Below are 72,089 nucleotides of genomic sequence, written 5' to 3' on the forward strand. Positions count from 1 at the left end.
TTTATTTGTTGCCCAAGCTACATAAAGACCAATTTGATCCACCGGGGAGACCCATAGTATCCGGTAATGGGGGCCTGTGCGAGGTGGTGTGTGCTGTCATCGATCATTATTTAAAACCTATAGTATGTACTCTACCCTCATACATCAAAGACACTACTGCAGCTTTACAGCGGTTGAGTGAACTACAGTTAGAAGAGAATATGACTATGGTGATGGTAGACGTAGAAGCGCTCTACTCCTCGATCAGACACAGAGATGGTATTAAGGCTGTAGAGTGGTTTTTGGGATCTAGTGGACTAGACCCTGCTTTGGCTGATCTATTGATCACACTCCTTACATTTGTACTAGAACATAATATCTTTACATTTAAGAACAAAACCTATCTACAGTTACAAGGGACTGCCATGGGGGCGGCATGTGCCCCCTCTTATGCAAATTTATTTTTGGGGGCTTGGGAGCGTCAAATTTTCTCGGTAGAACCCGTGACAGGCATTGAGAATGCACATGGGTGGATGCGTTACATTGATGACGTTTGGTTCATCTGGGAGGGCCCGATCGATGGATTAAATAATCTAATGGGTCATTTGAATAATAACCAACTTAATATCAAACTAACCTATAATTATGGTAGACAACTTGAATTCTTGGACCTTCGTATCGTAGCCCTCCCGGATGGACTGATCGTCACCGAAGTATTTCGCAAATCCACCGCTACTAATACACTCCTGCATGCTTCGTCATCCCATGTCCCCTCTACGATTAAAGGAATACCGATTGGCCAATTTATACGAACCAAAAAGATCTGCTCAAATGAAGAAGCTTTTTTGGATCAGGCCCAGGACTTGGCACGGAGATTTGAGGAACGTGGTTATAGCAGAAATTGCATACGAAGAGGTTTCCAAAAGGCATATCAGATCCCTAGGAAACAATTAATATTTGGAAACACTTCTAAAAGGAATCAGAAAACGGATCAGCCATTAAGATTGATTACCACCTACAACAAGCAATGGAGAGAGATGTCGGATATTATCCACAAACATTGGAAGATACTTCTAATGGATCCCACTTTGAAAAAACTTCTCCCACAGATCCCTTCCATAGTGGCAAGAAGAGCCAAAAATTTGAAAGATGTCTTGGTTCATAGCCACTATGACCCCAAGACTTCCTCTGAAAAAATTGATACAACCATGTCCCCTGGCTTCTTCCCATGCAGTTTCTGCAAAGCCTGTCAGAACTTGAGAAGAAGTAAAATCTTCACGAATCACGATGCATCTAAGACTTTTCAAATTAGGAAACATCTAACCTGTGGGTCAAAAGGAGTGATTTATCATGCTGAATGCCCGTCATAAAATTTATATAGGACTAACATCAAGAGAGCTAAAGGTACGTGTAAGAGAACATGTCCGTGACATAGAGAAGGCTGGGTCAGTGGTTGATGTTAAAACCTTAAAAACATTACCGAGACACTTCAGGGAATACCACAGATGTAAAACAGATGGGCTTATAATCAAAGCAATTGACCAGGTCTCTTTAGGCGTGAGAGGGGGCGATTTGGATAGGATCTTGGCACAAGTTGAGAGTAGGTGGATATATAGACTGGGCACGATGTCTCCCCAAGGCTTAAATGAGAGTTTGGGTTTTACATCTTTCTTATAGACTTCCCATACATCAGCCTCTTTGAATAACATATGGTTTCTGGTTTTATTTTATTGTATTTGTGTTGGCTTACTATGTATTGATTGTTTTTAATTTTATGTTTTAGATTGATAATGATTGGGACTTGGGACTTTGTATGAGGCCAGCATTATCCCGGAACGGACGGAACAAGATGATGTCTGGATTCCCGTCAAAAAGATGACACTGTCTATGATAACAATATGCTCCATCTGTGTGTATTCAGTAAGAGTGTCAAGAAATTTGATTTGATTTTTTTGCTCATGACTACATTTTGGTTGTGGAGTCATCTAAGACTACATGTAGAATATTGTTATGTATAGGGATGCAAGGTTTATTATATGTGTGTTATATTTCTATTTTGACTCAGGGAAATGGGTTTGAGGTCTATTAGGGGTTAAACCCCTATACCTTTTGGCAAAATAACTATGGTTTTTAAAAAGGCTCTAAGAACGTAGGATTCCAACATTCAGTAGTAATGTGAGGGGATAATTATAGCTTTAAAACATGGCCTTTAGAATGTTGTTCTTCAAGTATGGATATAGCTTGAATAACATATATTGATCATCTTAATTGATATTGGTTAGCATATATTGATTACTTTAATTCTATCGTACGTATACAAATCCTCCATTATAAATGCCATTTCCCATTTAGTATCAATTAGCATATATTGATTTTTCTAAGTATATCTAACACATACATATCTTTTTTTCATGTCATCTCCTTATTGTCATCCCCACTCCATTCTCAGTGATATTTACCTTCTTCCTTCTTTCTTCCTCTTTCTTTCTTCTTTCTTCTCCCCTTTTTCCTTTTTCTTACTTTTCGACACTTTTTTTCATTTTTGTGTCAATTTTGCTTATTTTGTTAATTTTGCCTATTTTTCTACTTTTATTTATATATCCACTTATGGAGCATCTTTCAATATATTTTCCTATATTTCTTTATATTTTTCTCACATTTTTCTAACCTTTTTTCACTTTCCCATATTCTTCTTCGGTATCCTCGATGGGTGCGCATGCGCAGCTGTTGGCGCTCATGGACTTCCGGTGGGCTGCACCTGGGAACGTCATGCGGTCCACGCTTGCGTTCCAAGCGCCTAAACCGGAAGTCCGCCTTCTATATATGAGAAGCCATACGGCACGCATGCGCCCGCTACATCGAAACATCACGTGGGTGCCCTAACGCCAAATGATTGGTAGCAATGAATATTTAAAGGTCCCAGCTGTCATATGGTAGTCACCGCCCCCAGGAAGAAGCGTGGCGAAACGGCCGTCGGGGTGCAGCGCCAGGACCACGGGGACACTACTCTCTCCTGTAAGTTTATCACCAGATTGAGAAAGGATCTGGATTGTATTTTTCGTCTCACAGTGCCTTCTGCTCTGGTAAGAACGACATATGTGATATGAGATATGTGAATTGCTCAGTTTATGTCACAAGTCGACAGTGGGATATCATTAGCCTATATATGACTTTATAATCATTATAGCTGCCAGCACTAGACACTTTTTTTGTTATTAATACAACTTTATAAGGTCCGTTTTCAGCTGATGGCACTGGACACTTTATATATATGGCTCTATAATTATTACAGCTGCTAGTATTAGACACTTTCTCTGTTGTCGTACAACTTTGTAAGGCTCGTTTTCAGCAGACGGCACTGGACACTTTATTCATAGTTGCACTTTATGAGAAAGGAATTCGGATTCTGTGATTGATTAATTATGCACTTTAAGCTCAGCAATAATATAAATTCATTGGTGTTAACTAATTCTATAGGATTGAGACCTATGTAATAAATCCTGGTACTGAACATTTTCCTCCTGCTTAATTTTAAATGCAATCTTTTTTAATGGATTAAATAAAGGAATTTTTTTTAAAGTAATATGAATTGTCTATACTCTATTTTCCCTCTACCTATATATGTAGTGGGTGCTGTGTGATACATGTAAAGTCTAGAGTGACATATCCCCTGTGGTGAAACTTGAGAAAATTAGAAGTCACAGGTACAGGAAAAGGCCCTGGGTACTCAGCCCCCCAGGGTGGCGGACAGACTACAGTCAGGACAGGACCTGGCACCTCAGTTGCAAAAGACAAACTGAGTGAAAGTGTTGCTCAGGCACCTCCTACTGGGTGGAGGGGGTTTAAGTATCCAGCGACTCACAGCAATAGGCTGGGGACGCATTAGGACTGTGCACACAGTAGCTATAAGAAACAAGCAGAAAGCCGCGCCGACGCCCTAAGCAATCAGACAAGAGACGTGGACACAGCAGGTACTGAAACAAAGAGTGCAGCATGGACTGACAGGTAAGATTGCGGTCTTGCATGGTGGGAGGTGGTGCACCATGTAAGCACGCCGCCAGGGATGTTACAGTTTACACCATGTTAGGAAAGTCTTCCATGTTTTGCAGTATATGGAATTTGTCACTTGTTTCCTACTCTTTCGTAGGGTATGAATTACTCAGTCCGAGAGTCCCTTGGCTTTCAAAATTGCGAACTCAGAAGCCAGACCTAGCGGTCTCTGGACTCTCTGGATCCGGATGGAGTATTGTACCCTGGTAGCGAAGGTTTCTGATTGTTGGAAGAATCAAGGGACCTTCTATGCTTAGGCTGTTTAGTGTGCCAAACCAGCTCCTCTTTGGCCATAGTGGAGCAACCAGAATTATCTTGATTCTCTCGGTTCTTATTTTCTGTAGGGTTCTGGGTAGCACCGGAATCGAGGTGAAGGCATTTGCTAGATCAAAGCGCCACGGATGGGAGAATGCCTCCACGCCTAAGCAGGTATCGTCTGGATTCAGGGAGAAGTATCGGTTCACTTTGGTATTTTGGCATCTCGCAAAGAGGTCCACCTCTGGATAACCCCAACCTCTGATCAGCATTTGAAAAACATCTGAGTTTAGTTCCCATTCTCCTGGATGGATGTCTCTCCTGCTCAGAAAATCAGCCTGGATGTTGGCTGAGCCTTTTATGTGTAGAACTGATAGGGAGAGAAGATGTTTTTCTGCCCAGGAAAATATTCTCGCTGTGATGTCTTTTAGATTCTCGTACATTGTGCTTCCCTGATGGCAAAGGTGGCAAACCTTTACGTGTTTGCCCCCAATTATTAATGTTGACGTCTTGAGTGCTTCCTCCACTGCATTTAGTTCACTGTAGTTGAAGGATTGTATGCTGATTTTTTCCATCTAGAGTCCTTGGAAGGAAGTCTGGGCGACCACTGCTCCCCATACTCTCTTGCTGGCATCTACGGTTACTGTTATTAGAGGGTCCTGGACCCAAGGGACTCTAAGTTTCTTGGATTGAGCCACCAGGATAAGGATGTTTTTATCTGAAGAGGGATTACAATCTTCTTGTTTAAGGAGCCTGGGGATCCATACCACTGTGTGAGGATATAGGTTTGTAGCACTCTGGTATGTGCCTGAGCCCAAGCCACCAATTGTATGCATGATGTCATGGAATCAAGGACGGACATTGCGAATCTTAGGGACACTTTGTTTCAGGACTTTAGGACCGCCATCTTGGATCTTAAAAGTATCTGTTAGTCTTTCGGCAAAAAAGAGGTTTGTTTGTGGGAATTTAACAAGTCGGCCAGGAACGTCTTTTCTGTAGAGGGGACCAGATCTAACTTTTGATGATTTACCAACCATCCCAGAAAGGTCAGGATCTGGATCGTTTTTTGTAGATCTTTCAGAAGCGATGATATCAAGGGACCCACTAGTAAAAAGTCGTTGAGGTAGGGAATAATGCAAATCTTTTCTTCTCTGATGGAGGCTATGACTTCTGCCATAATTTTTGGGAAGATTCGTGGCGCTGAAGATATTCTGAACGGTAAGGCGTTGAACTGATAATGCAGTATTTGACTTCCCTGAACCACCGCGAAACTTAGAAATTTCTGGTACTTCGGATGAATAGAGACGCGATAGTATGCGTCTTGTAAATCGATGGTCGCTATCACAAATCCTTGTCCTATTAAGGGAACTGCTGACTTGATGGATTCCATCTAGGATTTCCTGTAGACAATGTATTGATTTAGAGGCTTCAGACTTATTATTATCCTGTAGATGCCGTTAGTTTTTTTTTATTAGGAACAGACGGGAATAGTGGCCTCTGTTTTTTTCCATTTCCGGAACCGGAGAGATTACCCCCAAGGATCGCAAGCTTCTTAGGTTGGACATCAGGGCGGTTCTTAGCCTCGGTGAGGATAAGTGTGTTATTCTTAGTTTCCTTGTAGGGTATGATGAAAATTCGATTTTTACTCCTTCTTGGATCGATTTGAAAATCCATTGGTTGGAGCAAATCTTTTGGCATTGGGGAAGGTATTTTGTAATGCGTCCCCCTACCGCATTGGCGTCATGGCTTGTGCTACCGTTGCCCTTGGGAGAAAGAAATATTTCTGCCTCTCCCCTTTTTGAGGTAACTTCACCGACCAGACTTTCCTTTCCCTTTGTACTGAGGGTTTTGTTCCTGAGGAGGGCAAAAGGGCCTTTTCCTGTAGTTTCTGGGTTCCGGCAGAGATTTCTTTTTGTCCGCAGCTTTTTCCAGAAGATCATCAAGGGCTGGGCCAAACGTATACTCTCCCCGAAAGGGAATAGTGCAGAGTTTAATCTTTGAGGCAACATCACCACTCCAGGATTTTAGCCAAAGTGCCCATCTTGTGGAGTTTGACAGGACTGCTGATCTAACTGTTACCCTCATGAATTCTGCTGAAGCATCTGCAAGAAAGTCAGTGACTTTCTGGAGTATAGGTAGGGATGCCAGTATATCCTCTCTGGGAGTGCCCATACTTAGATGTTCCTCAAGTTGATTAAGCAATCTGGACATAGATCGTGCCATGCACGTAGAAACCACATTTGTATTCAGTAGAGCAGCTGATGTTTTCCAGGACTTTTTTAGAAGACCGTCCATCTTACGGTCCAGGGGGTCTTTCAGCTGTGAAGAGTCCTCAAATGGTAGCATTGTTTTTTTGGTGACTCTTGCTAACTGGATGTCAACCTTACGTATTTCGGTCCAACATTTTGACGTTTCCTCATCCACCGGGAATCTGTCTTTCAATTCCACAGGTATATTCAGCAGTTTCTCCGGATTTTCCCATTCCTCCAAGATTAAATCTTGAATGTTTTTATGTATGGGGAAGACCATTTTTTTCTTCAACCGGAGACCACCGAACATCTCCTCCTGGACTGTTTTAGTGTTTTTTCCTTCTTCCACCTCCATCGTCCTCCTTACCACCGTGAGGAGTTCAGCCATAAATTCAGAAGAAAAATAGTATTTTCTATTTTCTTGGTCTTCTTCTGTTGGGCTTACCTCACCTTCCTCTAGGAGCTTTTCCGGAAGGGACATCTCATCCTGGGAATCAGAATCCTTTCCCTCTTCCAGGGAAATCTTCCTCTTCTTAGCCCTTGGAGGTGAGTTGGAGGTGGATAGTGAAAAGGAGGCCATGGAAGATTGAACTTCCTGGATGACTATCCCCTTAATTTCATCTATCAGAGATGGCTGTTCTTCTCTAATGATTTTTTCTGTACATTTCGGGCACAGATATATTTTGTTTCATGATAACTTTTTTTGCGCACATTGCGCATTTTCGGCTAGTTTTGCTTCCTGGTGCAGGATCCTTGTCCCCCTGAAAGAGAGGGAGATGGAAACCCAATAATACCTAAACTACCTGCACCTAGGAAAAGGACCCCCAGTGCCAGCTACTTACTGGGACTGGAACAGCGCTGGGCTCTGCGGACATAGAGCGGGTACACTTTTGACCATCCAGTGTACAACACACAAAAAGGTTAGGTCCTACGTTAAGGTGTCTTCTGTCCATGGCTCTTATATGGGCGACTGGACCCGGCGCTTATAAATAGAAAAAAATGACCGGCACTTCCAAATAAAGAAATAAGTGTAAACAGGTGCTTACTAGGAGCAGCCTGTAACATACCTGGTGGCGCCCTTGCATGGTGGTCCATCTCCCACTGTGCAAGAGCGCGCACTTGATCTCCAGTCCAGAATGTCTCTCTGGCTTCCCTCCATGCTGTCTGTTTGTGTCTGTTTCTGCTGCTTAAGGGCGGCGCCCGATCACTTCCTGCTTTTTGTACCTGCTGTGGGTCACACCGCTTGTGCGTCCTCAGCCTATTGCTGTCTGTCACCTGGTATATAACCCAGCTGCTCCAATCAATCCCTGCCTGAGCATTGTGTTTCATTCAGTGTGTGCTTGCACTCTGAAGGTGCCAGGTCCCGTTCTGTGTTCTCTTGTCTGCCTTTCCTGGAGGCTGTATTTCCAGGCCTGTCTGAACACGCTCCTAGCCTGTTCCTCCCGCCATCTAGGGGCCGATTACCTAGACCCGCTCCTGTATCTTGTCTGTCCTGTCTGAACTCGCTCCTAGCCTGTTCCTCCCGCCTTCTAGGGGCCGATTACCTAGACCCGCTCCTGTATCTTGTCTGTCCTGTCTGAACTCGCTCCTAGCCTGTTCCTCCCGCCTTCTAGGGGCCGATTACCTAGACCCGCTCCTGTATCTTGTCTGTCCTGTCTGAACACGCTCCTTGCCTGTTCGTCCCGCCTCTCTGGGGGCCGTATTCCCAGACCCGCTCCTGTATCCCGCTGCAGTGTCGGTCTCTTCCGTACACTCAGTTCCAGTCTGAACTCTCTCCTATCCTTTACCTGTTTTGCCTCTATGTCCGTTCCTTTCCTTTTTCTGCAGAGTCTGAACTTGTACTTAACTCCTGCTTGTTGTCTCTGTACTCCCGTTTGTGTGTTTGTGGTCCACTCGCTACTTCACTGCAAGTACCTTGTGGGTATCTGGCTCTGCCTTTCCCTTCCTGTCTGTTCCGTGTGAACAGAGCCCTGTCCTCCCTGCTCAGTCTCGCTCCGCTCTGACTCCTTTGCTCACTGCTCCGGCAGTCTCGCTCCGCTCTGACTCCTTTGCTCACTGCTCCGGCAGTCTCGTCCTGCTCTGCTCTTGCTCGCCGCTCCTGGCGGCCTCGTCCTGCTCTGCTCTTGCTCGCCGCTCCAGGCGGTCTCGTCCTGCTCTGCTCTTGCTCGCCGCTCCAGGCGGTCTCGTCCTGCTCTGCTCTTGCTCGCCGCTCCAGGCGGTCTCGTCCTGCTCTGCTCTTGCTCGCCGCTCCAGGCGGTCTCGTCCTGCTCTGCTCTTGCTCGCCGCTCCAGGCGGTCTCGTCCTGCTCTGCTCTTGCTCACCGCTCCAGGCGGTCTTGTCCTGCCCTGCTCTCGCTCACCTCTCTGGGCGGCCTCACTCTGCTGTGTTTGTCTGCCACATCTGCAGTTCTGTTCCAGAGTCCCAGTGTGTACTGGGTCCTATCCCGCCTGTGTTCCTACCTGCTAGTGCCTTCCTGTCTGCACTCTAGCCGTGCTTGCCTGTACCCCCCTGCCTGCATACCCGCCTGCCCACATACCAGTCGTGCCTGCCTATTCCCACCAGTCTGTGTGCCAGCCTAACCAGTCTGTTCCTGTATTCCCCTGTGTGGGTCAACAGCCGTGTCCGGGGTCTGTCCTGGAGTAGCACCTGGTCCCTCTGCTCGGTTCCTCCTGGGTGCACTGGCGTCGTATGCCGTCGTGCGACCCTGGTCGGATCGGGTGAATACCTAGTTACACCCCTCCAGGCATTCACTCTCTGGCACGGTCCAGTGGAATCACACGCACACGCCGCTCAGCCCGGGCGTGTGCATTACACAGCCATCTCCATATACAACTAACAAACAAAGTAGCACTCTGTAACGTTAAGTATGCGAACATGAAATATATGAAATATGAATAGCATTACTGCTGTAGAAAATAGAAATGAGAAATCTTAGCGCATAAATTGGCCAATTCATGTGTACCTGGTAGCCGCGATAAGGCGTTTCTCAACACACCCTATCAATGTGAATACCTCTCCAAGAGACATCCGTCTGCTTATGTGTGGGATAATAAGATCCTGCTGTAATTAAAATCACCTGTGGCATAGAGGCGGAGTGCTCAGTCAAAGCTTGTACATAGAAAAAGAAAAAACTGACCGGCACTTCCAAAACAAGAACTAGCTGTGAACAGGTGGTTACTAGGAGCAGCCATCTCCATATACAACTAACAAAATAACCCAGCACTTTCCCTCTTTTTTGGGGGAAACTCCTACCCCTTTGTCCAGGTGTGAGGCAGGGTGTAGCTGCGGTTATGATCCACCATTTTTATTTTCCCAGCCTTTTCCTTTGTTAATCATGAGCTCCACTGCGAAACGCAGGCCGGAAGTGACATGAGGGACCTTCCTTGGCGTCCCATGTCACCTCCCAGTCTCTAGACTGATTTCTGCGCTCCAGGGTGACGGAAGTGATGTCGCCGGTCGGCGTTCCACGTCACTTCCGGCGCCCGCATCTCCCATACTGCGGAGACCGGAAGTGGAGGTTCCCGCCATCACCGGCGTCCAGCACTGCTCCAGTGGCCGCAAGGGGAGGAGATGGACTGGAGAGCTCAAGGAGGCCTCCAGCCTAACATCCACCGGACCTTACCTGCGAGCGCGGACCAGGTGGGGAGTCCTGAGTCCCGGAGGTGACAGGAGCAGCTATATGGAGGAGAGGAAAAGAGCACTGGGTCCCAGCTGCCCGGAGCTAAGGTATAGTCTGGTGTCTGACGCCGGAACAGAGCACGACAGGATAACCTCTTCATCCCAATAGGGACAGGAAAAAACACTGGAGGGAGGATGAAGGAGGGGTTATTTGACCTCTTTGTGCTTCCTGTCCCTATTAGGGTGGGGTGACATTCTCCTGTGGTGCTGTCATGATTTTTTTTTGGAGAACTGTACATATATTAGAGATTACAGAACAGGAGAAGTACTTAGGTATTCTAGTTACAAGTAAACTGAACAGCAGTACTCAATGTCAGACAAAAGCAAACACGATTTTAGAGTGCATAAAAAGAGAGATAAAATAATGAGATCAAAATGTATTCTGACCCCTCTATAAATCCCTTGTAAGGCCACATCCTGGACATGGGTTCCAATTTGGGCTCCACATTTTAAAAAAAGATATTTGGAATTTAGTCAGTTCAAAGGCGGAAACTAGATTATTACACTATTACAAGATCTCATTTACATGTGTAAGGCTGTGTGCCCACGATGCATTTTTTAAGCGTTTCCGCAGCGGCAAAAGCGCCGCAGAAACGCTTAAAAAATGCATGGTAAAAGGCCTGACATGTTCCCCAATGATAATCTGCATGTGCTGTGCACATGCTGCGGAAATTTCCGCTGCGGGTTATCATTGCGGAAAAAAACGCAGCACTACCAGTTATTTTGCGGAAGCGCTGCGTTTTCGCCGCCATTGACTTTCATTGGAACGCATGGAATCCGCATCACTGGATCTGCACATGCAGAATCCAAGCGTTTCAATGTGTGGATGGTACCCAGGTCTAGAGGACAGGAGACTCTCCTCCAGACCCGGGTACCATAGAACCTGTAAAAAAAAAGAATGAAATAAAAAATGTCTTCGCTTGCCGGCAACTCGCGGTGGACTGAAGGACCTGAGCTGACATCATAGTCATGTGACGGCAGGTCCTTCAGTGTAGTGCACCGCGAGCTGCCGGCAAGCCAGGACGGAGCGAAGTAAGACTGCGGGGGCCATCAGAAGGTAGTTATAGATTTATTTTTTTATTTTTTACCATTCTTAAGGTCACAGTATATAAATCCATGACGTTTGCATGGATTTATATAGTGTGACCAAGTTGACAAGCACTTTCCAAGTGATGCTAAAATCGCTTGGAAAGCGCTTGTCAACCCGCATGCGGAAATGCATGTGAAGAACGCTTCACTTCCACTTGTCCCTGGCAGGAAAAACGTATGTAAAATCCGCATGCGTTTTTTCTGCCAGGGAGATGCAGAAATGCTCAGGAAAAAATCCTGAGCATTTCTGCATCGTGGGCACATAGCCTAAATACATATGTGGTTAATGCATAGTAGTGGCACATGACTTATCACTTTCCAGGACCTTACAAAGGGTAATGTAACATTTGTTACACGTGTAGGACAGTAAATTCTGGCAGCTAAATAGGAAAGGGTTTTTCACAGTTAGAGCAGTCAGAATGTGGAATGCCGACCGCAAGATGTAGTAATGGTAGACACTATAGCAACATTTGTAAAAAGGCTGGATGATTTTTTAACAAAACATGACATTATTTATAACTCACAATCTAGCAGTAGAAAATTTATAACTTTGAAGATAGTTTGAACTTTATGGTCTTTTTTCAACTTATGTAATCTGTATTTCTTATGGTGTCTAAGGGAAGGTATAATGATAATAAGGCGCCTGCTTGATAACAAGAGCAGTTATTTGCCTCTATTATGAAAGCGAATTACCAATGATGAAAGGGTTAATACTTGGGCCCAGCATCAGTAATAGCCCCTGTAGTAACTATGACAACTTTTATGACCTCAAAACAAGTGTCATAAAGAAGAGGCGCGCTGCCATGATCAGTGCCGTTACTGATGCGCCCGAGGACCTTGAGCTTGACCACCCAACGTAATGTGCCAACCTTGGTGTAATTTGGAGGTTCTAGCAGGGAAAGGGGTTGTCTCCTTTAGACACCCCCAGGGTATCAGAAGCTAACAGAGGGGGGTCCAAAGAACAGGATCCCCTTCTGTTACCCTCTACAAAGAGCTGCTCTCCTTAGGGAGTTCATAGACGGAACTATGACTTTAATGGGTGATAAACTGGGAGGGAGAGGAGAAAGGGAGAGGGGTATTTATCCTATTAGGGGTAATCCATTACATACAGCCCCTGTAACCAAGTGTCCAACTTCTTGAGACTTGGACCTGGATCTGTAAGGGAGAAATGGTACATCCACCTGGGCAATCAGATCAACCAAATTTGTTCTAGCAATCAATGTGGTGACAGATATCACAGCCAAATCTCTCCCACATCCACGTTATTACATTATGAGTCTATATTTGTTATGTCGTTCTCTGTAAACCTGGTAAAATGTACAAATTATAAAACTCTGGTTACATCTGTTATATATCAGCACTAACTCTCTAGGCCCAAGGGAAGGGCATCCCTCCAGCCATGGTTCCCTAGAGGTTTCCTCCACAGGGGGTTTTCCTCTCCTGAGTGCTGGAGGGTGACTCTTCGTGAGTAAGGGGTTGTGCCATTTTCGGTGTCCTAAATTTAAATAAAGTTGAGAACGTTTCACACCTAATTGAAATGCTTAGTGTATTTATTTTCTGTGCTTCTGTCTGATTCATTTTGTTTGAGAGTCGGAGTCCATCACATATCACTGAGTCATATGTCTGGACATCTGCCAGATGCAGGTTTGCCCTGGGGGTTGCCCCTGCTCTGGGGAGTATGATGGAGCAGAGAAGGCAAGTATTACAGCACAGCACCCGCAAGTGTGCACTCATCCTCGGAATGAGGACTTATATTGCAGTATTACAAGCAGCTTCCTCACCTCATTCACACAGTGAGTATATGGGGTAGTAATTTACATAAGTATTTGTAATCTAAAAACCAGAGAGGAACAAACACAAAGAAAATTAATAACGGAAACACTTTCTCCTCTTCTGTGTTTTGGATCCACTCCTGGCGTTTGCTAACAAATACTACTGATGCAAAATATCACCATGTAAAACTGCCTTAAATCCTCACTAACTGATTTGACAGTTTGAGTTGCAGTCAAGCAGCAGAGGTTACCAGCGTTAAAGGACTTTTCTGGTTTCGAAAACCCCTGTTCCCAGTTGCAGTTTTAAAAACAAGCAAACTGTACTTTCCTCACCCTCCCCAGGAAAGACTGTGCAGCATATGATCACTTCCATGATAACTGCCTCCCTATCCTCACTTCACTTAAAGGGGTTGTCCACTACTAATGATGATGAGTCAATGCATTTTTATGGTGGAAATAAGCTTATTTTTAATTACATTACCTTGTGCTGCTGCTCTTGCCTGTGGGCGGAGCTATCGATGGCCGCTCACAGGCATCACGTGACCCCCGGCTGCAGCCGTCTCTTCCTTCCGCTGATGTTACGTCAAGTGAGGCGTGACATCAGTGACGTGGTCCCCGTGATGGATGCTGGGCTGTGGGTGGGGTTACCCTGCGCGTCAAACCCAGCATCCACCGCGCGCTTTCCCAATGAATGAGGAGAGTGAAAGCGCTCGGTCAATGCTAGGTGTGACGTGCGGGGTAACCCCGCCCACAGCCCATCACTCATCGGGAAGCACAGCACTGAGTCACGCCTGGCTGCAGTCGAAACTTGACGTGACATCAGCGGATGTCAGAGCCGGCTGCAGCCGTGGTCACAGGATGTCACGCGATAGCGCCGCTCACAGGCAAGAACAGCAGCACAAGGTATTTAGAAATAAACTTATGTCCACCATAGAAATACATTGCCACATTATCAATAGTAGTGGACAACCCCTTTAACCTCAGATGCAGTGAGTTGCATCATTAAGTTCTGCTGCATATTTTCATGCAAAAAAAAAAATACAAAAACCCAGCGTATTACAGTTCCAGCAAAATGGATGACATGTACATAATCAAAAAGGCAAAAAAAAAAAGTCAGCTCACCCAAAAGAAGATCCATGTATGGAGACTTGTAATGCAGTGAGAGGTAGACGGAAGCAAAAAAACAGTCATCCAGCATCAGAATCTTCTATTAAAAGCCAAACTTTATTGTGCAAAAATAAAGAAAGGAAGTCGCAACTTCATCTCTAAAAACCATTAAAATATGCAAAAATGTCTGAATCTTTGCATGTTTTTGCTTCTGACATGTATGTAAATCTCACGCGCCTTTGCCTTTTTTAACACTAAAGAATTTGAAATGCATTGAGTTTTGAAAATCTGCAGCATGTCACTTTCTCTTGCGGTTAATATGTGTTTTATATGTGGGTTTTCCCTATAGACTTTAACGAGATGCAGAATATCAGCATATAAAAAAAATGTATATATGCTTCTATTGCGTTTCTGCGGCAAAAATGGATGTAATCCACCCAAAAACCTGCTGACAGATTCCCTTTAAATACCATATCAATCTCTGACAGCGGCATTTAAGGTGTGCAATCTCACTCTAGAGTTCAATCGGGCACCAATTGCCATTCCCTCTGCAATATGATCACGGGGGTGTCAATGGATTGCTATGGAAGTCTAGGGGCTGCTGAAGCCCATTACTATATATAACAAGTGATTGAAGAATTGCAAGTTCAAATCCCTTGTCAAGAGTTCAAATAAAGTGAAACATTAAAAAAATATTACTTTAAAAATATAGAAATAATTAACATATTTGATATTGCCGCATCCGTCAAAATACTGATCTATCAAAATATAAAATTATTTAATCTGTGCAGTAAATGTCATAAAGCAAAATATATCAAAACACTAGAACAGATGATTTACGCATTTACTCAAAAAAATGCAACAACAAGTTATCAAAGGATTAGACAGTGGATACAAATACTCTACATGTCTGCTACAATGTAAGTTTTTATCATGTAAAAAAAATCATACCAAGAAGAATCATTTCAGAACTTTTTCCACCTTTAATGTCACCTATGACCTGTACAATTCAATTGAAAAATAAACTGAAATCTTTTCAGTTGGAAAAATTAAAAAAAAAAATAATGTAGTTGTATAAATAAGCAAACACCCTTAAACTAATACTTTGTTGAAGTACCCTTTCAATTTTTGACAGCATTCAGTCTTTTGGGGTAGGAGTCCATCAGCATGGAACATCTAGAATTGGCAATCTTTGCCCACTCTTCCTTGCAGTAGCTCCAGGTCAGTCAAACTGTGGGGGCATCTACTGTGTGCAGCGTCCTCTTCAGGTTAACCCATAATTTTCAATTGGATTCAGATCTGGGGTCTGGCTGAGCTGTTTCAAAACTTTGATCTTCTTCTAGCTTCTGGTAAAGCCATTCTTTTGTTGATTTGGAGGTATGCTTATGGTCATTGTCATCCTGGAAGGTGAAATTCCTCTTCAGCTTTGTAGCAGAGGCCTGAAGGTTTTGATGCTAAAGTGACTGATATTTGGAACTGTTTTGTTCAACCTTGGTTTCATGAGACCACAACACGTTTTCCACATGATTTTGGCAGACTTGATGCATGTTTTATCAAAACATAGCCGGGCTTGGATGTTTTTTTTTTAAGAAAATGCTTCTGTCTTGCCACCTTACCACACAGACCAGATATATGAAGAATACGGGAGATTGTTGTCACATACAGAACACAACCAGAAATTCCTGCAGCTCCTTTAATGTTGCTGAAGGCCTCTTGGCAGCGTCCCAGATCAATTTTCATCATGTCTTTTCATCAATTTTTGAGGCGCATCCAGTTCTATGTAATGTCACTGATGTGCCAAATTTAAGCCACTTCTTGATGACCGGCTTAACAGTGTTCCATATTAATCCTTTGGAAATGTTTTCATACCCTTCTTCTAAATATCAATGGTGAGATCCCTTTGCTGTGTTGTAAACTGTTTACAGAACATGGATTTTGCTGTAAATTACAACTAAGAAAATGTGAGGAAAATCCCAATAGAACATCAAAGCTTTATAAGGAGTTACTTAGAATCACTATAAATGATGGCAGCTTTGTACCGACTGCTATTTAACAGGAGCTTTAGGGCTCGCTCACGTGAGTGTATAACTGGAACGAGTGCTATCTGATGTTTTATCGGATACCACTTGGACCAATGTTACACTTTGCAGTGCAGATCTGCGTTTTATTTTTTCTACAGACAGAATCGATCTTTGGAAAGAAAATCACAGCAAGCTGTTAATGGCTCTGCAATTCAGATCACACGCATCCATGAAAGTCTACGAGTGCGCGTTAAACATCGGACTGCACTCAGATGTCATCCGAGTGCAGTCCAAATTACGCGGAAATGGCCAATGGAGAAATTAAGTTCTCCGCACTTTACGATTTTCTCATGCGAGAGAATCTGATCACAGTAAACTTGATCAGAGTTTGAGCCTAGTGTCATTACCATAATCGATTCAAATCTCTCGGAAGAGACAATCATCACTCGTGTGAGTGAACCCTGAATGTGATTGGCTAATTCTTGGATAATCCATACTTATAAGAGGGTGGTCACACCTATGCAATCACTTTTTTTTTTTTTCACCTCAAAATTATTTCCATTTCTTCCTCAATGGATTTGTACAGATTATGGGTGACAAAGGTGGAAACTGTTCTGAAATGATTCTTAACAGGATTTTTTGACATTGTAATAGGGTGTGTAGACTTTTTTTTTATATCCACTTCATGTACCCAAAATTGTACCAATAAAAAAGTCCGCTCACCGGGCAGAAAACAAGCGCTAATACGGATCAAACACCCAAAAAGATTTAGGTCTCATAAAATGGTGACCCTAACCCCAAAAATTATATATATTTTTTTACAAAGTTCTGGATTATTTTAGACACTAAAATATAAAAACTAATACAACTTTGTTATCGCTGTAATCGTGCAGACATGAAGAATCGCATCACCGGGTCATTATTACCGCACAACGAAAGCGGTTAAACGAGATCAGAGGAAACACGGCAGAAGTAGGGGGATTCTGTCACCATTTCCCCCCAGTTGGAATTATTCTCGGTTTCCCAGTACATTATGGTAAAATGATTCATGTTATTAAAAACTACAAGTCCTCCTGCAAAAAACAAGCCTTCAATGTGCCAGAAAAAAGCTATGGCTCTTGGAAGAAGAGAAAAAAGCGCAAACTAAAAATCGCCAGGTCATGAAGGGGTTACAAGTGGCAGATAAATCCCATTCTCCTCAGTCCTTGCATGGTCCTACAGGACAGCAATGAGGACTGCTCAGGGACCGGCTCACCTGTGGGGTACACGCAGTAACACCTACAATCACTTGTCCCTCAGACGTGTCGCTGCCGTGCACCCCCGGACGTGTGAGCAGCGCACACCCCTGCACTCCGTTACCACAGTGACAAGCGCTGCACGAGAACTCACGAAGCGCCGGTATCAGTCATCAGCGCATGCGCCTTCACTCTCACGCTGCAGTCTATGCAACTACAGGCGAGGTGGACGGCGCTCAATAAGTGGGCGGGAAATTCTACTAGGGCGTGGTTAATAATCTAAAGCCCGCCCCCCTAAGTCTGGGCAGTGACGATTTGTGGCATGGGCGTATCACGCCGGCTGGAAGGAGGGCTACTAGAGTTCTCACTGGGCGGGGCTCTAAAGAAATGGCATTATGATAGGTGGATTGTCCTGTAGGCGTGAAAGAAGGTGACCGATGATTGGTCATGTCGTATGGGTGTGTTATAAAGTAATAAAGGGCGTTTGCATAGTAGAGTAAGGGCGTGGTGTCAAAGTAGTGGGCGTGGTTATAGGCTGTTGTGGGCGGGTGGTAGTGTTAGCCGCTGCGGTGGAGGCGCAGTGTCCGGAGCGCAGTGCTGAGCCGGGACCTGTACTGCGAGTAGAGCCCGGCATACAGGTAAGGAGCTGTCCGTTCCCCGCCGCCGACATGCGCCGCTGTGCGGCTGTGGAGAAGTGGTCGGCGCGGAGTTACCCCGTCCTGTGTGTGACACGGTTCCTTCACTTCTAGCCGCAGTTGTAGTTCTCTGCCCTTATCTGTAGTTATCACATCTATGGCTCTGTTATCTGTGCGGTCCCTGTAATCCTGTCACCTGTGGGTGTTCTTATCTGCCCTGACTGTCTGTGTCAGGACCAGGAGCACATGGATATAGCAGCTCTTGCTTCTGTGCACGATTATTATTTATTATTATTATAGTGCTATTTATTACATGGCGCTTTACATCTGAAGCACGCGACACTGTCCGCCTGCGCATGGACGCACATAACGCTTTGTGCGTGGACGGACACGATCCTGTCCGCCTGCGCATTAAATGAATGTGCACATGTCAGTGCGTTTCCACGGACTGTGTGTCTGTGGGAAAAATACGCTGACCTGTCCGTTTTTTGCACGCCGCACGGGCCGCAAAATATCCCATGCGCGTGCACACGGATGACATCCACGTGTCATCAGGAGCATATGTACCGGCGCCTCGGACTCAGCGGTACAGCTAGTTCTGTTCCCAAGCGCTGGGTGCTGAATGCTGCCCTCATCATTGTCCCCTGCTAGCACTGCAATCAGCAACAGCAGGGGACAATGTTGAGCGCAGTATTCTGCTCCGCTGTGTCCAAAACCTGTAAAAATAGTAAAATTAAAAAAAATCCTTATACTCACCTTTCCTAAGTGCCCCCTTCTGTAATCCACCTGACCGCTAACATGAGAAGCTGAGGAGAATGACTCGCTGCAGCAAGCGGGACCCTGACCAGCACTGAGCTCACTGAGCGATGTCCTGTCACTCACTGAGCTCAGCGCAGCTCCAGGGCCAGCTTACTGGAAAGAGTCATTCTCCTTGGCTCCTCAGCTTGTGTGGTCAGATGGATTACAGCGGGGGACACTTAGGACAGGTGAGTATAAGGATTTTTAAAAAAAAAAATCTTATTTTTACAGGTTTTGAACACAGCGGAGCAGAATACTACGCTCAACATTGTCCCCTGCTGGTTCTCATCGCAGTGCCGACAGGGTACAATGAGGAGGGCAGCATTTAGCACCCGGCGCTTGGGAACAGCACTAACTGTACCACTGATTCCCGGGCGCCAGTACGTGTGATCCTGATGCGGCACACGGTTGCCACACGTATCATACACCGATATCTCTGGTACTGGTTTTTCCAGTACCGGAAATATCCGGACGTGTGAAAGAGGCCTTGTCTGCAGCATGTCAATTCTTTGTGCGTTTTTGACGCTTTTTTCACCCATTAACTTCAATTGAGTCAGTCAAATACGCAGGTAAAAAAAATATTTGCTGCGGATTTGACTGACTCAATTGATGTAAAAAACGCTGCATGATCACAAAGAATTGACATGCTGCTGATTTAACGCAATGCAAACCCTGAGCAGAAAATTCCTGATTATGTGCACAGCACTTCAGGATTCTCCTTGCATTAGCTGGCGCACGGATTACCTAGCATTTTTGGCCCATTTCCGCGTGGAAGAAACGCTGCGAAAATGCACTGTGTGCACCCAGCCTTACAACCATTTTTCCTCCGGGCTAAAAGTGACTTGAGTCTTTTGCTCTTTATTCATTATTTAATTAGCCTTTTTTTTAAGCTTTTCTTGGCTGTTACTTATCCAGGTGTTTGAGTCTAGTCCATCATTTGCAACTTTTTTGAAATGTTGCAAAAAGTTTTACTGGAGTATAAGGCTATGTGCCCACGATGCAGAAATGCTCAGGATTTTTTCCTGAGCGTTTCTGCATCTCCCTGGCAGAAAAAAACGCATGCGGATTGTACATGCGTTTTCCTGCCAGGGACATGCGGAAGTGAAGCGTTCTTCACTTGCATTTCCGCATGCGGGTTGACAAGCGCTTTCCAAGCGATTTTAGAATCACTTGGAAAGTGCTTGACAACTCTGTCATACTATATAAATCCATGTAACCGGCATGGATTTATATAGTGTGACCCGAGAGAATGTCAAAAAATAAAAAATAAAGCTATACTTGCCTTCCGATGGCCCCCGCAGTCTTGCTGCGCTCCTGTGGTGGTTGCCGGCATATCGCGGTACGCTGTACTGAAGGACCTGTCATCACATGACTCTGACGTCACCGCAGGTCCTTCAGTCCTGCGCGATCTATCGGCAAGCACAGGGAAGGAGTCCGGGGGCCGTCGGAAGGTGAATATAATCTTTATTTTTTATTTTATTCTTTTTTTTCAGCTTTTAATGGTACCTGGGTGCGGAGGAGAGTCTCCTGTCCTCCACACCCGGGTACCATCCGCACATTAGAACACGCCAATTACGCATGTACAGATGCAGTCTTGCGGAATTGGCGCGTTCTAATGCAAGTCAATGGCGGCGAAAACGCAGCACTTCTGCAAAATAATTGGTAGGGCTGCGTTTTTTTCCGCAATGATAATCCGCAGCGGAAATTTCCGCAGCATGTGCACAGCACATGCGGATTATCATTGGGGAACATGGCAGGCCTTCTACCATGCGTTTTTTAAGCGTTTCTGCAGCGTTTTTGCCTCTGCGGAAACGCTTAAAAAACGCATTGTGGGCACACAGCCTTAAATTAATTTTATTTTTGTGTAGTTGAGAAGTAACATCTGACTTTTTAAAGTCTCATGCAACTCTAAAAAGTCATAAAATGATCACCGTTCTCACATGAAAGGTACGTACAGCAGCCATCACCTGTGCTTTTATATAGACAGGGCTGTGTGTAGTGCTAAAGTGGCGGCCCCTCCTCCATTATTGTCTATGCCAGTCACAGCTGTGCGCCTGCCCCGTGGCAGCACAATCATTCATGCAGTCTTATCGCTGGTGCAACGTGTTCACAGTGACCTAGAATAGTAACCCCCAGGTCTCATTCACATGTCCATGAGTTTTATTATTTTTGGGTACAAGAAAAAAACAGACCATTTTTCATCACTGCGCTGAAACCAATTTTTGGCCATTTTTGGACCAGGTGTTTTGGGGCATCAGGGTAGAATTAAATTTTTTTATAGTATACAGAAAAAAAAATCCAGATTTCTACTCATTAAACAATATAAATAAAATAAAGACTCTGCTCGTATGACACATGGACGGGATCCAAGCTCTGTTTTTGTTTTACAATTGGCATTTTAAAAAAAACAAGCGTGCAGCCCCCATAGATTGTAATGGATTCATGTTCTTCTACTAAATAAAAAACGGATAGAATAAGTACGTGAAGACGGACATCTGAATGAGCCCTCAAACGTGTAGGGTTAGCGGGCAGCACTCTTCAAAGGACAAAAGAGCAGATCAGGTGCAAAATCCAAGGAACCCACTTGGACACTGCATGGACAGGAAAATGGTAGACTGCGTCCAGCAGGTGACGAAGTTCAAGACATCTCCACTCTGCCATACAAAGGACGCAACGTTTCATGCTTGATAAGGACCTGTGACCGGTCGAAACGTCACCTGCTGGACACTGTCTACTGTCTGAATGAGGCCTGACAGTAAGCGAGTAAGTGGAGGCAGCGCTAGTCAGAGGTCACAGACACGAGGAAACATCCTGGACACCAGCGCTGAGCACCCCTTGCTGTCTGCACAGCATTCCCGTCAGTATGTCTTGGAAGCTATCTTTAGGCTGACTTAGCCAGCAAAGCTTGAAGTCATTGCACTTGTACCTGCTTGCCATTACTTGCTGGTTTTTCAACAGCTGGATTGCTTTAATAGCTGATCTCCAGACAGCATCATGTTTGCACAAGTTTGGGGTTAGACGACTCTCTGGCACGCTTGGTTTAGGAATGTGATGGAGCTGTAACAAGCCAGATCAAAGTGCTTTATGACAAAGTGCAATGCTCAGTGTGCAAGATCTACAAAGCAAAGCTGTGTCCAACCAAATGTTTTATATAAATACATTCTGAACTGTTCGGATGATATCTGTCCAAGGTGTACCCTTTACATGTCATTTTACTCATGTGGTCTTATTCTATTCATGCTCACAAGCGCATGGCGGACATATGGAATACAACTCATGCCCGCAAATTGGTGCCAACAGAAGTTAGTGCTGATCTACTCCGATACAGAAGGAAAATACCGGGATTGAGCTGCAGACAGAACCGCATGCTTCTTACTCTCCTTTACATTATGGAATAGTTCACTTTGTTGGACTATGAGAAAATGTTCTGAACAAAAACACATTTGGAAAAAATGTCTCTCCGAGCTTGTCATGGGCTGATACTATACTCGTCTGTGCCTCTAACTTTATATTGAGACACCCCACTAAATCTGTGAGAGAGAAAATGTTGTATCACTTGCCCCACAATGTAACATGTGTAGAAAAACTCATGGATCTCACATCCAAAATTTTATACATTGATGTGTTGCAACCAGGAAAAATTTTACAAAACTGATCTTTTTTTTTTAAATCAAATTCTTTTTCTAAAACATTTTTCAAGTAATTACAACCATGGGGAACATCTGCACTAATAAATCACATACAAAAAACAGAAAAAATGATAACACCCCCCGCCCCCCCCCCCTTCCGAAACACAGGTCCTGGAACTGTTTTTATATCAGAAGATTAGAGTATCTTCTGTATGTCATATTGTGTCTTGGGGATGCTCCCTCTTCAATTAAACCGGTATTGACTGTTTTGGAAGAATTTAAAAAATGGTCGGGACTGCTCATAAACTGGGACAAATCGATTCTCATGCCCTTAGATCCGATATCAGATTCAAGCTGTGTGCCCACGATGCGGATTTAATGCGTTTCCGCGGCGAAAACGCATTAAAAACGCATGTTAAGTTGTCTGCCATGTTTCCCAATGATAATCCTCATGTGCTGTGTACATGCTGCGGAAATTTCTGCTGCGGATTATCATTGCGGAAAAATCCGCAGCACTACCATTGATCTTGCGGAATCTTGCATTGAACCGCATAACATCCGCATGAATACAAGTATGCATGCGGATGTTATGCGATTCAATGCGTGGATGGTACCCGGGTCTGCAGAAGAGGAGTCTCTCCTCCAGACCTGGGTACCATAGTACCTGTAGTTAAAAATAATAATAAAATGAAAAAAAAACAAAACATATACTCACCTTCTGATGGCCCCCTGTCTGCTCCCAGCGGTGCTGCTGGCTCTTTAGTTGCTCGCGGTGGTGTCAAAGGCCCTTCCATGACGTCATTTAGTCATGTGACAGGTCACGTAACCGCTGACGTCGGCGGCCGCGTGACCTGTCACATGACTAAATGACGTCATGGAAGGTCCTTTTTAGAGCACCGCGAGCTGCCGAAGACACCGGACGCATCGGAGAAGGAGACCGGGAGCCATCGGAAGGTGCGTATAATAATATTTTTTTTATTTTTATTCTTTTTTTTTTTTCAATTATTGATGCTGCGTTTGCAGCATTGTAACTTGGTCACACTATATAAATCCATGTCGGTTGCATGGATTTATATAGTGTGACCAAGTTGTCAAGCACTTTTCCAAGTGATGCTAAAATCGCTTTGAAAAGCGTTTAACAACCCGCATGCGAAATCGCATGTTCAAAACGCTTCACAAACGCTTCTACCTAGAATAAAAAAATGTATGTAAAATCCGCATGCGTTTTTTCTGCCAGGGAGATGAAGAAACGCTCAGGAAAAATCCGGAGCATTTCTGCATCCTGGGCACTTAGCCTCACAGTGGATGGATTCCAGTAACATTCAAGTGGTAAAAGAACATGAAGCCCACTACCACGTCTCAGCGAACCTCTTAATGGGTCCCTGACTTTAAAGGTGTGGTGACCACTGCCGAAGTGATACTTCATCAGTAGAGGGAGTGACCCAAACGCACCACAGCACCCATGATTCAAAGTCCACATGGCTCCAGGTCACCCAACAATCATAGCACCAATGGCCACCGCAATGCACCAACACCAAGTAAATAGATAAAAATGCTTCATAATGTATCACATTATAGAGATATATAATAAAAATTATAAAAAAAAACTACAGACCCTCATAGCCACTATATAGGGGTTATTCACAGTCCATGCATATACTTCTTTATGCATGAGCGCTTCAGCTTCAATATTGGATCTAAAATGTCTTCCTATATCAGATTAGGTGGGGATCAAATCTTGGCAGCTCAACTTGGTATCTGACCAGCGGTGCCCTTTTCATTGTTTACTTGGCATAGCTCAGAACTTTTTAGTAATACAAGATACCGCCATTACTAAATAGTGAACTTGCCCAGTAAACATTAAAGGGGAGTCCTGCAGCCTCTTTAATCAGTTGGTCGGTGAAGGGCGCTAAGAGTCGGACCAAGCGTTTTTGATGGGCTCTCTTAAGGATAGGCCATCAGGTTTGTAGGTTTGGTAATCTCCATTGAAAGACCAACATCTTAGGTTTTTGGTGCAGGAGATACTGATTTGTCAGGCCTCAGTACTAGAGCTTCATGAGTACTTGGACACTTTATAGCTGTGTTGTTGCTACAGACGGCCATTTTTAAAGAGTTCTATCTGGCGACACATTCCTTGATGTCAGTGAGTAGAGACCTCACTTGATATTTCTATCCATAGGTAAACACTTTATTATTGGTATGAATAAGTCCCTTAATTAGATGGGGATGTGGTTGTGCCATGCCTTGTTCATCTTACCAGCACATTACCCCCAACATTTCTGGAAGATCTGAATGTGCTATATTTTCTTTCCCATAGATTTTTTTTTTTTTTTCATAATTTGTCCTTTTTTGTAACTTTATAATGTGTAAAGAATTTATAAAGTTGTAGCTAAATATGGTCCTATAATGATTCCCCAATTCATTCATAGTATGTTATACGTTACATCTACCATATACTGGTAACCAGTATCCTAACTAGTACTTGTAACAAGAACCTTTGTCCAAAAAGGAAAAGTCTTCTGTAAACACTGAGGTTACTTGTATCTCTTATGCAAAGCTTTTTAAGCCCATGTTGGATCTCGACCAAAGGCATGTAAAAAAAAAAAAAAAAATGCTCAGCATGTAAAATAAGTCATTTTATGGTAATTGCGAAACAAGACGATTTGCCATAGAAATAATGTGCATTTGACGCATTCCCCCAAGAATCCCAGCTGCATGCCAGTGCCCTTCTATATGGCCCTGAGAATGACTACACTGGAAGCCCCGTGATATATTTCAGATTTACTAGTTTTATTAGCGTAATAAATGCCTCTTTAAAACCAATCTTTCACCTGCACCTGCTGCTCTGTATAAGGCCAACAGGGACGGGTTCACTCTATTAGCCCAAATGGCACAAAAGTAAGGAGCTGCCTCCAAGTTACGCCTCATTCATACATCTGTGGTTGTGGTTTTTTTTTTTGTCCAAAAAAGTGTGAAGGATGCAATTTCCATCCATTTTTAGTCCATGTGTCTGTTTTTACCATCAGTGTGACATCCATTTTCTTGTATGTGGGGGAAAAAAAATCCAAACTTCAGCAACCCATTAAAGGGAACCTGTCAAGTAAAAAAACACTATTAACCTGCAGATATGGGGTTAATGGCGTTTTGAATCTGCCGGCACTTAGACCCCTCTGCTGGGAGAATATGAACTTTATTCCTCCCAGTAGCGTTCAGGTTTCAGTCATGGAGGCTTCGCCGATGCGGGTTTAGTCACCATTCTGTGTATAGAGAGCGGCAGCTGTAACCGTGCCCCCGGCACTGACTGACTGACAGCCAGCCAGACCTAATGCTGAGCTGCTGTCAGTCAGTGTCGGTGGTGCGTTTACAGCCGCCGCTCTTTATACACAGAGTGGTGACTGAACGCCAAATGCTGCCGGGAGTAAATGAGCTCATTTCCTCCCGACAGTGGGGCTCGAATTGCGGGCGCCGGCCAGGTTCAGAACACTGTTAACCTACAGATTAACCCCATATCTGCCGGTTAATTTTTTTTTCTCATGACCGGTTCCCTTTAAACTGTTAAAAACATACAGCACCTGGATGCTGGATGACATGTTCCCATAGACTAAAGTGGGTACGTATTCTGTCCATAAAAAACGGATATCAGAATGAGGCCTTCTCAGAGTTGGCTGTATTCACAATGGTCAACATGATTGATGGCTGGCTACTGAGTGTGCAGACCTGTACCTGTGAAATACTGTCCTTACAGAAATCAGCATGTTCATGTGGCATCAATGGTGCGCGGCCTTTATTGTTAGTGTCATTGTAAGGCCACGGCCCCACTATCAGTATTTGGTCAGTATTCGGTCAGTATTTTTTCTCAGGAGTGGGAGCCAAAACCAGGTGAGGAACAATCAGAGAAAAGGTATAATAGAAACAAGGCACCAATTCTGCATTTATCACCCACTCCTGGTTTTGGCTCCCACTCCTGAGAAAAAATACTGACCAAATACTGATAGTGGGGCCATGGCCTAATAGAAAGACTAGGCGGCACGCACTACACGCGGTACTTTCAGACAGGCTATGGGCAATGGCCACTTCAGGCAAAGGCCCATGAAAGCGTCATGTGATGCAAATCAGCAGTTGCCTGTAGCGCATCTCGATAACGCCCCCTACCTGTCTGTGTTTGCTTTTATGGATTTAAGTCAATAATTAGGATAGTACCGCGTGTGGTGCGTGCCACCTCATCTTCCTATTGAAATTGATACAAGATCTAAGACACTACTCTATCCGGAGAGGTGGCATTACTTACACCCACAGTCGTATGCCAACTGCATGTCTATAGCTCACACAGGGGATGACTAGGAGTATGTGCACCCAACATCTTTTTTTAGGCAGATTCTGTCACGGAAACAACCTGAAAAACCTTTCAGAAAACATTCAGAACAATGAACATAAGCATTTCTCTGTAAAAACGACTCGCTGTGCATATGTTCAAGCTTTTGAACGTCTTTTAACTACTTCAGCTTTCTAAAAAGCCAAGCAGTTAAAAGAAGTGACCGGACCATTCTTCAGTTGATTTCTTCTGGGAAGACTCTCCTTCACAATACAAGTCGATAGGAAAGCTCAAAAGATGCCTGAACATCTTTTGGAGCATTTTGCCATCATTTTTGCTTAAAAAAACCTTGTCAGTTTCTTTATAATTCAGTGGAGCGTGAAAAAAGACCCGACAATGACCGTAAGAAAGAAGTCCCAAAAACCACTGGAAAACCGCCTGTGGCCAAAAATGTCGGAGAGAAAGCTCAGGAAAGAACTGAAGAAAACCATCACGCAAGATTCTTCAGGAAATTAATTGCCAGAATTTCCTGAGGCGTCTGCTGCTTGGAAAAACTCGGCAGCTTCGCCTGAGTTTAAAGACGTCTTGTGCACATAATCTAAAATTTACAGATCTTTTATTGACAAAATACCAAGACACTACTGTTCTCATGGTGATGCCTCGGCCCTGGATCACATTGCAGGTGAAGCTGGTAATTCTCTATAGTAATCGAGCAAGAAAAAGAACAGGAATAAGAGTAAACAGAGTTTCCCTTTTGGGTTTTCTGACACCTAAACACTTCTTGGCAAGTGTGCTTCTCCTTGAATCGTGCCCCTGTATGCGCCTCCTCTGTTTCCCAGTCTACTATACTTTGTGGCTTGTCACATTTTATGAGCAGGACTCTCTCCTAATGTATCATCAGGTTTTGCTGCATTTATAGTTTTCTCCTAGACGCCAGTCATTTCTGTGCTGCTTTTATATATTTCTCTGATGTTTTACAACCTGTAAATGTCTTATACTATGCAAGAGCGCAGAAGATGACGAGCTCTAGAAATAAATACTAGTAATGTGAATTATAAATTGTACTCCATTAATTATAGTCCTGCGCGCTTCACATCATCGTAATTATACAGAGATCGAATTAGGGAGAGTCTGATATAAATAGCAAGAGGGCATGATGTCCATTGTGTGGTGACCTTCAGCTCCAGAAAAATGACCTCAATGCAACATTAATAAAATCTGATAGGCACTGGATTTTTGGATATTCTGGATCATTAGATATTCTTATACAAATTTAAAAATGTCATGAGAAGAGTTGTCTAAGGGGGGACATGATTATCCTGTACATTATTGGCCCATACAAAAAGTGTGGTCTAAAGCTGTTTTATGTAAATATACCCTTGAAATTTTTCTGAATGCTTATCCACAGTTGAGCTCAGGAGGGAAAAATTAGCTTTTAAAGGGAACCTTATAGCTGACACAACTTGACCAATCCTTGGGCAGTATGTATGAGGCACCGGCTGCATGGTTTCAGCAATATATGATTAATTTTTAAATGCTGCAACTTTTCGAAAAAAAACATTAATTGCCGCTGAGAACCGAGCCATACAGGTGACTTTTCAGACAGATAGGTCCCCGACGCCTGTGTATCTGGCAGCATGCTTCAGCTGTCAGGTTCACTTTAAGGTAGACTGGGTCATACATTATGAATGTACTTAAACCCCTTATCTTTATCCTTTCCCATCCGTCAGTTGAACTTGATGGACATGTGATTGGCTGCAGCAGTCATGTGTTGTAGTTGTGACATCACTACTGCAGCCACGTCAACAAAGACTGTGAACCGCAGTAGAGAGGAAGGGGGTAAACATTGGCGAATTTAGAAAAAAAAAAAAAAAATTCTGGTCTGGGGTAACAGGATCATATATATCCACAAAGAAATTATCGGAAGCACGTCGCTCCTTGTAATTAGGTTATATGTGCTGCTGACAACATAACTGTATGGAGACAGAACACTGGTACTAGAGATCGTTCTGTCCCCAACAGTGTGAAGCCAAGCATCTTGTGTACAGTAGTGTTCGAAATAATAGCAGTGTGTTCAAAAACATGAGTTATGCACAAAATCTTTATACCAGCTGTTATTTCCATGCATTGGGAACATTGCACGCTGTTTTCTAATTCAAAACATGACGAGAAATGTATATAATTTTTAACTAGTTTACATAAAATAACAAAAAATGAACATTGGGCTGTTCTAAAAAATAACAATTTCTGCATTTGTCTTTACAAACTCACAATATGTACTTTTTTTTTTTTTTTAAGGATTTAGCATTCCTGTAAATCACTAACCTAATATTTAGTTGTATGCCCAGTTTTTTAGAGCTGCTTAACATCTATGTTGCATAGAGTCAACCAACTTCTGGCACCTGTCAACTGTTATTCCAGCCCAGGATGCTTTCACTACATCCCACAATTTTTTGGCATTTGTTGGCTTTGCCTCAGAAACGGCATTTTTGATGTCACCCCACAAGTGTTCTATCGGATTAAGGTCCGGAGATTGGGCTGGCCACTCCATGACCTCAATTTTGTTGGACTGGAACCAAGATTTTGCTTGTTTACTGGTGTGTTTAGAGTCGTTGTTTTGTTGAAACGCCCATTTCAAGGGCATATCCTCTTCAGGTCGAGACAACATGACCTCTTCAAGTATTTTAATATATGCAAACTGGTCCATGATCCCTGGTATGCGGTAAATAGGTCCAGCACCATAGAAAGAGAAATATGCCCATATCATGATGCTTGTACCGCCATGCTTCACTGGCTTCAGAGTGTACTGTGGCTTGAATGTAGTTTTGGGGGTCGTCTCTTGAACTGTCTGTGGCCCTTGGACCCAAAACAATTTTACTTTCATCAGTCCACAAAATGTTTCTCAATTTCTCTTTAGGCCAGTTGATGTGTTCTTTGGCAAATTGTATCCGCTTCAGTACGTGCCTTTGGGCCAGTGGGACTTTGCGGGGACTTCTTGCTAAGACATTAGCTTCACACAGCCGTCTTATAACTGTCCACAGTACTCACAGGTAACTTGACACTGTCTTTGATCATCCCAGAGCTGATCATTGGCTGAGCCTTTGCCATTCTGGCTATTCTTCGATCCATTCGAATGGTAGTCTTCGTTTTTCTTCCACGTCTCTCTGTTTTTGTTTTTCCATTATAAAGCATTGGAGATCATTTTAGCTGAACAGCCTATCATTGTCTGCCCTTCTTTATAAGTTTTACCCTCTCCAATCAACTTTTTAATCGAAGTACGCTGTTCTTCTGAACAGTATCTCGAACGACCCATATTTTTCAGGCTTTCAAGGAGAAATGCATGTACAACATGTGCTGGCTTCACCCTTAAATAAGGGCCACCTGATTCACACCTGTTTCTCCACAGAATGATTGACCTCACTAATTGAACTCCACACTGCTATTTTGAACACGCCCCTTTCAATTAATTATTCAAATACACAGACTCAGAAACATGCAGATCATAAATGCGGAGTTTGTTGGTTTTCTTAGAATCTACTGCACCAACTGGAAAATTGTTTGACATGTGGTAATATAATTTATACCAAAAACAATGATTAATCTGGTTAGTAATATTGGACTGCTATTATTTTGAACACTACTGTATAGTCAATCAGTGCTCATTGCATTGACGTTACAGGTGGAAAGTATAGGTGTAAAATATGATATAAGGTTTTTTCTTTTTGCCAAACGTGTAGCCGTTGTCTTCTGTCCACTTTGCCATGATTTTTGGTTGTAGCGTTTGATACCGGATTTTAGTTCCCTAGCACCAGCATCTTGGTGTGTGTTTTTTTGTGTTTATTTTTTTCCCAGATGACTGACATGTTTATTTCTTCTATTGAGCTGCTACATTCGGTGCCAGTTTTCTGACATAAAAGGGCATTGCAGCTGCTGAGCTTAACATTGCAGTCTGCTGGGAAAAAGTGAGCACTCAGGCAAATGACAGGGCTTGCCACGCCTGAATGGAGGCAAAATGTGTGAAAATAGTTAATTTGCTGTATAAGCTGTCTGCCCTTCCTGGTTATGTCTCAGTCAACATCTAAATTAGTTCTGTAAAGGCTTTTCTTCCTTTGTTTTGTTTTTTTCTTGTCCTAGTAATATCAGACTTCTTGTACTTAGTTTTTTGGTCTCAACTGTGCATAAAATTGAAGATGCATATCGTGTGTACTGTGTGCTAGATCCATATTCATAAAGCATTTTCACTTACATGAACCATACACTAGTACAAAAATGGAACGCTTATCTGAGCAGGGGAGGCAGCAAGGGGCAAATGGAGAGCACCATGTAGTATGACTGTACATGAGAAACGTGTAGTCCCTTTTCGGTGCTTTAAAGAGGTTGTCAACTAATTAAATTAAAAAGGAGGATCTATCCTTAGGATAGGTCATCAATCAATGTCTGATCGGCCGGGGTCCGACACCCCTGCCGATTTGCTGTTATCGATGGCGGCCACCGGCCGGAAGTGCTCACTTGCTAAGCTGATCCGTCTACTTGTAGCGACAGCCTAAAAGCACTACATATCCGCCTCATATTGATTTTGCATAGCTGGTGGATGTGCAGTACCAAGTCCCTGCCTCTACAACTAGACAGCGGCTGCCGTTGCCGACACCAGTAACAGCTGATCGGAGGGGGGCTGGGTGTTGGACCCCGGCCAGTCAGACATTAATGACCTATCCTAAGGATAAGTCAATAATGTAAAAGTAGTGGACAACCTCTTTAAGCAGCCCAACACCATGGATATCTCTTGTCTGAGTGTTCCTGTGTTTTCAATGGAGAGAGGGGAGTGACAGCTAGACTCGCCTGCCCTTGGCTTATCTACTCTGAGAACAAAATAATTGAGGCTTTAAATGGATTTAGTTTCAAATTTTCTGGGTTGCAGATTTATAAAATGACAATCACAGCTGTTACTCTCCTTCCCGGGGGTTCAGTGCCGCTACTTCACTATTCCTCCGCTCTTTGTTGATAGACTGCAGTGGTGACATCTTGCCTACAGCGCACATCACTGCTGCAACCAATTGCTGGGCTCAGCGGTTCATGCCATCTAGATCCACATCACTGCTGAGCACAGTGGATGGCTGAAGCAATGACCGGCTCTCTAGATGAGACGTCACCACTACAGACTCAGCTCCAATCCTATGGGCACATAACATTTCAAACTGTACAACCTCTTTAAATTTAAACTACCCAATCATTATCTCACAGAGATAATCTGTCATAAGAGAGTCAAAAGCCCTACATACACATGTTCAGCTGGCGCTGACAAAAATGGAGGGTTCAGCTTACTTTTAAAGGGGTTGTCTAGTCTGCTGCTAAAAGTCTGCAGTCATTTTATATGACTGCAGACTTCTGAATCCTTACAGCGTGTGCACTGCGCACTGTCAGGATTCTCCGGTAATTGCTGGAGAGACATGTGATTTGCATACTTACGGTCATGTGCCGGCTAGACTTGCTCGGCTGCAAGACCACGGACATCTAGGTGGAATATTTGCGGAAGTATGCAAATTGCTTACTTGTGGTCACGTGACCGCTAATTTGCCAGAAATACCAGAGAATCGTACTATATGGATTCAGAGGTCTGTAGTCACTACATAGCAAAAGACCGGAAAACCCCTTTAATCTAAAGTGTATGGGGTGCATTTAGTTTGTGTGTGAACTATAATTATGTACTTGTTTTTATTTTTTTATCTGATATACAATACATCAGCCTATATTATGCATTATTGGGTGATACATTAAAATTTAAGTATTTAGTACTTCGGCCACGCTGTTAGGAAGGGTCCCCCTCTGTTTCCATAAGAACAGTCCACTGATTAGTCATTTTACCATCATATCAATCCCCCATATTGTTTACACTGCAATTAGGATAAAAAAATATGGGGTAAAATAGGAAATGTTAGTGAATTCATACAGCTGCATTTCACGTGGTCCAATTTGCGATCTATACCTGCCCGATGCTGTGTGCAAATTAATTAATCATACTCTATTGGGCAAAGAAGTCTTAAATAATTGTAACTATACTAGATGGACCCCTGACTATTTTAGGTATTCCATGTGTGTAGTGTGATGTATACATGGTGGATCATTGGATTGGAATAAATCCTCTTGGCCTGTGTCCAGTGTAGGACAAAGATGCTCATTCATATCCCCTACGTAACTTGGAACAAAGCGGGGTTTCACCGAGCCTCTTGATTGTGGGAACACTCTCGTTTTTGAAGACAGTGTGACCAGTGTGTAGAGAGGAGAAATCACAAGGACATGGGAGGTTAGCCATCTCTTCAGGCTGGTAAATTATGCAATTTTTTAGGATCTTATATAATTGGGCATATCCATCTAAAAGAAATTTGCTGCTTGTTGTGGATATTGACACACAATTCTGGATTGTCGTAAATGATTAAAGTTATTGCATCCAGACTTTCTATCCAATCCATGGAATGAACATATACCCATTTATATTCTGTGTGAAAGTTTAAAAAAAAATAAAAAATGCGGAGACGTGGCTGTCTTCAATTTGATTTAAAAATCAAAATCGCCCATTCAAGTCAATGAGTCAGCCGAAAATAAATAAATTTGGACAGCATATGGATGCCATCTATGTTCATTCGAATACAGTCTGATTTTTACATTCTAATGGGTCGAAGAAGCTTGGAATTCCTTTTTTTTTCCCCTCGCAAACGAGAAAAACTAATGGTAAACAGGGACACATGGACCAAAGGTAGATGAATATTGGATACAGATCTGAAAAAAAATCAACATCTATCCATATTTCTTGATTGCAAAAAAAAAGAAAATGAGTGTAATATAACTGCCTACAACTGTGGAACTGAACCATATCAAGGCTATGTGCATATGACGTCTTTTAAACATGTCCAAACCCTGTAAGTTTTTCAGGGGGTAGAATCCTTAGGACACGCTGACGTCATCGTTTTTTTCTTTGGTGGGGGGGGGGGGGGGGGGGCGTTTTTGCAATGACTTTTGGCTGCTGGCTTTTTATATTTTTTACTTACTGATTTTTTTACTTGTATTGAATAAACTAATGAGCGGCTTCCAAGTAAAAGTCTCCCAAAGAATGGTCAGGTTCTCTTCTTTTAACCGCCTCACATCTCTCTAAGCCTGAAACGGTAAAGAGAAAAAGGCTCCAAAGTTACATTGCAGTGCATATGTTCGTGCTTTTTTAGGCGCATTACGGAATGTACCAGTCTGAAAAGGATCTCATGTGCACATACTATTAGGCTACGTTCCCACGATGAGCTTTTGGTTCAGTTTTGATGCTGCATCAAAAACTCAGCATCTTACAGTTTCAGCAAAGTGGATGGGATTTCTAGAAACCTCCTGCCCACTGTGCTTTTTTTTTTTTTTTTTTACTCGGCATACACTGACCTGCGGTGCACGTTTCATATCCGCAGCATGCCAATTTATCTTGCAGGTACGCTGAGCTTTTTGTACGGATTTTCCCCACAGATTTGCATTAGATGTGGAAAATCTACAGGTAAAAAAACACACATGCCCTTTTAGTGAGTTCCCGCTGCGGAAACGCATCAAAAACGCATGTAATCTGCACCTAAAATATGTCAATAAATTTTTGTCAAAGCCAAATACCAGGAAGTATAACAAATAAAACAGCTTTATTTAAAGCATGACACACCAAGGAGAGACCAAAAACGCATGTTAAAAAAAACATATAAACATGCAAAGAAAAACCGCAATTAACCTAATTTAAATAGGTGCAGAAATTCTGCAGCGTCCAAAAAAACTCACCAAAATCTCATTGTGGGAACGTAGCCTTATTTATACAAGAGTTCACTGTGATCAGGCATTTTTCACAGGATCAATCATAATCTATATGGTTGAGATCTGAGTGTGACAGATGGAAATAATGGTGCAGAGCAAAAAAACAAACTGCAAAGGTTTGGAAGCTTTTATTTTCTATGAAGCATGTACATTGTCCAGGTTTACATTTGCACTGGTTTTCTGTTTCGACATGGGAGCAGAAAACCGAAGATAGTGAATCGGTCGTATAATAAACGCCAATGGCGCCCAGCAAAACCCATTGAGTATAATGGGGTCTGCATTTAAGTCATGTCATGGTTTCCATCATTTTATGAGAAAAAATAGTACTGTGCACAGCATAATTATTTTATTTTTGTTTTGCAGGAGACACACTGTGAATAGATCAGTATTTTTAATTTTGGCACGGCCTTTCACCACAGAGAATGAGGCCCAGGCATCATCTTCATCTGTCAGTAGTAATAGTTTGAGCAGCCTTGATTTGTGAGACACGGAGCTGTGCCAAAAGATGATGGCATTGAGACACCATGGAACATCAGCACGATGATAAATGCCTAAAGAAATCCATGAAAAATCTGGTTAGAGAAATCTTAAAAAAATAAAAATAAAAAATAAATAATAATGGTGGGTGTAATGATCTCATGGGTGCCTGCCAGTGTAGCCTTGCTGTAAGACCCGCGCCTCTTTGTGGTTTTGCAGCACTGGGAATATCTGCTGTGGAGGATACGTACATAATTGGTACTTGCACAAAGTGCACAGCCAGCAATTTACTCATTTCTGCTGCCTGGTTACTGTCTTGTCGAGGCTTTGCTTCCTTGATGCAAGCCAGGGTGTTGGCAAGTGTGATTTTTTTTTTTTTTTTTTTACTGATTGTCCACAAAAAAATCATAGACTTGTTAATGTTCGATCCAATTTAGCGGATCACAATGTCCATTCAAGTAACTGGATCTGTATTTAAAAAAAAAAAAATTGGATGAAACGCAGATACCATCCAAGTGCTGTCAGTTTTTTTTATTATTTAAAAACTATCATTCACCAGAATTGGACTACCTCTTCTTTTCTTTTTTTTTTTTTTGCAACCACTTCACGACCTTGGATTTTCCGTTTTCGGTTTTTCCTCCCCTTCTTCCCAGAGCAATGACTTATTTATTTTTCCGTCAATATGGCCATATGAGGGCTTGTTTTTTGCAGGACGAGTTGTAATTTTGATTGACACCATTGATTTTACCATATATTGCAATTCAGTGCAGTGCAATTCCACAATTGTGGTGGGTTTTTTTTGGGTTTTTTTTTAATGTTTTTTTTTACCATGTTCACTAAATGCTAAACCTGATGACCTGGCAATATGATTCTCCCAGTCATTATGAGTTCGCAGATACCAAACATGTAAGTTTTGTATAAAAAAACAAACAAACAAAAAAAAAAAACACAACATAATTTTCCGAGAACCGTAATGTCTCCATTTTTCATGATCTGAGGCTGGGTAAGGGCTTATTATTTGTAGGCCGAGCTGACATTTTTATTGATACCATTTTGGAGAAGATACAATTTTTGATCACCTGTTATTGCATTTTATTGCAATGTTGAGGCAACAAAAAAAAAAATGTAATCCTGGCGTTTTTTTTTTTTTTTTCTTGTTACCAACTGGATGAATTATTTTTATATTTTGATAGATCAGGTGTTTCTGAACACGGCGATACAAAATATGTGCATTATTTATTTATTTATTTATTTTTAATTGTTTGATTTTAAAATGGCGGTGATTTGAACTTTTACATATTTTTAACATTTTTAAAACATAATTTTTTCATACTTTATACTTGGTTGAATAATCCCTTTAGGAGACTTGAAGCTGCGATCATCAGATCGCCTGTGCTACACATAGCAGGGCTTCAGTCTTGCTATGTGTAGCAAAAATCATCATCTCCTATGAATGCTGGCGTTCATAGGAATTCTGCAATGACCAGCACTGGGGTCTTTTGCATACCCCTGGCTGTCATGCCAACCCATCGACGCCCCGAGATCATGTGACAGGGGCGCCGATGGACGGGGTTTGTGATACCCTTCCGGTAAGCGCAAGTTAAATGTCACTGTCAGAGATTTAAAGCATCATTTAACATGTCAACAGCCACGGGTGGATCGCGATTCCACCCTCGGCTGTTAGGTGCACATGACAGCTGATCAGCTTTCATGTGCCTGAAAAGATGCGGGCTCAGCGCTGGAGCCTGCATCAAATGCCGAGACACGACCTATGATGTACCTATAGGTCGTGAAGGTGTTAATAGGAGTGGGCAGCCAGACACTGGTGATTTTTCCAAACAAGCTATTTTTAAAAGTGCACAGAAGACTCCTTGATGACACTAAAAGGGCCCAAATTTGTAGCAAGATCAGGCCTGAACCTTTGGGTTGTAGGATCCCACAACCCTGCGCAGCCATTTTTGTATGAAAAGCGTGATTTTACATCCTTTACTAAGGTGTTATCAAATGATAACCACGCTAATGATGTTACCATTCAAAATCCGCTTGGTAAAGGTTGCAGCATTGTGGGAGCAGAGTGAGATCTCAAGCTCGAAGAGGGTTTTGGGATCTTACAACCCAGAAGTTCTGAGCCAACTTTTACTGGAAAGTTGGGCCGTTTTGGGGGGATGTTGGGGAGTGCAAAAATAAACCCCTGAATGAGTCCTAGTAGAAGAGCTAGATAGCCAAGTGCAGTGAGAAAAAAAATCTATCCATTTTTGACGTACGTACCCAATCAATGTTTTTCAAACACTTACCCATTATAACTTGTGTTGCTATTCACATGTATGAGTTTTTTGCTGACCATGTCCACAAAAAAGTCACTGGTTCACAGATCAAAATTGCCCATACAAGTCTGAGTGTGTTAAAATCACATCAGGACATAGATGGCATCAGTGTGCAGCCCATACGCTGTCCATGACTAACATTGTAATGGACAGGAGAAGGTTATTTATTTGTATTTTTTTCATACTTGAAAATCACTGATTTCTCTGATGGTAAAATCTGAGCTGAAACACTGAAGACATTCGGACTGTTTTTTGTTTTTTTTTTTGCTCATATGAAAAGTCTCTGACATCTGTACCAATAAATTAAGGGTATGTTCACACCCAGCGATTGTGTGCAGTAGAAGCTGCATCTGAAACAGGACCTGTTTTCTAGTTAATGTTCTATTTAAAGAATAAAATGGCAGCGGCTGGATAAAAATACATTTGCGGTTTCATGTGCACCTCTCTCCTGGCAGGCCTCCATTCTTTTTCTTTATCCGTGGTCGGAATGCTATTTTGGATCATCATGTTGTTTATTTTTTATGTATTTTTGGCTTTGCTTCCTCAAAAGACTTTTCCACAGTATTACTTGGCCCCCGATTAGATGTAAAATGTTATTTTCTGAAGTAATTGGTAATATTTCTTCTTGGCTGATTCATGTGACCTGCACTTCGGTAGAGTCTGGTTACCGGTTTATACAGTGTAAAGTAGTGTTATTGTTCATTATTTATGGCTCTTTGTCCCAAATTTTTTATTTTTTTTTGTAGAGACTGACGGAGCTGATAAATATTTGAAACCGTTTTTGAGTCTTTTCACATTATTTTGCTTAGTACCATTGGGAGTTTGTGAATACAGACTGCAAAAAAAAAAAAAACGATGGTCATACAGTTATATGAAAAAGTTTGGGCACCCCTATTAATCTTAAGCTTAATGTTTTATAAAAATTGGTATTTTTGCAACAGCTATTTCAGTTTGATATATGTAATAACTGTTGGACACCGTAATGTTTCTGCCTTGAAATGAGGTTTATTGTACTAACAGAAAATGTGCAATCTGCATTCAAACAAAATTTGTCAGGTGCATAAGTATGGGCACCCTTATCATTTTCTTGTTTTAAATACTCCTACCTACTTTTTACAGACTTACTAAAGCACTTTTTTTGGTTTTGTAACCTCATTGAGCTTTGAACTTCATAGCCAGGTGTATGCAATCATGAGAAAAGCTACTTAAAGTGGCCACTTGCAAGTTGTTCTCCTGTTTGAATCTCCTCTGAAGAGCGGCATCATGGCCTCCTCAAAACAACTGTCAAATGATCTGAAAACAAAGATTATTCAACATAGTTGTTCAGGGCAAGGATACAAAAAGCTGTCTCAGAGATTTAACCTGTCAGTTTCCACTGTGAGGAACATAGTAAGGAAATGGAAGAACACAGGGACAGTTCTTGTTAAGGCCAGAAGTGGCAGGCCAAGAAAAACATCAGAAAGGCAGAGAAGAAGAATGGTGAGATCAGTCAAGGACAATCCTCAGACCACCTCCAGAGAGCTGCAGCATCAACTTGCTGCAGATGGTGTCACTGTGCATCGGTCAACTATACAACGCACTTTGCACAAGGAGAAGCTGTATGGGAGAGTGATGCGAAAGAAGCCGTTTCTGCAAGCACGCCACAAACCGAGTCGGCTGAGGTATGCAAAAGAACATTTGGAGAAGCCAATTTCTTTTTGGAAGAAGGTCCTGTGGACTGATGAAACCAAGATTGAGTTGTTTGGTCATACAAAAAGGCGTTATGCATGGCGGCAAAAAAACACAGCATTCCAAGAAAAACACTTGCTACCCACAGTAAAATTTGGTGGAGGTTGCATCATGCTTTGGGGCTGTGTGGCCAATGCCGGCACCGGGAATCTTGTTAAAGTTGAGGGACGCATGGATTCCACTCAGTATTAGCAGATTCTTGACAATAATGTTCAAGAATCAGTGACAAAGTTGAAGTTACGCAGGGGATGGATCTTTCAGCAAGACAATGATCCAAAACACCGCTCCAAATCTACTCAGGCATTCATGCAGAGGAACAATTACAATGTTCTGGAATGGCCATCCCAGTCCCCAGACCTGAATATCATTGAACATCTGTGGGATCATTTGAAGAGGGCTGTCCATGCTCAGCGACCATCAAACTTTACTGAACTGGAATTGTTTTGTAAAGAGGAATGGTCAAAAATACCTTCATCCAGGATCCAGGAACTCATTAAAAGCTACAGGAAGCGTCTAGAGGCTGTTATTTTTGCAAAAGGAGGATCTACTAAATATTAATGTCACTTTTCTGGTGAGGTGCCCATACTTATGCACCTGTCAAATTTTGTTTGAATGCAGATTGCACATTTTCTGTTAGTACAATAAACCTCATTTCAAGGCAGAAACATTACTGTGTCCAACAGTTATTACATATATCAAACTGAAATAGCTGTTGCAGAAATACCAATTTTTATAAAACATTAAGCTTAAGATTAATAGGGGTGCCCAAACATTTTCATATAACTGTATGTGTGTAACTGTATAGTTACTATGTTTTAGTAGCCTGGCAGTAAACTCCTAAAGATAAGCAAACTAAATAGGAAAAAAAAGATGGGGGGATTATTATTATACATGTGGAATTGGCTGAAACCTGTATAAATGCTGATCTGTAATCGATTGTCTAAAGGTACCCCCACACCTCCTGTAGATCTCCGCCAAACTGCTATTCCGCCGCCTCCCCCACCCCACCATACACATGTACGCTCAGTTCAGCCAAGCATGTATGTATTGAAATTGGAGAGGGTTGTGACCAGCGATTAGACACCTTTGGTGGCCTGTTTTCTCCAATCCAAAAATATAAAAATAAAAATAAGCCTCAAGCGTTTAAGTTCATTCAATTCTTCTTGATCCAAGCATCATCTGTCAGTTAAAGCTGTGAGACCCCCCATACAAAAAATTGTAAATTTGACTGACTTTGCTTTAATGTGTAAAGGGCCCCAAACTGTGAATGTAAACACAGCCAATATCGGCAGCTGATATTTTTGTGGCGACTTGCTACTTATTTCACTGCAAAATTAAATTTGGAGCAAAATCCACATCTGTGACATGTCAGTTAATGTGTGGACAATATGCATAGATGAGATTTGGTAAACTTTGGTTACAACGCTGTTAAGTCAGTTTTCTAATAGTAAAACCAAAGAGCTGAGCCAGAACAGATGTGGGTAGAAGTGCAATGTGTAGGTGCATTCACACGGTGGCCATTTAATAGACAAAACCTGGGATACAAACAAAATGAGCAAATACCCTGCAGTAAGTAAATAGTAATAGTACATGTAAATAACATACAGAACTTAGTTGACACTTTTTTGATCAAAAAAAGCGTAAGAGTCATCCCACAGTGACCAGGTGACCCAATCAGGACGGTCCTTAACTCTTATAGTTCACCTCACTATGTGCTAGCTGGTATCAAAATAGACTGGGGCAGAGCAGGATCCCGACCCAACTATACAGACACCTGCCCGTGGAAAGCTACAGTGCATTGTGAAAGTATTTGGCCCCCTTGAACTTTTCTACCTTTTGCCACATTTCTGGGTTCAAATATAAAGATATAAAATTCTAATTTTTTTGGGAAGAATCAACAACAAGTGGGACACAATCGTGAAGTGGAATTAAATTTATTGGAGATATTAAACTTTTTTAAAAAAATAAAAACTGAAAAGTGGGGCGTGCAATATTATTCGTCCCTCTTGAGTTAATACCTTGTAGCGCCACCTTTTGCTGCGATTACAGCTGCAAGTCGCTTGGGGTATGTCTTTCAGTTTTGCACGTCGAGAGGCTGAAATTCTTGCCCATTCTTCCATGCAAAACAGCTCAAGCTCCTTGAGGTTGGATGGAGGGCGTTTGTGAACAGCAGTTTTCAGCTCTTTCCACAGATTCTCGATTGGATTCAGGTCTGGACTTTGACTTGGCCATTCTAACACATGGATACGTTTATTTTTGAACCATTCCATTGTAGATTTTGCATTGTTTGGGATCATTGTCTTGTTGGAAGATAAATCTCCATCCCAGTCTCAGGTCTTTTGCAGACTGCAACAGGTTTTCTTCCAGAATGGTCCTGTAGTTGGCTCCGTCCATCTTCCCATCAATTTTAACCATCTTCCCTGTCCCTGCTGAAGAAAAGCAGGCCCAAACCATGATGCTGCCACCACCATGTTTGACAGTGTGGATGTTGTTTTGAAGGTGATGAGCTGTGTTGATTTTACGCCAAACATATCGTTTTGCAATGTGGCCAAAAAGTTCGATTTTGGTTTCATCTGACCAGAGCACCTTATTCCACGTGTTTGGTGTGTCTCCCAGGTGGCTTGTGGCAAACTTCAAACGAGACTTTTTATGGATCTCTTTGAGAAATGGCTTTCTTCTTGTCACTCTTCCATAAAGGCCAGATTTGTGCAGTGTACAACTGATTGTTGTCCTATGGACAGACTCTTCCCACCTCAGCTGTAGATCTCTGCAGTTCATCCAGAGTGATCATGGGCCTTTTGGCTGCATCTCTGATCAGTCTTCTCCTTGTTCGAGATGAAAGTTTAGATGGACTGCTGGGTCTTGGTAGATTTGCAGTGGTCTGATACTCCTTCCATTTCAATATGATTGCTTGCACAGTGCTCCTTGAGATGGGAAATCTTTTTTGTATCCAAATCCAGCTTTAAACTTCACCACAACAGTATCTCGGACCGGCCTGGTGTGTTCCTTGGTCTTCATGATGCTCTCTGCACTTGAAACAGAGCCCTGAGACTATCACAGAGCAGGTGCATTTATACGGAGACTTGATTACACACAGGTGGATTCTATTTATCATTACCAGTCATTTAGGACAACATTGGATCATTCAGAGATCCGCACTGAACTTCTGGAGTGAGTTTACTGCACTGAAAGTAAAGGGGCCGAATAATATTGCACGCCCCACTTTTCAGTTTTTAATTTGTTAACAAAGTTTAAAATATCCAATAAATTTCGTTCCACTTCACGATTGTGTCCCACTTGTTGATTCTTCCCAAAAAAAATTAGAATTTTATATCTTTATGTTTGAAGCCAGAAATGTGGCAAAAGGTAGAAAAGTTCAAGGGGGCCAAATACTTTCACAATGCACTGTATATAGGCAAAATGCTCAGCCCAAAAAGGGGGAGCCACATCCCTGTTTGTACAAAAAAAACAAAGAAATGAGCCAGAACACATGTGTAGGTGATCATTCACACTGTGGCCATTTAACAGACAGAGCCAGTTTTCAGCTACCTGTTAAGTTCACACGATGGAACAGGCAGCATCTTAAAGTTCCAGCAAAGTGGATGGGATTTATAGAAATCTTATGTCCACTATATTCTATACCGCAGCGTATACTGACCTGCGATGCGTTTTTGAAATGCCAATCTCTCTTGCGACTATACTGACTTTTGTGTTTAACTTTTCCCCATAGATTTGCACTAAAAATGCATGTATCAGCACATGACTGTATCAATAAGGTTTTGTCAAAGCCAAATATCAACATCATAGCTGTATTTAAAACATGACAAAAAGAGACAAACACCACCGCATCAAAAATGCAAGTAACCTAATTCAGCTCTATATGTGCAGAAATGCTGCAACATCAAAAACTCTCCAACTTCTCATCATAGGAACATAATAGCCTAAGGCAGTGTATTAATGAAAAGCTCTACAACTTTCTAACATATTTTATTTAAATTCCTCACAATTTAATGACATTTTTTTTATTGCTTTATTCTTTACCAGTGAACAAAAACACTCATGTTTACATCCCAAGGCTACGAACCAATAGAGTAATATTCACACAACAGAATAAAATTCTTTGTATTTTCTGCTGCAGTAATCTGAGGATGACCCATCGATTTTTTTTGCAACAGATATGTCACAGATTAAAGAGGTTCCTACACGTTTGTTAGGCTTTTTTTAATTAATAGTACTGCTCTAGTGCATGGTTGCTACTTGTCTGTTTGTCCTCTCCTTTTCACCATGCAACATACTTTTCAACTTCTTAAAGAAGCACTCCTCCTATCAAAGTTTTTATTCTATTAATAAATTGCAATCATCATATTATATATCACTGTGTTACAATTGCTCATTTTGCCTTTCTACCCAGTTAATTGTTCTCTTTTCCATTAGGTCTATGATCTCACGTGATTAAAAACTGACTAGCTAAATCCTTCCAAGTTCTTTGTAGAAATAGGAAGTCTCTTTTCCCTGCCGGAGTCATCATTAGAACTACAGGGGGCAGGAGCAGAGCAGCTGGGTCAGGAATTGAAGAGGGGGTTGAGCAGGATTGCCAGGGACTTTGCAGTGAGGTAGAATTGTAGTTCAAATGATGACTCATGGAGGGAAAATAGACTTCCTGTTTCTACATAGAGCTTAGAAGGATTCAGCTAGTCTGGATAAAATGAGGGCAAAATGAGCAATTGTAAGTAGACCGTGTCATATAATATGATGACTGCAATTTATTGAGAGGATTAAAACATTGATGGCCGCACATTTTTAACTCTAATTATTTAATTATATATTTTTGTATTTTGATACATAATTGGTTGTCAGCCTTTTTTTCTTGTAAACTGGAGTTGTTCTTGCAGTTGGAGGTTACACCCCACTATTTGTCTGTTATATTATTCAGGTGAATTATTGGCGATACAGTATCATATACCTCCAGTATTGTACATGAAGGATGCAGAGATACTTGGATCCAGGGCTGTGCAGTTGGTAAGCCAAACCACCGACTCCTCAATTTCCCTGACTCCACAGCACTGGTAGGAGAAGCCTCACTACTGAGCGTGTACATAAAGTGCAGCACAGATTCAGCTCAACTAAAAGCCGAGATCTTTAGATCAGGAACAAAACAGACGTTTTATAGGACATTTCATAACTTTCCCAAATTCTTATGAAAACATTTACAGCACATCCTGCATTGTACTGCTGTACCAACTTATTATATATTGCCGGAGTCGGTCCATTTTATACAGACTCCACGACTCCACAGCCCTGCTTGGATCCTCACATTTTAAATGTCTGCAGCCCTGAGACCTAATTATGAAATTCCTTTGAAGTGATATACTCTATAGGAATAAATGTTCTTTTTAACCTTCTGAAAACCATGACCTATTCTTCTGATATTACATAACCTGTATGGGCTATGTAGGCTGTGTGATAAAGAAAAAAAAAATGTTATTTCTTAGGTGGGCAGTGTCAAGGTTATGCCCCCCGAGCCCTGTGCTGGGGATAGCTGTATATCTTCATTCCAGGGTGTTTCTTTCATTCATGTCTGGGGTTTGTCATCTGTAGCTGGGGTTATTGATCAGCATAATTTTATTTTGTTAGTATTACATTTTTATTCCATAATACTTTCTTTTTTGTTTTGCAGGCTTCACGTCCTGACTGGGCCTCCATGTTCTGGCCTCAAACGCTCATTCACAGAAACTATGAGTATCTCCAACTTTTTCTGGCGGCTATCATTTCTTTTGTTCCTCCTGTTTTCCCTTACTACAGCAATACACTCAATGGGAACCTATAATGTCACTTCCAATGGTTCTGAAGCAGTGCTAGAGTCATTACCTGTGATCACGTCTACGGTTGATCACATCATTGTGAAAGAGGGCAACAGTGTGGTCATCCACTGCAATATTGAGGGCCATCCAGATCCTCACTTCCAGTGGTATCATGGACACCTACTACAAGAGGAGAATGGTAAATTGAAATTATGTCAAATGTGCAAGTTAGTGATCCAAAATGTTAATTTATTTCATATTTGGCATGTATTAAATATGAAGATATTCTTGTACAGTTTTCTAGCAGATTCCAGTGTTTTAAGTAAGAAAGAATTGCAATGTATCCGTAACGATTGTATGCTATACATTGACGCCATGCATGATGCCAAATTTTATTTTATTTTTTTACACTACCATAGGCTTGAACGGGCGAGAGTCTCATCTGAAACACTGAGGAAACTAATGCATGCTGCAATTTTTTTTATTTTTTTTTTCCCACAAACCTATTCAGTTCGTGGAAAAAATGAAAAACTCGTGGACAGCCCCACTAAGTAACATTGGTCCAAGTGCTGTCTGTTTTTTCTACAGTCGGCACACAAACCAAAGATGTTTTCAGATCTTGATAAACTGGATTTTTTTAAACAGTTTACTTCAAAGTAACCAAAACTTTGGGGCAGTCGTATATATTTCTGCAACCAATCTACATTGTGTATATCCACTTAAGAAAATGTTTATTTTCTTTTTAGGAGTGTCTTTATTATTAGGTTTCTTTTATTCCTTTTCATACAACAGAGTTCATTAGATAGATCTTGTGCTTTATATCCTGTAGCCGATATAGTCCGTTCCATTACACAAAAGCTGAATCTGATATCAAAGAACCCACTTAAGTGTAATTATCATTCTTAAATTTCTGTCTGGTGTCTCCAGATAATTCTTACTTGAGTATATTCCTGTTACATGGAATACAGAATATTAGCAACCTTAAGCCAGGTTTCGACTAAAATCATCTGTTTTTCATCCAGAAAAAAGTGGTTTTCATACTCATTGTTATTCGTTTTTTACTTTACTTTAACAATTTAAGATATAATAGGCCAAATCCATTGCAAATATTAAGATATGAAACTGTATCTGTGAAAGTTGCATGTCATCCCTTTTTTTGCACACCCATTGATAATAGATCTGAAAAACATCTCAAAATATTTCAAGCTGCAATTTTTATTTATTTTTTTTTTTTTACATGCAGACTATTGGTTCATATGTAAAAATACTCATGTGAACTGCCATATTGACTTGCATTGGTTTGTGTGGTGTGCATATGCTATCCATTCTGCTTATCAACAGCAAATGGAAGTTTAATACGCTCATCTGAGCCTTTACATTACTTTGCAACTTCTTGCCATTTATTGGTTTCAGCTGTTTTGGTTGATTACTATATTAAGTTTTTTATTATTATTATTATTATTATTGTGCCATTAATTCCGTGGCGCTTTACATGTGAAAAGGGGTATACAAAGCAAACAACAAGTACAATAATCTTGAACAATACAAGTCAGCGACTGGTACAGGAGGAGAGAGGACCCTGCCCTCAAGGGCTCACAATCTACAGGGGATGGGTGAGGATACAGTAGGTAATTGTAGAGCTGGTCGTGCAGCTGTATGGTGGAGCAGTGGTTACTGCAGGTTGTAGGCTTGTCAGAAGAGGTGGGTCTTCAGGTTCCTTTTGAAGGTTTCCACCGTAGGCGAGAGTTTGATGCTTTGGGGTAGAGAGTTTCAGAGTAGGGTGGATGCGCTGGAGAAATCTTGTATGCGATTGTGGGAAGAGGAGATAAGAGGGGAGTAGAGAAGAAGATCTTGTGAAGATCGGAGGTTGCATGTAAGTAAGTATCAGGAGACTAGGTCACAGATATATGGAGAAGACATGTTGTGGATGGCTTTGTATGCCAAGGTTAGGGTCTTGAACTTGAGCCACTGAGGGATTGACAGAGAGGAGAGGCCAGGGAATAGCGAGGGGACAGGTGGATTAGTCGGGCAGCAGAGTTTAGAATAGATTGGAGGGGCGCCAGAATGTTAGAAGGTAGACCAGTTTCACAACCGTCTGATGCCCAAGGCTTGAATCTACGTAAAATGATGATCAGTGGTTTGGAGGATCTTTTGTATAAATGATCCTCTGAGATGATCTAGTGCAGGGTTCCCCAACTCCAGTCCTCAAGGCCCACCAACAGGTCATGTTTTCAGGATTTCCTTAGTATTACACAGGTGATAATTCCATCACCTGCACAGGCAATAATTCCATCACCTGTGCAATACTAAGGAAATCCTGAAAACATGACCTGTTGGTGGGCCTTGAGGACTGGAGTTGGGGAACCCTGATCTAGTGAATCCTGCTTTGAGCAGGGGGTTGGACCAGATGACCCAGGAGGTCCCTTCCAACTCTACCATTCTATGATTCTATGATCCCTCCAGCAATATAAGGGTAAAGCCAGAATATGCAGTTAATTGTTTTTTAAATGGTCAAAACCCTCATGTGGTTGTCTGTCTGGATGTGGTTTTTGGATAAACAAACATGACTGGCCTGTGCGTTTTTGACTGCATATTGTTTAACAGGTACATTACCACTGGTGATCCACATAATTTAAATTACCTATTGAAGTTGGGTAAAAAAGACTGCAAATACACAATAAATGTCTGGACAGTCCATGTGATACTCTGCAGTGACATTCCAAAATGTCATTGCATAGTAGAACATCTGCACAATATCATGTGATTGCAAGGAGACGGCTGCCAGACACAGCTAGGCTCCCCATAGAGAAGGCAAAGGCAGGAGAAGCATTTAAATGTTTAAATGCTTCCCAAAGGTCTTTTTGTGTTATGGGAGTGAAATGTATGAAAAATAAAAATCGGAAACAAAAAAATTAATTGGGGGGAAAAAAAGCACCAATCCAACTTATTAACACCACCCCTGTTAAAGGAAAAAAAAGTGTCTGATTATATAAAATTACTAGTCACTGATAGGGGAATAAAATTGAAAAATGTTTTTAATTGTCCTTTGTGGTCTTAAAATAAAAGATACAAAAAAATTAAAAACAGATATATTTCCTTTATTTTCCCAAAAATAATATGCAATAAAGACAAAGAAAACAAGGTTTGAAAATAACATCAAAATGAGCTCCACATATCACAAAATAAGATGCAAAAACTAGTTCAATATCCATACAAAATGTTTTTTTTCTTACAGCTTTTTATACTGCATATATGATAACTTGAAAATGTGCATAGTCAGGAATAGGAGTAAATAACCCGGTCTTGAACAGGTTAAAAAGTAACCGGAATTTAAATTTTTGTTTTAAAATCAATAGTGCATGTGACAAAATATATTACAAAAGTATCTTATTTGAGAAATCTGTTTCTTTCTCCTCCTGAACTGATCGTTCCCTCTCAGAATTCTCAATTCATGTTAATATCTGTTTTATCTGAATACAGATTTTCCCATTACGGAGATAGGAGATGACAATTGGTGCTCCTAAAGTTCTATGGAGAACGGTAACAGAATGTCTGTCTCTAGCTCCTCCCTCTCCATATAATTTTAAAAGGACCAACTGCCATTTCCTTTCTTAGTAATCTGAAATTCTGTCTTCACCGAATACAGATTTTACCCATTATTTGAGAGTGAAAGATTGTTCCAGAAGGCGAAAGACACAGATTTCTCTCATAAGTAATATATTACAAAAGTGCTTATTTTCATGTGTACTATTCATTTATGAAATACAAATTAAAGAGCTAGTTAATCTTTAAAAAACAAAATTAGACAATTGGGGAGTTACAAAAAAAACTGGCTTGTACAAGAGATCACATGATTGGCCAATTTCTACCAGTCATGATAGAAACTTTACAATATATGTGCAGATATACTGGTGCTCCCACCCCTAGGTACACACAGCTGCAGTAAGCAACAAGCTATCTGCTACAACTCGCTAAAAGCCAAAAGAAAAAAAGTCAAATGTAAAAAGGCAAACCGCGCTAAAATGCATCTAAAATCAAATGGCACAATACTCCTGCAATGAATCCTGCATACAGTATATAATGTAAGTAGATATACAGATAAATGTCCTACCTAAATCTGCTTGATGTTCTGCTTGTAAAAGTACTCCCATATGCTGGTAATCCAGTTTCCAGTGAATGGAGAAATATACGGTAAGTTAAATGTATTTGCCCGTTGGCTGCTGACTTCCTGGTCTGTGAACGGTAGCTGTACGAAGTGCCTGTGCAGTGCTTCGGCCAGCAACGCTAGTACACACTTGCCACAATAGATGCTGCAAAGACCGCCTAAACAGAGTGACGTCACTCACTGGGTAATGGTACAGAATCTATCTCCCACGTGTTCCTTCACCAGGGAGCGCCCGATGGCGTACTTTGCTTCACCTATTGTGGTGAGTGTGTGCTAGTGCTGCACAGGCACTTCATACATCTACTATCTACATACTAGGAATTCGACAGCCAACTGGCAAATATCAGATTTAGGTAGGACATTTATCTGCATACCTGCCTAAATTATACAACCCTCGGCAAAAATTATGGAATCACCGGGCTCGGAGGATGTTCATTCAGTTGTTTAATGTTGTTGGAAAAAAAGCAGATCACAGACATGGCCCAAAACTAAAGTCATTTCAAATGGCAACTTTATGGCTTTAAGAAACCCTAAAAGAAATCAAGATAAAAAATGTGGTACTCAGTAAGGGTAATTTTTTTCAGACCCAGCAGAGAGAAAAAATTATGGAATCACTCAATTCTGAGGAAAAAATAATGGAATCGCGAAAAACAAGCACACAAAAGAACACTCCAATACATCACTAATATTTTGTTGCACCACCTCTGGCTTTAATAACAGCTTGCAGTCTCTGAGGCATGGAATTAATGAGTGACAAACAGTACTCTTCATCAATCTGGCTCCAACTTTCTCTGATTGCTGTTGCCAGATCAGCTTTGCAGGTTGGAGCCTTATCATGGACCATTTTCTTCAACTTCCACCAAAAATTTTCAATTGGATTGAGATCCGGACTATGTGCAGGCCATGACATTGACCTTATGTGTCTTCTTTCAAGGAATGTTTTCAGTTTTTGCTCTATGGCAGAATGCATTATCATCTTGAAAAATGATGTAATCATCCCCAAACATCCTTTCAATTGATGGGATAAGAAAACTGTCCAAAATATCAATGTAAACTTGGGCATTTATTGAAGATATAATGACAGCCATCTCCCCAGTGCCTTTACCTGACATGCAGCCCCATATCATCAATGACTGTGGAAATTTGCATTTTCTCTTCATGCAGTCATCTTTATTAATCTCATTGGAACGGCACCAGCAAAAGTTCCAGCATCATCACCTTGCCCAATGCAGATTCGCGATTCATCACTGAATATGACTTTGATCCAGTCATCCACAGTCCATGATTGCTTTTCCTTAGCCCATTGTAACCTTGTTTCCTGTTTAGGTGTTAATGATGGCTTTTGTTTAGCTTTTCTGTATGTAAATCCCATTTCCTTTAGGCGGTTTCTTACAGTTCGGTCATAGACATTGACTCCAGTTTCCTCCCATTCGTTCCTCATTTGTTTTGTTGTGCATTTCCTGCTTTGGAGACATATTGCTTTAAGTTTCCGGTCTTGACGCTTTGATGTCTTCCTTGGTCTACCAGAATGTTTGCCTTTAACAACCTTCCCATGTTGTTTGTATTTGGTCCAGATTTTAGACACAGCTGACTGTGAACAACCAACATCTTTTGCAACATTAAGTGATGACTTACCTTCTTTTAAGAGTTTGATAATCCTCTCCTTTGTTTCAATTGACATCTCTCCTGTCAGTCCACTTGGTGCAACAGCTCTCCAAGGTGTGATCACTCCTTTTTAGATGCAGACTAACGAGCAGATCTAATTTGATGCAGGTGTTAGTTTTGGAAATGAAAATTTACAGGGTGATTCCATAATTTTTTCCCTCTGCTTGGTCTGAAAAAAATTACTCTTACTGAGTACCATATTTTTTATCTTGATTTCTTTTAGTGTTTCTTAAAGCCCTAAAGTTGCCATTTGAAATGACTTTAGTTTTGTTGCAGGTCTGTGATCTGCTTTTTTTCAACAACATTAAACAACTGAATGAACATCCTCCGAGCCCGGTGATTCCATAATTTTTGCCAGGGGTTGTACATGCAGGATTCATTGCAGGAGTATTGTGCCATTTGATTTTTAACTGCATTTTAGCGCGGTAGATAGAAGCTATTTGTATTTTTATCTTTAGCGGATGGCCATGTCAAGCTGACCATGTGCAAAAGTTCAGTCCCTTTCTAACAAGATTATTATTTTAGTTTCTCTCAGGCTGGTTTGAAATGTCCATCATTCATGGTCCAAGTACGGCCATGGGTCTTCTGACTCAAACGCAACAGCTTCATATATGCTTGTAAGGCTCTTGAGTTCAGGTCAGAAGACATATGGCCAGTCCATACATCGTGGTCCATAATTAGACCATGAATGATAGGCATGTGATACCGTCCTTACAGAGAGCAATAAAGCTTTTTAGCTGGCTAACCTAGTTCCAAACTGTCCGTTTTTTGTTTTTTTTCCACAAACCAGCATACCTGAAGATTTAATGTGTAATTGTTTTCTTGAAATATCTGTGATTATGAAAATAAAGAGGAGCAAACATAAAAAAAATTGCTCAGTATCAGATCAGGAAAATTGCCAATTTTTTCCTCACAGAAGGCTAAAACTAAAACATGGATCTTTATTTTGGCCACATCCTACATGATGGAAATGCAGTTTTAAAATCTTCTGATCTGTAATGTAATTTACATAAATGATCATTTAAGTACTAGTTTTGGGGATAATTTACAAAGTTTGAGAAAATAGTATTAATACTTTGTGTAGTTAACTGCAAACTATTTGTCCACAACATTGGTCACCTGAGATGGTGGGAAGTTGCCTTCAATACTCTTAGTCACTCATATTGCTATGCCTGTAATACCGTCATTACACTTCCATAGTATGTCATCACCACAAGCTAAAATAGCGTCTGTAGCCTCCACAGTGCCCCACTGTTACCTAGACTAAACTTTAGCATGACCCGTTCGTCCACTGCCGGGTTATTTCCTGTTATTCAGATACCATTCTAGCTCAGGAAATTGGAGCACGGGTCCTGTTTTCAGATCCAAGTACAGCAAATGCAGCCTGCCTGCATGTTCTTGTCTGTGTGGATGTGACCCTGTATTAGTGAGACGCCATCTAAGAAAGAGAAGGTTTTAAAGGTTATAAAAATAACATCACATTAAAAAGGCATTGTGTGTTCAGTCTACGAGTATGTGCACACATTCAGGCGTAGCAGCAGAAAAATCTGCAACAAATTCTAATGTGCTGGCAGGAAAAACACAGCGTGAAATATGCGCTTTTTTTTCCCCTTTGGGTTTTTTTTTTTTTATGCACTTTTTTCCCCAGTCATTAGAATGGGTGAAAAACACGGAAAGAGTTGACATTCTACTGATGCTTAAATCTACAAGGACAAAATAAGTAGCATGTACACGAGACTTCAGAAATCTCATTCACTTTGTTGGGACGTTAAAATACTGCGTTTTTCGTGACATATATGTGACATGTGAACATGGCCTACTAGATGTTCTTAATATAATGTAATACCAGGGGCCTTTTTTGCCTCATGTAAACCACAATAAGATCTGCAACCCCAATTTAAAAAAAAAAAAGATGAATTGGAAAGCTCTTGTAGCCATGTTTTATTCAGAACATACAACAGAGGGTGAACGTTTAGATATTTTTCGATTCCATTGTAGAAAAAAATCACTCATTTAGAAATTGACGGCAGCAATAATTCTCAAAGTTGGGACTGGACCATGTCTACCATTGTGTAGCTTCCCTCTTCTTTTTACAACTGTCTGTTAATGTCTGGGATGTAAGGAGACCAATTGCTGGAGTTTTAGGAGAGGAATGTCCCATTATTGTGTAATGTAGGATTCTAGCTGCTCATCAGTTCTGGATCGTATTTGCAGGATTTTTAATTTCATAATGCATCAATGGTTGGTGACAGGTCTGGGCTGCAGGTGGACCGTTCATCACCCAAACACTTCTCCTGTGAAGCCATGATGTTGTGATGGATGCAGTGTGTGGTTTACTATTGTCTTCCTGAAATATACACTGCCTTCCCTGAAATAGACATTGTCTGGAGGGGTATGTCAAGATGTGTAAGTTGGCCATGCCATAGGCACAAAACAGTTTTCCATTTAACTTCAGTCCATTTTAAATGAGCTTTGGCCTAGAGAAGAAGGTAGTTTTTGGATTCCGTTGATATATGGCTTTAACTTGCATTTGTTGATTGCACGGCAAACCATGATCTCTGGAAGTGTTCCTGAATCCATGCAGTGATTTGCTTGACTGAATCCTGCCTGTTTTTAATTCAGTGCCACCTGAGTGCCCGTAGATCACAAGCATCCAATGTTGATTATTTGCCTTGTCCCTTGTGTACATGGAATTCACAAGATTCTCAGAATTCATGTAACCTCAGAGCATTTAATACATTTTGCAATATTAATATTTTATTTTGAAGCGTTGGATTCTGTACATTTCTCCCATTTTCTACCCAAGACTTGGACTAGGACCAAAGAAGAAAAAAAACAAAGCTGTCACTACCATCACCACACCCAGTTACAAGGAAAAACAGGATCAAACAAAATATATCCAGATAATTGCCATGTCTTGTGGTGTTCAGCTAGATACTTGTAAATGAATGAAAATTCAAAGGAAAGCAAGAGGCGAGGCACTCACCACTGGCAATTTCAATAAAATGCACTTTATTTCGGTCACAGGGTTGTAAACGGAGACATCCGTGAAATGAGCAATGAGCTCAACCCTGTGACTAAAGTAAAGTGCATTTCACTGAAATTTCCAGTGGTGAGTGCCGCTCCTCTTGCTTTCTTCTGAATTTTCATCCAATACTTGGACTCCCCAGCTTTTCCCATAAATACAAGGTTTGTAGTTTAGTTTGTGTAATGGCAGACTTGACCTAACAGGTGCTTGTAGACATAGGGATTGCTTGGTGCCTACTCAGTGATCACAGATGGTCAGTCCTTTATCTACTCTTCTATAATCCTGTGCCTGCTGAGAGAGCAGCTTTTAGTCTCTTGGCAAAAAGGTGAATACATTCTTATGCTACATAGACCACCACATTGCAATTTACTTACAAATCCCGTATAAAGCCATTGATTTCTTTCTCTGTGATAGAGTAGACACCCTTTATTCGGATTCACTCATTATGGAATTCCTAAGTTCAAATGTGTTTCTCTTTATTTCAGAAGGAAAATTGTGGATTCTTGATAGCGGACTATTAAACATCACTAGTGTGTCATTTGAAGACCGGGGAAAGTACACGTGTGTCGCCACCAACTCCCATGGCACTGTGAATAATACAGTAACACTGCGGGTGATTTTTACCTCTGGGGACATGGGCATCTACTACATGATAGTCTGCTTGGTTGCTTTTACTATTGTGATGGTGTTGAACATAACACGACTGTGCATGATGAGCAGCCACCTGAAGAAGACTGAGAAAGCCATTAATGATTTCTTTAGGACGGAAGGGCCAGAAAAATTGCAAAAAGCTTTTGAGATTGCAAAGAGAATACCTATTATCACTTCAGCGAAGACCCTCGAGCTCGCCAAAGTCACTCAGTTTAAAACCATGGAATTTGCCCGATATATTGAGGAACTGGCCAGAAGCGTGCCCTTGCCACCACTTATCATGAATTGTAGGACCATAATGGAAGAGATCATGGAAGTGGTCGGTTTGGAGGAACAAGGACATGCATTCATAAGACACGCAGCTGTTGGCCAAGAAGTTTGTGATGTAGACGAGGTGTTCACCATTCCTAATGCTTTACAACGGAGCGATTCTCCTACAGCAGATTCAGATGCCTCCTCTGTCCATGAAAATCCTCAGCAAATTGCTATTACTGTCTCTGTACATCCGCTGGGAAAGAGACAGTGTCTAGATACAGACTCTCAGGACAGCGTGCAGTCAAGTGTGAAAGAAGACACTACATCGAAAAGCTGTGCAGACACTTCCGAACCAAGTGATCCTCCAGCTGATCACACTACTGCATGCGTAATATACGAAAGCCATGTCTAGCTAGGAATACTATGCATATCACTAATAGACACGCAGAGCACCTTAGAGACCAGATGTAAAGAATTATTGCCTTACTAGAAGAAACCTCCATTTCTCCACATTATCCCAAATCCTTTTCTGGTGAAAGTCGCCGATTTTGCTCACTGGGTGGAGCTGTATGGCATTCGATTCTGTTGTTACCACTGGATTTTCACCTTCACATTTATAGCATATTGTCACCTACAACACAGCCTAAACTTTACAGTAGAATCTAATATATAGAATATGTATTTATTATCTTACTGTTCATTTATGTGTTTAATTCTCGATATCTCGATGCCCATTGAACTGTGTCATGGTACATTTGTGAGTATTGTTTCAGATTGAAATCGCATTACTAAGGTAGAAGGTTGAACACGAGGGAACATAAGTGTGCCTAATGGTATCTTACCTTCGGCCAATAACAGAACTAGCCATGGATATGTGCTCCTGATGCAGTAGAAAGCCCTGGGCCTTGTCACTGGACAATCTTGATTGCTGCTCTGTCTTCAAGTGGAAGATCAATATACTGTGTCCTTCTAAACAGATTAGTGGCTTAAAAGGGTCAGGTTAAGTGATCATATTGTTGCCAAAAATCAAGTTGGCTGAGCGCTGAAACACTGTGAGCTGAGCTCATGCAAGAGGTAGAAAATACCAAAGACCAGGGATTACATAGTTCCTTCCTAACTTCATCTACAATACTGTGCGCGTTAGTGAATATATTCCTCGACACACCCTGCGGACTGTGTAGAGCTGGCCAGCTCCAGACCTGTTTGCTGTCAGACAGGATCTGCCATCTTTATTTATAGAGAGTGATTTGTTCATCGGCCACAAGCTCTTTATATGCGGTAACTTCTTTTTATATTCTGGGGACACCGTTCTGTTTTGTTTTTTCTTTACATAAAGTTCACTCTGCTTTTTGCCATACAGTTGAAAGTTGAAGCATATGGTTTTTTTTTTACTGGTTACAGTAATATCACTATGACTAATGTAAAAAAAAAAATAGAAAAGGATAAAAATATAAAGCCTATGACTTGTACCTGTTTTTTTTTTAATAGCACAAAAAGTACCACTCTTGTATCACAGTATCCAGACACATGCCTTTTTTACAGTAGTTGTCAATGGTAATAAAATCCAGCAGGATAGGGACCCTGTCGTAGCAGTAAAACTCTTTTTTTTTTTTTTTTTTTTTTTTGCTGTGAGCAGTAAAATTGTATGGTTCAACTATATATCGAGCCTTTAGAAAGTAACTTGGGGCTTTGTAAAGCTACCCACACTACACTAAACATATAGAAAAGCATGAAATTTGCTGCTCTCATCTCACAAAACAAGATAAAGTTGCTTATACTGCTTTCATCATTCTGCCAGTACTATAGGTTCAGGAACTTTATTTCCCTGACTCGAGATGTATTGCAACTGCCATTGTCCAGTACCTGTCTGCACTGAACAGAGAGCCCCCTCTGTTATGCCTTTTATACCTTGTGACAAAGACCTGCCCCTGCTTTGTTTTAGTGTCACTGCACCTAAAGGCAGTGGACTTCAAGTAAGAAATATGGGAGATACAGAGAAGGTATTTTGGAGTAATTTTTCAGACTGAAAAAATTAGTTTTGTTAAATTAGTTACTTTGCATTTTTATTAGTTATTAACTTTGATATTAGTGGAGTTTATGTGTATTGAAATGACAGTGGACAGTGACATAGCACAATATTTTGGATAATATGTTGATTATTTTTTTTTACTGTGCTGACTCTATTGGCCCAGCAATGGTGGCACCATTATATAGGCACTTGGGGCTGAAATTACAAAATTGTCTTAAAGTTATAACTCTGGTTTGTTTTAAAATTGTGGTGGCTTCTACGACTGAGACTCCTGAATTGCAGAAAGTCAGTATGGACACTCACAAAAGCTGTTGTATATTACACTGGGAATTGCAGCTATGGCAAATTTCACACATCCATGATGCACAGACCAGCCTTGGGTCTCCTGACCTGATCTCAACCGCCTCCTAGGCAAATATGAGGCCAGGGAGTTCAGGTCAGGTGACCCACAGCAGGTCTAGACATCATGGTCCATACACAGATCGTGAAAATTGGACATGTGCATGCAGCCTAACCAAGCAGAATTCCCTTTTTTTTTTTTTTTAAACAAAGGTCCTGTCTTCTGATGGGATAGGCTCCCATTGTTCCTTTCTGACAGACCTTTAATACAATGGAGTCAATGCTGTTCTTTAGCACTAGATTCAGGACAGCTGGAGGGTATGTAATCTTAGACCACCTAAACTATGTGGCCTAGTAAAATTGCCTACACCAGAAGTTTCTACTATATAAGAATATCATTCTATTAGTGTGATTGTCCCACACTTGTATTTCAGCTCAGCTGTCCAAGAATACAGATGAAGTTACGGGTGGCTCAATCCAAAGCCCATATTGGGAATTATTCTCTATAAATAGGTTTACCTATAAAGATGGTGCACTAGATGATTCTTTATGGAAAGCCGATACAAAGCTTGTAAGCCAATGTTAACATGTCACTTTACAAAAGTTTCTAAAGAAATTGTAGGTTAACAATCTCATGGCAGGCCATGCTTTTTTTTTTTATACTGTTCATAAACAGACACTTGTCCCGGGATATTGGTCATCTCTGTAGGTATCAATGTCCCACTCTAGCACACAATTGCTTTTGTAACTGACAGAATGGCGCTGCCATTATTCTTCTGTACCTGCAAACACTTTGTATTTTGGTTGACCAGATTGCCACAACTTCTCTGCAGTAACGGACATGGTATTATGTATTTGTGGAACCTTGTTCTTTTCATTGTCACTAAACAACCTATAAAAGTTGTAAAACGGTCTACAAATCGGCCCACAATAAAGAAGCAACCTTAATACGTCTCTGGTTTCTTTTATTCCAGAACAGTTTAACTGGTTCAAGCTTGAAATATTGTAACTTTTGTGGAAAAAAATCTTTAAAAAATTCACCAAGAAAGTTGAGCATAAAAAAAAAAAAAAAAAAAAATTAGCTGGATCCTGGTTTAATGGCCACAAGTTATTCTGTGGCTGCCAGACTGAGTGCTGCAAACCACCTCATCTGCTAGCATTCCCATGGCCTCTTCTGATTAGTAAGTCCACCCTAACGTCATGCATGTGTCTCTCCATGATGGTAACACTGCCCTGGTCCTACTCCTCAGAAGAGGATGCCAGCAGGTACAAGCCTCCCAGCGCTCTGGTCTGGAGGACACAGACCACCCACGTGGCCACTGGAGCAAGGTTCTGCACATCTTTTTTCTCAACTCTACTCAGTATAGAAAGAAATATTTCGAATTTTTTTTTTTATTTAAAAATTCTTCATACCAGAATAAATATAGATATTGATTAAAGGAAAGTAAGCCATATAGATAATATTCTCCATTATTCTATTCCTCTGTTATCCCTAAGAGAAGTTTATGAATAAATTGACAGCTGGGCTTATGCTGATTTCCGTGGATCTTTGTCTGATCATGGATCACAGTGCATGGACTGGCTGTGGTTCTCCTGCCAGGAGCAAGACCGCTTCATATATTTCTAGAAGGCTGTCATGCTTGGGTCGGGAGATCCACTCCAGTACATACATTGCAGTCTGTGATCGGACCGAGATCCATTGACTTCTGCATGAGCCCTAACTATTCCATTTCTCAAAGGGGGTTTCCATACAGTCTTGCACTCATTGGACAGTGTCAGACTATGATGTGATACACCCCCAACCAATTTTAAATGTATGCCTAAAATTTCCAACAGGAATAAGAGCTGAACGGCACAATACAGTAAACAAAAAAAGTTCCAGAATTGATATTTTATTGAGAATTTATTATTTGTTAGAACAAACAGAAATGTTGGTAGATTTCATTAATGTATCAAAGTTGAGAGCTGCGTTAGTCCTGGTTTCGGTAAGAGGGTTCACTGCCTTCATCTGACTTGAATAGTGCTCAGCTCGAATACCAGAAACCATAACTTCACTTTCACAAATGAAGAAGACCCCAGATATACTTTTTTAATCTTGAATTAGTTTGCACAAGAGTGTATTACAAGCACCATATTTGTTGTGTACATGATGAGCTGTTTTTAGACTCCATTAGTTGAGGCTTTCTTGCTTTCTGTGGGAACTGATATCTGTACAATCTATTGCAGTGATGGGATGCATTTCACCTTCAGACTATACAGCAGCTGGCTGCTCAAAATATAGAGCTATAATTAGCACCGGAAGGGAACAAGCATCATTTGTCAGCTCCTGTTCTCGAAGCCCGTCTTTCCAATGTCTTCTCGAGTACACTCGTGGCAATCTCTATAATGGAGTTCAATCTCTGTATCTGAACAATAGCTGCATTCTGCAACAGCTGAGATTACAAGCCTTTACTTGCAAGTTCTGGAAGAAAAGTGGATAGACATTAGGGATGAAGCTCTTGCTATTTGTCTGGCTTCTAAAACTGGTTTTGTATGAATCATACCATTCCAAAATAAAAAAATATGCAGTGCCTTGTGAAAGTATTTGGCCCCCTTGAACTTTTCTACCTTTTGCCACATTTCTGGCTTCAAACATAAATATATAAAATTCTAATTTTTTGGGGAAGAATCAACAAGTGGGAGACAATTGTGAAGTGGAACGAAAATTTATTGGATATTTGAAACTTTTTAACAAATTCAAAACTGAAAAGTGGGGCGTGCAATATTATTCCGCCCCTTTACTTTCAGTGCAGTAAACTCACTCCAGAAGTTCAGTGCGGATCTCTGAATGATCCAATGTTGTCCTAAATGACTGGTAATGATAAATAGAATCCACCTGTGTGTAATCAAGTCTCCGTATAAATGCACCTGCTCTGTGATAGTCTCAGGGTTCTGTTTCAAGTGCAGAGAGCATCATGAAGACCAAGGAACACACCAGGCTGGTCCGAGATACAGTTGTGGCGAAGTTTAAAGCCGGATTTGGATACAAAAACATTTCCCAAGTTTTAAACATCTCAAGGAGCAATGTGCAAGCGATCATATTGAAATTGGAAGGAGTATCAGACCACTGCAAATCTACCAAGACCCGGCCGTCCCTCTAAACTTTCATCTCGAACAAGGAGAAGACTGATCAGAGATGCAACCAAAAGGCCCATGATCACTCTGGATGAACTGCAGAGATCTACAGCTGAGGTGGGAGAGTCTGTCCATAGGACAACAATCAGTCGTACACTGCACAAATCTGGCCTTTATGGAAGAGTGGCAAGAAGAAAGCCATTTCTCAAAGATATCCATAAAAAGTCTCGCTTGAAGTTTGCCACAAGCCACCTGGGAGACACGCCAAACGTGGAATAAGGTGCTCTGGTCAGATGAAACCAATATTGAACTTTTTGGCCACAATGCAAAACGATATGTTTGGCGTAAAAGCAACACAGCTCATTACCCTCAAAACACCATCCCCACTGTCAAACATGGTGGTGGCAGCATCATGGTTTGGGCCTGCTTTTCTTCAGCAGGGACAGTGAAGATGGTTAAAATTGATGGGAAGATGGACGGAGCCAAATACAGGACCATTCTGGAAGAAAACCTGTTGGAGTCTGCAAAAGACCTGAGACTGGGACAGAGATTTATCTTCCAACAAGACAATGATCCCAAACATAAAGCAAAATCTACAATGGAATGGTTCAAAAATAAATGTATCCAGGTGTTAGAATGGTCAAGTCAAAGTCCAGACGTGAATCCAATCGAGAATCTGTGGAAAGAGCTGAAAACTGATGTTCACAAACGCCTTCATGCAACCTCAATGAGCTCGAGCTGTTTTGCAAGGAAGAATGGGCAAGAATTTCAGCCTCTCGATGTGCAAAACTGATAGAGACATACTCCAAGCGACTTGGAGCTGTAATCTCAGCAAAAAGTGGCGCTACAAAGTATTAACTCAAGGGGGCCGAATAATATTGCACGCCCCACTTTTCAGTTTTTAATTTTTTTAAAAAGTTTAAAATATCAAATAAATTTCATTCCACTTCACGATTGTGTCCCACTTGTTGATTCTTCCCAAAAATTGTAGAATTTTATATCTTTGTTTGAAGCCAGAAATGTGGCAAAAGGTAGAAAAGTTCAAGGGGGCCAAATACTTTCACAAGGCACTGTATTTTGTGTCGTGTAGTAAACAAATTATTCAAGTATATTTACCAAAATATATTCTCAAGATTAATTTTATTAGCGGTTCCTCCCCAGTCCAGCTGATGTAATTTAGCAGATTTTTACGAATGGTCATGCCCTCACTACACCAGTCCACAAGCCCTTCAGACCCATTCAGGAAGTAGACTTTAGAATCTAATATTCTTATAGTGCTAATATTTTTCGTAGCACTCTGACAAGTAAAAAGTGTGATCTATTATTGTAGTTAGGTGGATGAGTCTGGACTTTGCAAGGAGAACATTATCTGCCTGAGTGCATTGTGCCAGCTGTAAAAGTTGATGGAGGAATGATCATGCCCTGGGATTGTTTTTCCAGGGTCCACCTAGTCCTCTTATCTCCAGTGAAAGAAATCTCTAATGCTTCAGCATACCAAGATATTTATTACAATAGTATGCATCCATTTTGAGGGAACGGTTTGCGGAAGGCCCTTTTCTGTTCCCCATGACTGTGCCCAGTGCACAAAGCATAGTCCATAAAAACATGGTTGGTCGAATTTGAAGTGGAAGGACTTGATTGGCCATACAGAGCCCTGACCTCAACCTCATCAAATACTTTTAGTATGAATTAGAAGGCATATTGCGAGCCAGGCTCTCTCCAACATCAGTGTCTGACCTCACAAATGCTCTTCTGGATGAATGGGCAAAAATCTTGTAAAAGCCTTCCCAGAAAAGTGCAAGCTGTTCCAGTTGAAAAGAGATGACCAACTCTATATTAAAGGGAGCCTGTCCCCAGCAAAAATGCTATTAACCTGCAGATATGGGATTAATTTGCAGGTTAGTGGCATTATTAACCTGTCCAGTGCCCGCACTTAGCCGAACGCTGCGGGGAGAAAATGAACTTTATTCTCCCCGGCAGCATTCGATTTCAGTCACAGAGGTGACAGCGCCGGCTCTAGTTCAGTCACCGCTCTGAGAATACGGAGTGGCGGCTGTAACTGTGCCCACAGCAGAGCCAGTGTCAGCCAGCACTGGTGTCATGCTAGGTATAGGAAGGACTCAGTGTACAACGATGGGAAAAGGGGGGGAAGCCCAGCAACTAGGGAAAGGGGGAGTGGAGACCCCTAAGCAGATCTAACAACACCCTAACTCCCCTATTGTCCCTAAATAAGGTCCGCACCTGTCTCTGAGTAGGATACCTAAGCCCTGGCTGACCCTAGCGCTAGGCCCTAGGTAAGGAGAAGGAGGGGTGAGAACTAGTCAGCCCCACTGCAACTAAAGACAAACAAGGGAAACACACAAGGGGATACACTTAGCTTTGAGAAGACACCAGAGAGATGACGACTACAATCCACAAAGGAGCTCCAAGGAGAATCTAGCCAACTGCTAGAATTGCAGACCTGAACAGAAGAATTAACTATCACCAGCAACTCTCTGGAGAAAATGAGTGTATTTAAAGATCCAGCAAAGCTGTGTCAATTAGCAGCAGAAGGTGGAGATCACCGCTGGGTCCTAAAGAGGGAGGGATGATGAAAGGATCAAGAAGGTGTCTGCAAGGCCAAGCGCAGCGACCTTCTACAGCCGGATCCAGAATGACTGTTTGTCAAACCTGACACAGTTATGACAGCTGGGGGCTCAGTTACAGCTGCTACTTTGTATTCTCAGAACGGTGAGTGAATCAGTGCCGGTGACACCCGTGTGACAGAAACCGAAGGCTGCCGGAGTGAATAAAGTTCATTTTTGTCCCAGCAGCGTTTGGCTAGGTGCAGGTGTCCGGCAGGTTCAGAACGCTATTAACCTGTAGAATAAGCCCATATCTGCAGGTTAATAGCGTTTTTTCTGGTGGCAGGTTCCCTTTAACGCTTATGGATTGAGATTGGGAAGTCCTAAAAGCTCCTGTAGGTGTCCCAATACATTTCTCCGTATAGAGTATTACACTAGAGCAAAGCCAATGATTTCTTCTCTAATTTGTCTTGCCTCCGTTTAGCTGATATAAATATTTATTTCAAGCTAATGTTCAAAATCGCTGTCTTCTTTGACTATTGTTATTTAGTGCAAGCAAGACATGCTGACAACGTATTCTTTCCATAGCGTGCCACAAATAAGCTTGGCACAACCACTGCAGAATCAAGTAGTGAATAACAATTAGTTTCCTGGGCGAATGCTTGAATTTTAAGAACCCTCTTGGGGATCCAGTCAATACTTCCCTTGTGCTCTCATACAAATGGCATTACTACAGCATCTAGGCTCTGTAAACTCTCAGCTATACAAATTGTGTAAAAAGAAAAAAAAAAGTATCATATTACTGAATCAGTTGTGGGTTTGCAGTAAATCTATAATTAATTCTGTGTTTTCTGGGCTAAAATACTGTGCATTACTTTTTAGTAGTTTTCAAAACAAAGTCATGTATTATCTGATATGTATACATTATATATAAATTTCCAGAGAAAAAACTGCAAACTGTATTTTCAGTTAATTTTCAATCCATGGACAACAAACAGTCACTGGATCAGACTTTCTAATATTATCAGGGACAATATATGGCTGACTAAAGCCTGTGGTGCCAAAAGACAAAATGATTTATTACGATGTTCACCGATTGTCTGAACAGTTTGGTTTTACACAGAACTGAAAATGTAATGTAACATTTCATGGGATTCACTGGGAGAGGCTCCATTATTTTACCCAGCAGTGAGGACGCATGCTGAATTTCAATACCAGGTCCGTCTTGTTCTCCTGGTAGATAAGCTGCCGCCAGGGATGTTTGGCAGAAGTTTACTCCTGTCTTCTCACTCAGAACACAGGCACGCTTGGCAGAAAAGAACGTGCTTGTGTATGGAGGAGTCGGCATGAATGGCTGACTAAGGTGTATTGGCAGATTTTGACACAATTTCCTTTTCTGTTTTATATACTTTGTGTATTACACATACACCATAAATAATGAGTTTTGCTTTGCTTAGATTAACAGTAAAATTATATAGGCGTGTGAACTACCCATGAAGAGAAATTAGCAGTCTGAATGCACAAATAGGGTCACCATATATCAGCCTTCTCCTTTTGATTTTCTATATAAAGTAAGTCCTTAAAGATCCTCTAATTCTCAGTGACTGCCGCTTAAACGCAGAATACCATGACGTGTCTAGTCCTGCTGCGAGAGATGAGTTCAACGATAACCATGCAATCAACGTAAACTGAAATGTCTCCCAAGCTGTGTCTTGGGTTTTTACTTGTTGAGTGTGTGCACTTTACTCATATCTGTGGATAGAGAACTACAATAGGGAACTAATTGCCTTTTATAGCTGACTAGACAGTGAACAGTCTAAATAGAAAGCTGTCACATCCTGTGGGATCCTTTTAGCAGTGAAGTACTGTATCATTTGAACCAGTCATAATGTGTATGGGCTTAACACTTTCCACTTTATGACTGCCCCCCTTAATCGATTCTTCGGGCAAGTTCTCCTGTGTTCTCGGTGAGAATACCAATGTCAAACATCTTTGGTGACTTATCTCTGGGAGATCAAATGGATTGCCAGTCCGAAATCGGAATGGCCGGGACCTTAACCCCTTACAGACATATTATGTACAGGCTCCCTGACCTGGCTTGCAAGCCTGCACTATGTTTACTGGCAGATGATGGCTGATTTAATCAGCCATCATGTGCCTCTAATAGCCATAAGTGAAGACGAGCTCCACCCACAGCTGTTGACCTGTTAAATCTCTGACAGCGGCATTTAACACACGCCGGAGGAAGGGCACGTCATTCCACGTGCACATTGGCGTGCCCATGACGTGATCGCAGGGTGCTGAGAGGGATTGTCATTACAGCCGGGGGTTTGCCGAAGATCCCCGTGCCTGTCATTAGGATCCTCCTGTGACAGTCAGCCCATGGCTGGCGTTCATAGGAGATTGTGGTTTTCTCTATACATGGCAGTGCTGATGCAGTGTTATCTATAGCACAAACGTTCAGATGATTGCAGCTTCAAGTCCCCTAAGGTGGACTATTAAATACAGTTAAAGGGTTAAAAAATGTTTTTAAAAATATGAAGAAAAAAAAAACCACAAGTTTAAATCACCCTCCTTTTGTCCTATTAAAAAAATAATAAATACACATATTTGGTATCGCTGGGTTCAGAAATGTCCGATTTATAAAATAAATCAATCCTATACTCATACTGACCTGGTGAATCATATTGCCAGGTCAGTCTTACCGTATAGTGAACACTGTAAATAAAAACCCCAAAAACAATTGTGAAATTGGACTTTTTGTGCAATTTCAACTTACTTGGGAAGTTTTTCTTGCTTTCCAGTGCATTACGAGATAAAATGAAGAGTCATTCAAAAGTACAACTTGTCCAGCAAAAAACAAGCCATGATATGGCTATATTGATGGAAAATTAAAAAAATTATGGCTCTTGGAAGAAGGGAAGGAAACAAAAAAATGGTAAATGGCCATGGCGATCAGCGCTAGCAAGGGACAATGTTGAGAGCAGTATTCACCTCCTGATGTCTCCAAAACCTATAAAAATAACAATCAAATAAAAATATCATTATCCTCACCTGGCTTGAGGCGACCGCACATGCTAAGGAGCAGAGGAGAATGACTCGCTGCAGCGAGCAAGCCCCTGACCTGCGCTGAGCTGAATGAGTGACAGGACACCGCTCACTGAGCTCAGCACAGGTTAGGGGCCTGCAGAGCCAACACCAGCAGCGATAACAGGTAATCGGCCTATGGATAGGGCATCAATGTGAAAGTAGTGGACAACTCCTTTAATATTCATGTGTCCCAATTAATCCAGCGTTATGCGCTTTTGACAAGAAGAAAGGAAGTTTCACCAATAACATTGTGGTTGGGTTACTAGGGAGAATTGTATAGGTAAATCTGTCCTTAAGAATAGCGAGCACGTATCCCTATAATTCTCAGCATTCATGGCCACAATGTCCCCCCCCCTTTGTCAGAGGGCTTGATGACGAAAGAGGGGTCCTTCTGTAGTGTACAGAGTGCTGTGATTTGTTGTTTCGAGAGATTGAACTTTGCGCTTTTCATATGCATTTGAGAAACTTCGCTGCTCACTATGTTGATAAACATCAATAGCTGACCGATCTCTAATGGCAGGAGGCATTTTGGTACTCTGATTTTAAAAAGTTGTATATGGGCTGAGATCAGTGGTGTCGGTGAGGGGGGTTCCCAGGTCAGCAAGCCTTCTAATGTCAGGAAGAAGATCAGGAGAAATGTTGAGAGGTCTGTACAGACCCCATCATCCTGCTGAGGAAAAAATTATTTACGCTTAAGTTGGCTTCCAAACAGATGTAGATCTTTAATAAATTCAGATGAATTAAAGTCACTGGTGGGTACAAAAGATAAGCCATTACTCGAGACCGAAAATTCCACATTAGAGAGAGGTTTGTCAGAAAGTTAAAGAAGTTGGCCACAACTTTTTATTATGCACCAATGTATCCCCCGGGGCCCATAAGTGTCTTTGTAACTACCTTCTGTTGCAGGTTCTGCCTGTGAGCGACGCTATCGGTACATTTATGGGCCCCGGGGGGATACATTGGGGAGGGGGATAATAAGTAGTAGACAACCCCTTTAATGACATGTATTTGTTTATCAAGACTTGCTATACTGTATGTTTCAATTTCTCATGTTGTAGTTTCGGTCTAAAAAAACCCCATTCTATTTGAGGGTGCCTTTTGGGGGTCCCCCCGGTAGTGACCTCTGGTCCTCCCCTTCTGACGACCACTCGTTGATCTCCCCCGTACGTCCGAGTCAGTTAATTCCGTCTTGTTGAGTATATGTCTGTGTCTGATTCATTGCGTTCCCTACGGTCCCCCAGGACCTGGTAGATCTTGTTGTCCTTAAAGTCCTGGAGGTCCCTCAGGAATTGTTTGTGCTTTCTCTCTTTTTAAATGATACTGTATTTTTCACGGCAAAATCAGACTCCCCTTGAATTTTTTTGGCCATTATGAATCTGAGGGAGCGGCCAGTAGCCCCTTTCTCCCACCTCCTCATCAGTTGTTGGTTTCTGCATCGTACTGCTGGTAATAGGGAGATGCGTAAGCCTCATGGGACAATATTGTGTTTAATATAGTTGTCCAGGCTTTGCACCTCCCACCACGATGTAATTTGTTCTTTGTATGTCTTTGTGAGATCACAAAATGTGGCAATATAGGCGAGAGTATCATTTTTTTTGTATGAATGATTTGTCTGAGAAAACGTCCTTAGCTTCATTCAGCCACGTGTCAGTGTCTATCCCAACACCTAGAAAACCCAATTTACTCTACCTGCACTGTTATCGCCATGGGCACTTTATGGATTATCAAGTTTTCTATTGGCTGTATGTGCAATATGTTTTGTTTTTTATATTCCGCTTGGTGACTTGTTGAGTATTACTTTTAAAATGGCAATCAAGATGTAACATAAAACAGTGAAGAGCTGAGTTCACTGGGATCTAAGTAGCTCAAAAGAAAGACTAATTCGGTTCAGAAAAAAAAGCAATTGTTGCACGATATTGTAGTGTCATAATAACAAAAGAGTCACACTGAATAATGTATGAAATGTATCAAATATCCCAACTTTGTATGGCAGGAGTCAGTGTCAGTTGCCTGAATGAATTGGCTGCTCCAAGCTATTTCTGCCATCTTGCTGCGAAATAATTATACTGTAAGATTAAAATATAATTTTGGCAACTATAGACCATAGTGTTCACTGCAAGAGTCTGGAAAATATCAAATTACTGAAGTGTGTGTGTAAAAAAAAATATATATATATATATATATATAATATATATATATATAATATCGAAAATATGAATGCAAAGTGGATCTAATATCAGAACAGGACAATTCCTCACATTTGTCAAGGTATTTAATTGCCTATTATTGCAGTTGCCATATGCCACTGATTATTATAAATTACGTCTGCATTTTGGCTCTGTTATAATAGTTGCACAGTTCACTTAAAAGGAAAAAAAAACTGTGAGTAACTGAATTAAAATGATTTTTTAATATATCATAGATACAAGGGAAGGGAAAAGCTAAAAATATGAACATAAGGCCATTGTTAATGAAAAATAAAAGGTATCCTTGTTTATATGTTAAGTCATAAAAGACCAAGCACTTTGGTGCCTAAATATCCACATGAACCCCATTGTGAGCCAGCTATTTATATTTTTTGTACTTTCTTTTTTTTCTCCCCTTCTTCCAAAAGTCATAACTTTTTCCACGGGCATAGCCGTAATGGGGTTTGTTTTTTTGCAGGACGCGTTGTAGTTTTGAATGACACCATTCGCTTTAAAATATAATAATGTAATGAAAATATGGGACCAAAAATTCTAAGTATAGTGAAATGCTTAAAAAAATGCAAGTCCACCATTGTTCTTTGGGTTTAGTTTTTTATGGTGTTCAAATTGCAGTAAAAACTAAAAGGAAACATGATTGTTAAGGACAGTAAAGTTAAGTATGGTGATACCAAACTTGTAATTTTTTTCTTTCATATTTTAGTGTTTAAAAAAAACAAAAAAATTTTGGTTCGTGTAGCCATTTTCTGAGACCCGTAACTTTTTTTGTTTTTCTGTCAAGTATTGTGAGGGATTGTTGTTTTGCATGCCAAGCTGACAGTTTTATTGATATAATTTGTCATCTACGTTTTGATCACTTTTTATTGCAATTTTTAGGGGACGTACGCCGAACAGGAATCGGCAATTTTGATATTTTAATATTATTTTTTTTATTTAATGTACAGAATAAATAATTTAAAGTAAACTAATGTTCCCACCTGCAGGTTATTAAAAAGATTGCGCTGTACTCACCTGCTTCAAGTCCACCGGCGAGTCTCAACTGCTGCTCCTGGTGTCTGACATCACGTGTCGAAGTGTTCGTTCGATATGATTTTTTCCATTCATTTGTGAGTCAATTTTGCACACATCAGAAATGGTCAGAAATGATGCCATGTTCCTTTGGACTCTGCATGCAACATGGTATTCTCATCTAGAAGCAGTGAATCAAGTTATGAAGTCTTTATGTAGGTGCACAAAAGCTAATAAGATGGCATGCACAGTTGTGTACATAAATCCTAAGACTATGTGGCGATTTTGGCCATGACAGCAATGGCGGTACTATAGAAGTGAACAAGGTCACATTTCAACACCTACACTACCACGACCTTTAGGAAAGTGACAAGCATATTGCAAAAAATCCAACAGAGTCTGATTTTTTGCAACTTGCTTATCGCGGTAGTGTAAGTGTTGCAATGTGACCCCAATGTCACTTCTATAGCGCCGCAATGTAGCAGCACCGATTCAACTTCAGTCACTTGACGGCTGTTCCGGTCAAAGTTGAACTGCAGTCCTAGTCTAACCTGGAAGCTTTTGCCTTTCTTTCCTTACTTTATAATTATAGTTGAAATGAACTCATCACTCCGCATATATATCAGACTCCGCTTATCGGGTGGGACCTGCTTGATCTTCTGGCCAGCAAAAACATGAGAGAAAAAAGTGGTGTTGGAAAAAGCAGGTACAACCACTTATAAAATGTAAAAATATTTGTTCGGTATCCAGTAAGAAGTTTCTGATAGTGCATCAATTCATCTCTACTTTATAATTAAACAAGCCTGATTTAAACTTTCCCAGAAATGCTGAACCTTTCCAGTAGAGGAGCTTGGCCAATAAAGAGCAGCTATTCTGGCACCAAGCGAACTTCCAATGCACTTTTTAATCTCAAATACTAGATTTGCTGCTGTCGGAGATAACCGTGTACTTTCCTGGAAGTCCAATTAAAACAAACCAAAGCAAAGCTAAGTATACAGTTCTATATTTAGGAGGTCTAGAGGTCGTCCCTGGTCTGCTATTAAATTGAATAATTCTATCAGCTGCAAAAAAATGTTTGCTTTTTATGCGTATACAGTGGGGAAAATAAGTATTTGATTCACTGCTGATTTTGCCAGTTTTCCCACCTACAAATAATGGAGAGGTCTGTAATTTGTATCGTAGGTACACTTCAACTGTGAGGGTATGTGCCCACGTAGCGTTTTACAAGCGTATTTGCTGCGGAATTTCCGCAGTGGAAACGCTTGTAAAACGCTTGTCAATCCGCACCCCAGGGTCCCCAATTCGAATCCGCAAGTTCTATGCCCATGCTGCGGATTTTTCTGCAGCGTTTTTGATGCGCACAAAAATCCGCAGCATGTCAATTAATTTTGCGTTTCCGCATGCGGAATTGCCTTTTCAATGCAATAAAAAACGCAAGGCAATTCCGCATGTCAAAAACACGCAATAAACGCTTGCGAAATTCCGCATGCGTTTTTCCGGGAGAGGACATGCATAAATGAAGCAGAAATTTTTAACCCCTTAATTACCGGGGACGTATTAGTACGCATATTTGCGTACTGCCCGTTCAGTGAGGGCTGCTGCGCTGAGCCCTCACTGAACGGAGCACATGTCAGCTGATTCTTACAGCTGACATGTGCCCGCAACAGCCGCGGGTGAAATCGCGATCCACCCGTGGCTGTTAACATGTTAAATGCCGCTGTCAATCTCTGACAGCAGCATTTAACGCGTGCTTCCGGGTAGCGCGTCATAAGCCCCGCCCACCGGCGACCCCGTCACGTGATCGCGGGTCGCCGATGGGCGTGCATGACAACCCAGGGTCTGCAGCAGACGCCTGTGGTTGTCATGATCTTGTCGCTATGAGCGCCACCTAGTGGTCGGCGCTCATAGCACAGGACCATTTCTGCTGCATGCAGGGGACCTGCTCGTCCCCTGTATGTAGCAGAAGCGATAGGATAGTTGCTGCTTCTAGTCTCCTATGGAGACTATAGAAGCATGCAAAAAGTAAAAAAAAAAGTTTTTAAAAATATAAAAAAAAATATATATATATAAAAGTTTAAATCACCCCCCTTTCGCCCCATTCAAAATAAAATATATAAAAAAAAAAACCCACATACACATATTTGGTATCGCCGATCTATCAATATAAAACAAGAATTAATCCGATCGGTAAACGGCGTAACGAGAAAAAAATTCTAAACGCCAGAATTACGTTTTTTGGTCGCCGCAAAATTGCAATAACGGGCAATCAAAACATCGGATCTACCCCAAATGTTATCAATAAAAACGTTTGCCCGGTGCGCAAAAAATAAGCCATCAACCAGCCCCAGATCACGAAAAATGGAGACGCTACGGGTCTTAGAAAATGGCGCTATTTTTTTTTTTTTTTTTTTTTTTTTTACCAAATTTTGGAATTTTTTTTCACCACTTAAATATTAAAGAACCTATACATGTTTGGTGTCTATGAACTCGTAATGACCTGTAGAATAAGAAGGGCAGGTCAGTTTTAGCATTCAGTGAACGTGGTAAAAAAATAAATAAACAACTGTGGTATTGCACTTTTTTTGCAATTTTACCGCACTTGGAATTTTTTTCCCGTTTTCCCGTACAGGATATGGTAAAACTAGTAATGGCGTTGAAAAGTACAACTCGTCCCGCAAAAAATAAGCCCTCACATGGCCATATTGACCAAAAAATAAAAACGCTATGGCTCTGGGAACAAGGGGAGCAAAAACGAAAATGCAAAAACGGAAAATGCTCCGGGGCTTAAGGGGTTAAAGCCCATGAGGTATTAATACGTGTCTGTGCCCTGGGCTTTAAGAGCCTGACCCGTATCAGATCGTCGCCGGCTGTCACAGCTGATTGTCACAGCTGACACCCGGTACTATGTGCAGGAAGCGGTCCCGCACCGCTCCCGGCACACTAACCCCCGCAATGCTGCGATCGAAGTCGATCGCAGCATTGCAGTGGCTAAGGGGAGGTGATGGGTATAC

General features: G+C 41.5%; 1 protein-coding gene across 2 annotated transcripts; it reads left to right on the forward strand.

The window, feature by feature from the left end:
• The first annotated feature begins 17,940 nt into the window (after window positions 1-17,940).
• MFAP3L (microfibril associated protein 3 like) lies at window positions 17,941-58,046 on the forward strand. Of its 2 annotated transcripts, XM_073644008.1 has the most exons (4): window positions 17,942-18,073; window positions 44,099-44,184; window positions 44,843-45,165; window positions 54,310-58,046. In XM_073644008.1, the coding sequence occupies exons 2-4, from the start codon at window positions 44,150-44,152 to the stop codon at window positions 55,140-55,142; spliced, it is 1,191 nt and encodes a 396-aa protein (XP_073500109.1). In that variant the 5' UTR covers window positions 17,942-18,073; window positions 44,099-44,149; the 3' UTR covers window positions 55,143-58,046. The 2 variants fall into 2 exon arrangements, with proteins under 2 accessions (XP_073500119.1, XP_073500109.1); XM_073644018.1 differs by lacking the exon at window positions 44,099-44,184 and having other exon boundaries at window positions 17,941-18,073.
• Window positions 58,047-72,089: the final 14,043 nt, after the last annotated feature.

Source organism: Phyllobates terribilis, unplaced genomic scaffold, assembly GCF_046119375.1.
Source record: "Phyllobates terribilis strain yellow unplaced genomic scaffold, ASM4611937v1 Scaffold_1__5_contigs__length_1240528914, whole genome shotgun sequence".
In the NCBI taxonomy this organism is placed as follows: Eukaryota; Metazoa; Chordata; class Amphibia; order Anura; family Dendrobatidae; genus Phyllobates; species Phyllobates terribilis.

Coding starts and splice junctions, on each gene's coding strand:
- MFAP3L (XM_073644008.1), top strand. CDS start 44,150: ATGCAGAGATACTTGGATCCAGGGCTGTGCAGTTG. Junction 44,185..44,842: donor GATCCAGGGCTGTGCAGTTG/GTAAGCCAAACC, acceptor TTTGTTTTGCAG/GCTTCACGTCCTGACTGGGC. Junction 45,166..54,309: donor CCTACTACAAGAGGAGAATG/GTAAATTGAAAT, acceptor TCTTTATTTCAG/AAGGAAAATTGTGGATTCTT.